The 72089-nt window shown below is 46.4% G+C and overlaps 1 protein-coding gene across 1 annotated transcript; it reads left to right on the forward strand.

The window, feature by feature from the left end:
- The first annotated feature begins 22629 nt into the window (after positions 1–22629).
- Positions 22630–51159, forward strand: FAM155B (family with sequence similarity 155 member B). Its single transcript, XM_032255840.1, has 3 exons — positions 22630–24457; positions 47646–47817; positions 48224–51159. Exons 1-3 carry the CDS (start codon positions 23597–23599, stop codon positions 48607–48609), a joined length of 1419 nt encoding a protein of 472 aa, XP_032111731.1. The 5' UTR covers positions 22630–23596; the 3' UTR covers positions 48610–51159.
- Positions 51160–72089: the final 20930 nt, after the last annotated feature.

A 72089-nucleotide genomic window follows, 5' to 3' on the forward strand; every position in this document is an offset into this window, starting at 1 on the left:
AAGCTAGCAGAAGACAAGAAATAACTAAGATCAGAGTAGAACTGAAGGAAGTAGACACAAAAAAACCTTCAAAAAATCAATGAATCCAGGAGCTGTTTTTTGAAAAGATCAACAACATAGAGAGAGTGCTAGCCAGACTAATAAAGAAGAAAAGAGAGAAAAATAAAATAGATGCAATAAAAAATGATAAAGGGGATATCAACACTGATCCCACAGAAATACAAACTACCATCAGATAATACTACAAACACCTCTATGCAAATAAACCAGTAAATCTACAAGAAATGGATAAATTCCAGGACACTTAGACACTCCCAAGACTAAACCAGGAAGAAGCTGAATCTCTGAATAGACTAATAACAAGGTCTGAAATTTAGGCAGCAATTAATAGCCTACCAACCAAAAAAAGTCCAGGACCAGTTTGGTTCACAGCTGAATTCTACCAGTGGTACAAAGAGGAGCATACCATTTCTTCTGAAACTATTCCAAACAATACAAAAAGAGGGAATCCTCCCTAACTCATTTTATAAGATGAACATCATCCTGATACCAAAACCTGGCAAAGACACAACTAAAAAAAAACTTCAGACCAATATCCATGCTGAACATTGATGCAAAAATCCTCAATAAAATACTGGCAAACCAAATCGAACAGCACATCAAAAAGCTTATCCATCATGATCAAGTCGGTTCTGTCTCTGCAAGACTGGTTCAACACACACAAATCTTTAAATGTAATCCATCACATAAACAGAACCAATGACAAAAACCACATTATTATCTCAACAGATGCAGAGTCAACAGCCCTTTATGCTAAAAACTCTCAATAAAATAGATATCAATGGAACATATCTCAAAATAATAAAAGCTAGTTATGACAAACCCACAGCCAATATCATATTGAATGGACAAAAACTGGAAGAATGCTTCTAGCGCCCTTTGAAAACTGGCACTAGAGAAGGGTGCCCTCCCTCACCATTCCTATTCAACATGGTATTGGAAGTTCTGGCCAGGGCAATCAGGCAAGAAAAAGAAATAAATGCTATTCAATTAGGAAAAGAGGAAGCAAATTGTCTCTATTTGCAGACGACATGATTGCATATTTAGAAGACCCCATTGTCTCAGTCCAAACTCTTCTTAAGCTGATAAGCAACTTCCGCAAAGTCTCAGGATACAAATCAATGTGCAAAAATCACAAGCATTCCTACACACCAATAACAGGCAAACAGAGACAAATCATCAGTGAACTCCCATTCACAATTGCTACAAAGAGAATAAAATACCTAGGAATACAACTAACAAGGGATGTGAAAGATATCTTCAAGGAGAACTACAAACCACTGCTCAAGGAAATAAGAGAGGACACAAACAGGTGGAAAAACATTCCATGCTCATGATTAGGAAGAATCAATATGGTGAAAATGGCTATACTGCCCAAAGTAATTTACAGATTAAATGCTACCATTGACTTTTTTCACAGAATTGAAAAAAAAAAACACCTTAAATTTCATATGGAACCAAAAAAGAGTCTGCATAGCCAAGGGAATCCTAAGGGAAAAAAAAAAAAAAAAAAGCTGGAGGCATCACACTACCTGATTTCCAACTATACTACAAGACTACAGTAATCAAAACAGCATAGAACTGGCACCAAAACAGAGATATAGACCAATAAAACAGAACAGAGGCCTCAGAAATAATGTCACACATCTACAACCACCTGATCTTTGACAAAACCAACAAAAACAAACAATGGGGAAAGGATTCCCTATTTAATAGATGATGTTGGGAAAACTGGCTAGCCATATGCAGAAAGCTGAAACTGGATACCTTCCTTACACCTTATATAAAAATTAACTCCAGATGGATTAAAGATTTAAACATAAGACCTAACACCATAAAAGCCCTAGAAGAAAACCTAGGCAATACTATTCAGGACATAGGCATGGGCAAGGACTTCAAGAGTAAAACACCAAAAGGAATGGCATCAAAAGCCAAAATAGACAAACGGGATCTAATTAAACTAAACAGCTTCTGCACAGCAAAAGAAACTATCATTAGAGTGAACCAGCAACCAACAGAATGGTAAAAATTTTTTTTCAATCTACCCATCTGACAAAGGGCTAATATCCAGAATCTACAAAGAACTTAAACAAATTTACGAGGAAAAAAACAACCCCGTCAAAAAGTGGGTGAAGGATAGAAACAGATCCTTCTCAAAAGAAGACATTTATGCAGCCAGAAAACATGAAAATAAAGCTTATCATCACTGGTCATTAGAGAAATGCAAATCAAAACCACATTGAGATACTATGTCACGTGAGTTAGAATGGCGATCATTAAAAAGTCTGGAGACAGCACATGCTGGAGAGGATGTGGAGAAACAGGAACACTTTTACACTGTTGGTGGGAGTGTAAATTAGTTCAGCCATTGTGGAAGACAGTTTGGCAATTACTCAAGGATCTAGAAATAAAAATTCCATTTGACCCAGCAATCCAATTACTGGATATATACCCAAAGGATTATAAATTGTTCTATTATAAAGACACATGCACACATATGTTTATTGTGGCACTATTCATAATGGTAAAGACTTGGAATCAACCCAAATGCCCATCAATGATAGAATGGATAAAGAAAATGCGGCACATATACACCACAGAATACTATGCAGCCATAAGAAAGTATGAGTTCATGTCCTTTGCAGGGACATGGATAAAGCTGGAAATCATCATTCTCAGCAAACTGACTCAAGAACAGAAAACCAAACACCACATGTTTTCACTCATAAGTAGGCATTGAACAATGAGAACACCTGGACATAGGAAGGGGACATCACACACCAGGGCCTGTTGGGGGTTGGGGGTTAGGGGAGGGATAGCAGGGGGTGGAGGAATAGGAGAGGGATAACATTAGGATAAGTACCTAATGTAGATGACATGGTTATGGATGCAGGAAACTACCATGGCACGTGTACACCTATGTGACAAACCTGCATGTTCTACACATGTACCCAAGAACTTTAAGTATAATAAAAATTTTTTTATTTACAATTGACAAACATAATAAAATTAAAATATTTTTAATTTACAATTGACACATAATTGCACATATTTATAGGTTGCAATATGATGTTTCAACGCATATATACATACTATAATTATCAAACTGGTAATTACCATATCCATCACTTTAAACATATTTATCATTTCTGATAAATATGTGACAGCATTCAAAATCTTCTCTTCTAGCTATCTTTTTAATTTTAATTTTTATAGATTTAGCAGGTACAAGTGCAGTTTTGTTACATGGATATATTTCATAGTGGTGAAGTCTATGTTTTTAGTGTAACCATAACCCAAATAGTGTACATTGTACCTATTAATTTCTAGCCATCTCAAAAAATACAATACGTTGTTATTTGCTGCAGTCACCCTGCTGTGTAACAAAACACCAGAACTTTTCTTCCTAACTATAACTTTGTGCCCATTGACCAGCTTCTTCTAGTTCCATCCATTCCCAACCCTGTTTCCTCTCCCCAACTTCAGGTAACCACCGTTCTACTCTCTACGTCCATTAAATCATTTTTTTTTTTTTTAAGATTCCACATATGAGTGAGAGCATGCAGTTTTTGTCTTCTGTGCCTGGCTTTTTTCATTTTGTATAATGTCTTCCATTTTCATCCACGTTGTCACAAATCACAGGATTTCATTTTGTTTAATAGTTGAATAGTATTCCATTGTGTGTGTATGTGTGTGGGGTGGTGTGGGTGTATGTGTGTGTGTGTAACATTTTCTTTTTTTAAAATTGTATGTTAAGTTCTGGGGTACATGTGCAGATCTTGCAGGATTGTTGCATAGGTACACACATGCCATGGTGGTTTGCTGCCTCCACCCCCCCGTCACCCACATCATGCATTTCTCCCAATGTTATCCCTCCTCAACCTCCCTACACCCTGCTGTCCCTCCCCTAGCCCCACACCCCCAACAGACCCCAGTGTGTGATGTTCCCCTCCTTGTGCCCGTGTGTTCTCATTGTTCAACACCCGCCTATGAGTGAGAACATATGGTGTTGGATTTTCTGTTCTTGTGTCAGCTTGCTGAGAATGATTGTTTCCAGCTTCATCCATGTCCCTACAAAGGACATGAACTTGTCATTTTTTATGGCTGCATAGTATTCCATGGTGTATATGTGCCACATTTCTTTATCCAGTCTATAATTGATGGGCATTTGGGTTGGTTCCAAGTCTTTGCTATTATAAACAGTGCTGCAAAAGGGTTTTCCTCTCATCTTCGTGGATTTATCTACCTTTGATCTTTGAAGGTGGTGATTTCGGATGGGTCTCAGTGGATGTCCTTTATGTTTATGTTGAAGCTATTTCTTTTTTGTTTTTTAGTTTTCCTTCCAACAGTCAGGCCCCTCTGCTGTAGGAGTGCTGGAGGTCCACTCCAGACCTTACTTGCGTGGGAATCACCCATGAGAGCTGCGGAACAGCAAGCATTGTTGCCTGATCTTTCCTCTGGTAGCTTTGTCTCAGAAGGGTGCCTGCCAGGTGTCAGCCAGAGCTCTCCTGTATGGGGCATCTTTTTGGTCATACAGGGGTCAGGGAGTCACTTGAGGAGGTGGTCTGTCCCTTGTCTGCCTGCAGAGGGACTGCTGGGCCATCACAGGCTTAGTCCAGCTGCTGTGTAAGCTTCCTCTGACTTTTGTTTACACAGGTAAGATCAGCTACCGTGAGCACCCTTCCCCACCAAACTCCATGGTCCCAGGTTGGGCTGGAATTGATGTGCTGGCTGTGAAACTCTCAAGTGAGAGGGCTTACATTTCCTTGTCTTTGTTGGGGTGGGACCCACAAAGCCATATCACCTGTCTCCCTGCTTTCAGCTGCCCCTCTTTCTGGGGAGCGGGAAGTTCCGTCCTGCAGACTCAGCACTAGTCAAAATGTCCACCCAGATCTGTGCTGACAACATGCCCTGCCGGCTGGAGCTGTGGCTCAGATCTGTGCTGGTAACTTGTGGCACTTTTCAGCCCGGTGGGGATCTCCTTGTCTGGGGATTGCAAAGGCCATGGGAGAAGCGCAGTATCTGAACCGGAGTATGGGACGGGAAGAGTCCCTGATCCTCCGGCCAGTTGCACTTCCTGGGTGAGGCAGCGCCTCGTCCTGCCCTGGTTTGCCCTCCTTGGGCTACAACCACTGTCCCACCAGTTCCATTGAAATGAACCTGGGACCTCGGTTGGAAATTTGGAGATAGCTCACCTTTTGCATTGCTCTCCCTGGGCACTGTGCTCCGGAGCTGTTCCTATTCAGCCATCTTTGTGGAAATCTGTGTAACATTTTCTTTATCTATTCATCATCAAATGGGCAGTTAGGTTGATTCCATATTTTAGCTACTGTGAATAATGCTGCAATAAACGTGGTTGTACAGAAATCTTTTTTTGACATACTGATTTTATTTCCTTGGTATGTATACTCAGTAATGGGATTGCTGGATCATATTGTAATTCTATTTTTAATTTTTAAAGGAACTTTCATACTGTTTTCCATGGTGGCTATACTAATTTACATTTCTACGAGCAGTGTATAAATTCCCTTTTCTCCACATCCTCACCAGCATTTGTTAATTTTTGGCTTTCTGACAACAGTCATTGTAGCTAGTGTGAAGTGATATCTCATTATGGTTTTGATTTTAATTTCTCTCTGATAATTAGTCATGTTGAGCATTTTTTTTCCATAATCTGTTGGCCATTTGTATATCTTCTTTTGAGAGATATTTATTCAAGTCTTTTGCCATTTTTTAATCTGATAATTTGTTTTTTTTGCTATTGAGTTGAGTTCCTTATATATTCTGGGTAGTAACTCCCTGCCTGATGCATAGTTTGCAAATACTTTCTCCCATTTGGTAGATTTCTTTTTCACTTCACTGATTGTTTCCTTGGCTGTGAAGATGCTTTTAAGTTTGATGTAATCCCATTTGTCTATGTTTGCTTTTGTTGCCTGTGCTTTTGAGGTCTTATTGAAAAAATCCATGCCCAGTCCAATGTCAGGGCTTAAGTGCTTCCCCTATATTTTCTTCTAGTAGTTTCATAGTTTGGGGATCCTAGATTTAAATATTTAATCCGTTTAGAGGTGTTTTTTATATGTGGTGAGAGAAAGAGGCTTAGTTTCATGCTTCTGCATGTATATGTCCTGTTTTACCAACGGTATTTATTGAAGATACTACCTTTTCCCCAATGTGTGTTGTCAGCACCTTTGCTGCAAGTTAGTGGGGTATAAATGCATGGGTTCATTTCTAGGTTCTCTATTCTGATCCATTGGTTTATATGTCTGTTTTTATGCCAATACAGTGCTACTTTGGTTATTATAGCTTTGTAGTATATTTTGAAGCCAGGTATTGTAATACTTCTGGCTTTGTTCTTTTTGCTTGAAATTGCTTTGTCTACCTGGGGTCTTATCCTTTTCATATACATTTTAAGTTTGTTTTTCAATTTTTTTGAATAATGTCATTGGTATTTTGATAGGTATTGCATTGAATCTGTTGTTTCTATTATTTAAATAGTTACCTTTACATTTTACTATTTATGCTTAAATAAACCAACTTTAAGTTTAATTAATATCTATATCTTCCTCCCAAGTGATACAAAGACCTTCTAATGCTTTAATGCTCATCACTATGACCTCTCCACCACTTACTTATTATCTTTAATAAGTAATTTAGTTCCACCCTTTTTAAAATTCCCCAAACTTAATCACTACTTTTATTGTTTCACATGTTTCATACTGTTCAGGTTGTTTATGGTTTTCTAAATTTCACAAATTTCTTTGCTCACTATTTTTTCTTTCATCGAATTCTTACTTCTGGAGATTATTCTAAAAAGGTCTTTTAGTAAGGATCTAATTTTACATTTCTGAAAATGTCTTTACTTGGCTCTTATTTTAAAATATGAGCTTTTCAAAGACTAATCTTCTAACTTGACAGATATTTTCCTTTGGCACTTTGAAAGTATTATTCTCTTATCTTCTGACTTTGCAAAGACTTCTCAAGACTACAAGAGCAGCCTTCACAAGTCTTAGCAAAGTCAGAAGAGCAGTCTTGAGAACAGCAGTCTTCCGAAGTCTTCTCTTAGTTTACAAGTCATTCCTTTGGAGGTAATACATCATCTTTGGCTTCTTTTCAGATATTCTCTATCTTTTTAACCACCATATGTTTATCTGAGGCTTTCTTTGTGTTTGTCCTGCCTCAGATTGGCAGGACAGTTGTAATTCTTGAATCTAAGGATTCATGTCTTTTATCAACAACAGCAAAATTATCAGCTGTTATTCTTTGAACCTTGCTTCTCTCTCATTTTCTCCATTCTCTCCATCTAGAAATGCAATTATATCTTTGCATTCTGTCTTCTATATCTTTAAATTTCTTTTATAATTCCTATCTCTTTCTCTGCTGCTGCTGCATTCTGAGCAATTTCTTCAGATCTGCATTTCAGATAACAAATTTTCTCTTTATTTCCATCTAATTTGCTATTTAACCTGCACATTAAATTTAATAATCAAGAATTACATTTTTTTATTAATGGAAAGCTTACTTTGTTATTTAAAAATTTTATTTAGACTTACAGTTCAGGAATGATAGTGAATATTCATTCATCCATTCTCTCCGTGCTGGGTGCATCTATAATCCTAGAAACAATGCAAAAGGCAACCAAAAGATAACTCTACAAAGTGGAAAGAGGATGGTGAACTACTTAGGGACCTAAGGACTTGAGGAAAGATACAGCAGAGCATCTAACAATCCACCAGCCAACAGAAGAAGTAGTCTCAGGCCTATCAGCAACTGACTCAACCTAGCAATGGGTGGCCCAGGTAAATTCATTTCTTTCCCAGGTGGAGCAGGATTCCCAACGACAACCCCAGGTGAACTTGGCAGCACTGGCAAGGGGGATCAGTGGGGATTCCCTTTGACAATATGTGGCCAGAGGAAGCCTCTCCTTCTTCACCATGTCCAAGATCCTCCTCTTTCAGGGAGAGACAATGGGCAACTGAAAGCACCAGCAAGGAGGGCCATACCATATCAAACAACCTGGAACTGGAAACCTCTTTGTCTCCATTATCTGACCCTCCCTTGCCCTACCAAGAGATATGAGGCAGGGTGGTCCACAGATATCAACAGAGAAAATCTCATTGCAACAACCTGTCTGGAGCTGGAGGCACTCTCAGTCTCTCATAGACAGGGAGATCATGCTGCAAGAGGCACTGGGCCAGGAAACACTCTTCTTCTCCACAAGGCAAGAGATTCCCTTTCATACCAAGCAGCAGGTGGCACTGGTAGCAAGGAGGATCCCACCATAATGCAAGCCTTCTCCCAGATATTGTGCTAGGTCCTAAACATAAAAGAAATATTATTTTAAATTCCAAACATAAAAGAAAAATTACTAACTTGTACTTAATCTGAATCTAAACTTTCTGCTCCTCAAAAGACATCATTAAGAAAATTTAAAAGTAAGCCACAGACTAGGAGAAAATGTTCACAACAAATATATCTGACAAAGGACTTGTGTCCTGAATATGTAAAGGATCCCTATAAATCAGTGGTTGTCAACTGGGGGTGATATTTGTTCCCTGGGGACAGGTGACAATGTTTAAAGACATTTTTGGTTGTCACAATTAGAGGAAGTATTTTCTAGTAGAATCTGGTAGGCCAAGACCAGGGATGCTGTTTAAAGCCCTACAAATGCACAGGACAGCCCCCCCACGACAAAGAATTATCTGGCCAGAAATGTCAATAGTATTGTATTGAGAAACACTGTTATATAAGTCAGTAACAAAAAGACAGACAACCCAATTATTTTAATGGGCAAATAACTTGAACAGATACTTCACAGAAAACATATGCAAGTGGCCAAGAAGCAGATAAAAGATGTTCAACATCTTTGGTTGGAAGAAATGCAAATTAAAACCACAAGATACCACCAGCCAACAACCAGAACAGTAAAGAAAAAATTCAATAATACCAAATGTTAGGGAAGATGTGAAACAACTGGATCTTTCATACATGGCAGCAGATACAACTATTTAAAAAGGAGTTTGAAATTTTCCTGTAAATTTCAACATATACCTACCCTATGACCCGGCAATTCTACTCTTATATATTTACCCAAAAGATACAAAAATATATGTCCACAATAAGACTTCTACAAGAATGTTTATAGCATCTTTATTCATAATAAACCTAAATTTAAAACATCCCAAATGTCCATCATAAACAGGAGAATAAATGAATTGTAGTATGTCCATACAATGAAATACTATTTAGCAATAAAAAGGGAATGAAACTCAGAACCATAATGAGATATAACTTCACAACCCTAGGGTGACCATAATAAAAAATCCTGTTATTAACAAGTGTTGGTGAGGATGTCAAGAAATCAGAACTTCATATGCTTCAGTTGGGAATCAAAATGTTAACAGCCATTTGGAAAAGAGTTTGGCAGTGCCTCAAGAATGTTACCATATGATTCAGCAATTCCACTCCTAGGTATATACCCAAGAGAAATGAAAATATACGTCCATACAAAGACTTGTACATGATTGTTTATAGCAGCACTATTCATATTAGTCAAAAGAGGAAACAAAATGTGTTATATCCATAAAATGGCATATTACTCGGCCATAAAAAGGAATGAGATATTGATACATGCTACAACATGGATGAACCTTCAAAACATTATGTTAAGTGAAAGAAATCAGCCACAAAAGACCACATGTTTTATGATTCCATTTATATGAAATGTCTATAATAGGCAAATCTAAAGAGATGAAAAGTAGATTGGTTGGTGGTTGCTTAGGGCTGGAGATGGGGGTTTGTGGCTGGAGGGTGATGACTAAGGGGTATAAAGTTTCTTTTTAGGATAATGAAAACTTTCTAAAATCAATTGTTGTGGTGGTTATACAACTCTGTGAATATACTGTACTACAAATCATTGAATTGTACACTTACATGGATGAATTGTGTGGCATGTGAATTTCATCTCAATGAGGCTGTTAGCAAAAAAAGAGAATAAAATATCTGATAAAGAAACAAGTAGAATATAAAAAACATTGTATAACCAAGAGAAGTAGACCCCAAAGAGTATATACTGTGTTGTTTTATTCATGTGAGATTCCAGAACAGGAAAACTAATCCACAACAACAGAAATCATATACATCGTTGGCTGTGTGGACCAAGGACTAACTGAAAGTGAAAGTGAGAGGACTTTCAAGTGTGATGAAAGTATTTTACATCTTGATTTTGAGTGGTAGAAATACAGAGCACACATTCATTAAAACTTATTGAGTTGTACACTTAGGATATGTGCACTTCACTCTATGTAAATGTTACCTCGGTTAAGAGAGGATACAGGAGACAAGCGACTGGAGAAAAGATGAGAAACAGAAGAGAGGAAGAGGAAAGGGGAACGGTGGGAGAAAGGAGGAAGCAGACATGAGAGATATTTATAAAATAGAATCTATAGATTTGGCATCTGATTGGATATAAAGAATCAGGAAGAAAAGGGATTGTAATAAAAAAGGTAGCAGAGTAACAGTCTGTAAGAATACCGACTTTACAGCCAGATAAATGTGTAAGAGACTCCTCCAAGAACTAGCTGTGGGATCCTAGGCAATTTTCTCATCTCTCAGAGCCTTCCTTGGTTTATTCATCTGTAAAAAATGATAACAATCCATCTTTTATGAATTTTTATAAGGATTAATGAAATAATACATGTAAAGTACCTACAAGAATTCAATTATGACTCCCAGATTTCTAACTCAGGGCCTGGACAGGTCCTGCTCTACCTCTGGAATGAGATAGTGGTCTCAGATACAGAAAGGAGTTGTAGAACTGATATTCAGAGAAAGGAGTCCAAAGTGAAGATGAGCAGCAGTTTCCCAGCATGCTAAGAATTGAATTTGGAGCCCAGGACAACTCACTAGATCTACTTTTAAGGACATCTTCCCACCAGATTCTCAAGCTGGTAGGTGGGATGCTGGTAATATCCTCACTCTTCCAGTTCGTAGTCTGAGAGGCACATACCCCCTAAACCTCTTTTCTTACCTCTGCCTGGGCCATCAAGCTTGGCCTTGGAACCCATTTTTCTGGCTTGGTGGATAGAATGTTACTCTCTCTGAAAGCAATGGGACATTTCCCTGGACTCTGCGGGGGAAGCCTATATCTTTTGTATCTGATTAAAATCCTGCTTCTTTTTCCACCCCTGCCTTAATGTCTAAAGGTGTGCAAGGTCCAGAAGGTGGAAGGTCTGGGCCACCTCTGACCTATCAGAGCTACCAGGCAAAGAGCAATAAAAGCTGAGTCATGGTTTCTGGATTAACTTTGAGGCATACTTGGGAAGGGTCATGCTCCTCAGACTTTGACATGGATGCTTGGGGATGTTAGGGACTTCAGGCTGATGATTTTTGAGCCTGTAAGAGAAGACATCCTATTTCCAGTGTTTTGAACCCCCTCCTTCTCTGATGACTTCCCATATCCCCATATGTGCTCTGAGGTGGAAAGTCTGGATGCAGGCTGGCATGAGCAGCAGCACCTCCCAGCCATGACCCCGAACCTCATTAGTCCCAGGATTTGCCTGAGTTTTGTCCTGCCTGTCTCAAGAGAGAGCAACATTCCTGAAGCACTGCAGAGAGAGTGGGGGTAGCTATAAGGAGCTGGAAAATGTGGCCAGAAATGCGGGAATCTGGCAACCTTTCATCAGAAGCCGCCTTAGGTGAGGAAAAATAACCTCAGTTACCATGTGGGGGCAGCAGAGGCCAATTAAAACACCTGGAGCCTGGACTAGGAACTCCTGGGTTAGGTTTGGATCTGTGCAGGCAGTCATGCCTGGAGTCTGCTCAGTCCTAGGCAGCATCATCTCCCTGCAGGCCAGTGCAGACCTGGCCCAATGTTGGGAGGGGTGCTCCAAAGTGCAGCCAGAGAAGTCCAAGAAAAGGAAAGGCAGGACAGTAGAGCAGCCTTGAAGACCCAAAATGCCACAATAGACAAGCCCAAAGCATGGTAAGGGAAGAGAGCAGTTATTTACATATATTTAGTCCAGTCCATACTGTGAGTATGTGTAGAAATATCTCCCTCCCTGATTCTCACATAGATACATTCTTCACCACTTTTGATATTCTTGGCTGACCTCTCCTAGTTGAGAACTCCTGCTCAGAACAGGAGCTGGAGAAAGTGGCCAGCTTCTGCCCCAGATCACCCTAGCAATGACTTTTTCTATGTCCACCATGCTGGCCTTTATGGCCTGGAAGAGCCACCTTCTTACTTTTATGGTCCATAAATTTAGGGCATCTGGGTATTGTAAAAATGCAACTCAGGGATTCAGGGAAGAGTGTCATCCTCCCCCTGGGTACCCAAGAAGGGTGAGTTATCAGTGATTTCTTGGGGAAGAGGGTGAGGCTGGTAACCAGTGCTAGCTTGATTTGTTACTAAGCTAAGACATTGGTTATCTACATTCTACAAATGAGCCTGAAAGCCAGAAAAACTCCAGAAAGACAAGGCCTTACTGGGAGAGTCCAAAAGTAAGCTCAGACTTCAGAGAAGAAAGAGGAAGCCTGTTATCTGACATGTCAGAGTTCGAGATGCCATCCACTCTGGAGACCACATATCTGATAGAATAAATAAACCCAGATATGAATTTAGACCAACCAGTGAAGGTGCTGAGCATCCCTGAGGAATATCCTGGAGAAGCCTCACTATTTTTCCTCCCATGCTTCCATACCCATATGTCAGGGTCAGACCAACTCCAAGCGGTTTCCTGGCTTCCTTCCTGCTAGGGACTTCCAGCCTTAAAGCTGCTATTAACATTCTATCCCTTTGGGTGGGTCATGTCTCTCCTTTGGATTGGCTCAAGAGTGAGAAAATGTTTCCCTGGCCCTCCCTGAAAGACAAGTTTAAAGACAACCTTTGGGTAAAGTGCTCTACTGGCCGTGATGAAGGCAAAACAGGACAGAAGTAACAAAAGCAAAATATTGCACATACAAGGTTTGGTGAATTGTTACAGTGGAATTAATGTAAAGTGACAAAGGCTCCATCTTCCAAAGTTCCCAGATGGTTGGAGGTTGGGCTCTATCACCTGATTCCCTGCTACGATGGCCACTGGAAGGTGCTAGGCTTCCTTCCTCTGAACTCCTTGGATGGAGACCATCTCCCTCTAATCCCCCCCACCCACATTTTTCCCAACACATACCTGAAGCAAGGGCATGCAGGCCCCTTTTCTCTGCATGAGAAATCTGTATTTCAGAGGATTTTCACCCAGGGGGATGAGGAGGAGCACCCAACCCACAAGCCTTTGCTATACATAGAAATCTTCCCCTCTGGGAGTTTCCTTCCAGCAGATAACCAGAGTTAATAACCTGCTGGTGAATGTGTCTCAAGCAGCAGAACAGAATAGAAAGACACCATGAGAGAAGAAAAGGGAGGGTTTATTCTCTCCAACAAAGAACAGTTCAGGGAGGACTAATATGTACTGAGGACCATGTATAAGACAGTTTAGGGTCATCAAGACATTTTATCTGCACAACAACCTTATGAAGTAACTATTTTTTCCTTTTCTTTTTTTAACTGATAGGAAAACTGGCTCTGATTCATTGTGCCCACAAGTGCTAGGCTGGGATGTAAACCCAGGCCTGCCCTATTCCAAAGTCAATGCTTTTTCCAAATACCAAAGTGCTGCTTTCTGAAGAGGGTGGGAGCTAATTGAGGCAACTGTGAGATCACTAGACCATGACCCAAGCCACAGGAGAACCACAGGCCCTCCAGCCACAAAGCTAAAATGTTTTGGCTTTGTGGAGGGCACATGCAAGAGTATTGCCCTCCCTGCAACACAGAGGCAGTATAGGAGCAGGTTGTTGGAGATGCCCCCAAGTCCTGGCAACCCAGGTTTTCCTTGGGCCCCAATTCCCAGGTCACACATGGGTCAGTGTCCAAGGTGACTTGGACTCTAGTGCTCAGCCCAGATTTACTGCCTCAAGACCTCTACTCAGCTCCCTTCTATACTCGGCTCTACTGATGACAGGAGATGAGTTGGACAGTGACGTCACACTGAGACGTGAAGGATGGAGCTCCTTCCTTACCTCCTGGCCCTACCTTTCACCACTTTCAGGAGGGAGTTGCCTCTAGTATGACGAGGCAGGAAGCTACAGAGAGGAGCTTTCTGCCCTTGACAAGCAATCTGTACCAGATCCCAGACCAGGAGCCTTTTGGCCAAGGCCTTACCCTGCCTGGGAAGTAGACTCCAGAGGGGATCTGAAGAGCAGTGCTAGAGGGGTTCCATCTGCCCACTACCAGATGGAAAATCTACCTCTATCTTGACAGGTAGGTCTCATGTTCACCCATTAAAAAGTACTCAGTGAAGAAATAAGCTGCTTCCTTTGAAATGAGAAACTCACAGCACTGAAGAGAGAATCTCCATGGAGGAAGCAGCTCTAGTCCTCCCCCAGCTCTGGCCCTTTGAATTTCTTTTTTCCCCTTAGGGCCCTAGGTCTCCCTCTGATCTCACCATCGTCACTTCCTTGGTAAAACAGAACCTGGGGGCTCCCAGATTGAATCAACGAAGATCTTGGGGAGGAGGCATGCAGGAGAGAAGCTCTCGTTCCCAGTACCCCCACAGTGAACTCCATGGTAGAACTTGGCCTCTTTCTTTTCACCCCTGCTGCCACACACTACATGCCCCAGGGATGTGTCAATCTCTTTTTTAAGACTCTGGCCTGAAAGAGGCACAAAGCCCATCTTTGGCTTTCCCTGGGCACAGTAGAGGGAGCAGGAAGCAACTGCACAAAGAACTTTCTGAAGCAGTCTGGGAGAAAGAGAGGGCCATGCCAGAAACCCAAACAGTCCAGCTTTCACAGCACATGTCTCAGAGCCAACCACAGCCAAGTTTTCTCTGAGACTCACACACTCTGTGTGTACTATGTACAGGCTCCAAAGCAGCAGAAGGCTGACTCCTTCCCTCTCTGTTCCTGGTCTGTGCTCACAGGGCAGGCACCTCTTACCTCCAACCTCAGGGAGCAAGTGTTTGATGTCTGGGTTCCCTCCCTGGCCAGTACTATAGAAACCTGAGTCACAGTCTTCTTGGAGTCCCCCTCAGCTCTGGTTCCCTCTCTGAGGAATATATTTCTTTTCCAGGTGATCCTTAGAACTCGTTGTTGATTGATACTATTTATTATCTGACAGTTCAAGTGAGTGCCAACCCCCTACCTCGAGGGCTTTGGCTATGACCTTTACAGGCCCCACAGTCTGACAACACTGTAGTCCTATGAGACCCTTAACATCCAAATGTCAAGAGTTACCCACACATGTACAACAAGGGGCTGATTTAATCAGAGTTGGCATCTTAATTCTCTGTACTGTGAAGTGTAGGGACTTGTGTTCAGGCCAAAACAATAACCTTTATTAAAAACTCTTTGGATATACCTGAACCACTGGACTTTCATCCTTGCTATGAGAGGTGTAAGGAAATAGCTTTCAATTTAAGCAGAAAAAAATGAAAATTGGAAACAAGATTTCTAGTGAATCTTGAAACTGAGAGAGCTTTGAAAATTGAAGACCCTCTACCTATGGCAATCTTTAACATAGAAAAAAAATTGTCCTCCAAAGTATGAACTAGAAGAGAAGCTTCTGTGGGAAGGAAAGAAATGAATGAGGTGATTTCAGTGGGACTAAAATCCTAAAGTGCTTTTCTCCATGGTTTTTCCATCCTAGAGGGTGTCTGAATTCCCTTTGCTCAAGCTACCCTCTCTATGCAGCTAACCCTAGAATTATAAAACGTTGGATGGCAAAAGCTTTAGAGGTCATCTTGTGGCTATATCACCATAGCAGTCATTCAACTTCTCCTTAGATATCTGCTTGAAGATACCTTCATTGAGAGGAATTCATTATCTCTGGAGGCAGACATGAGAGAATAACCTTCTGTTTCCACATGTTGTGGTTCATGTTTGGTATTAAAACACAGTCATTCTAGCAGATTCATTAGGATAAAGCCATACTCCTCTAATGGAATTGGGATGGTCTCACTTTCTCACTTGAAGTGCCAATTAATTAAGTCAATAAATATTGAGCATCTATGTGCTAGGCATTGTGCTTGCAACTAGAAGAGCAAGGAGGAACAAAAATAGACAGGGTTCCTGTTCTGATGGATTTTGGAGTGTACTGGGAGAAACAGTGATTAACTAAGGAATCACACAAATAAGGATGTAAATGCAACTAAGATAAGTGCTATGAAGAAAGAAAGATAGTTCTACAAGGGATCTAACAAGGCAACCTGACCTATCCTGCAGGAACTAGTCAAGGAAACTTTCCCTGAGGAAGTGATTCTGGAACTGGAATCCGAGTATTACGTAGGATTAGCCAGGCAAAGTGGCTAGAGGTAGGGAGTGAAGAGAGTGTTTCAGGAAAAGGAAACAGCACGTGCAAAGGCCCTGTGGCCCAAAAGGCATGGCATTTGGAGCTGAAAGGTGGCCTGTGTGGGCCAGGCATGGTGGCTCACACCTGTAATTCCAGAACTTTGAGAGGCCTAGACAGGAGGATCACTTGAGGCCACTCTCAGGTATTCTGTTAGAGCAACACAAAATGGACTAAGACATAAGATTATTGGCTAAGAATGAAAGAGTGGACACAGGGGCTGGAGGTTTAAGAAAAAGAATGGAGAAGACTTGAAATAGTCACCACGGAGAATGAAAAGTACTAAAGAAATTTAGTACCTGCTTGGACTGTGAGGCAATGTTGAAGGCTTGATTGAGATTGGTGATTTATAGTGGAGCAGGTCCAGTGTGTGACAATGGAGGTGGGTGGCTGAGGTAGAGTGGAAGAGGTGGGGCAATTTAGGAACCGGGAGGCTCAGGTGATGGCTGAATCTTAATTTGTATACCAAAGTCCACTAGGGTGATAGCAGGCCTTACCATCAGGGGTGGGGAAGCCATTAAAACAGAAACCAAATCCTTCATTTGGTTTCAGTAGCTGCAGAGTCTGTACACCCCAAGCTCTGGAGTAGTGGTGAGCCTATAAGTGGCCATCTCTGTACCTTTCTGGCCTTGAGTGGGATGGATCCTAGGGTGAGGCCACTCTGTCAACTTAGGGATAAGGTCGGATTCCTCATATCAGAAAGTAAAAGTGAAAGGGCCCAAGGTTGATTAAAATGTGAACATTTAGTTCTCTTGGTTTTGACTGAGAAGGTATTAAAATATCTAGGAAGAATCTCCTGGGTTGTAAGTCCATGTCTCAGTCCCATCTATCCCAGCTCACCCACAGCTGCCACATAATCAAGAAGATGAAAATGTTACCTGGTGTTTGAATCTTGGCAACTACCCAGAATGAACTCTGGAACAAGACTGCATGTATTCAAATTCTTCCTTTGCCACTTGCCAACTGCATGAACTTAGACAAGTGACTTAACCTGTCTGTGCCTCAGTTTCTAGAAAATAGAGACAATAGTAGTTCTACCTCACATAATCGTTGTCGTTGAGGGTCAAGTGGCTTAAAATATGTAAATGCTTAGAACAGTACCTGGTGCATGTTTAGCACTATATAACTGTTTGTTTTTATTGCTATTGACTCTCTATCCCATCCTCCCACTCAATCACTTGATTCTACCCTGCTTGCTGGAATCTCCCTGGCTCTGAACCCTAACCTGAATAACTACTTTTGATCCTTCCCCTACGCAGGTTCTTTCCCGGGTCTGTTTATTTCTAGACCAAATAAGCTTGGGACCTTCAAATGTTCCTCGTATGATGTGACCACTAGTGCACCAGCCCAGCGACTCACCTTTGGACATCTTGCATCTTGTCATTGTATCCTAGCTTAAATGGGTTGTCCAGAATGGAGTACAGTGCTTCAGGTAGGAAATGATAAGTGTAGGGAAGGGCAGAACTATCTCTTCACTTGTTCTGGTTCTCTACTTCTATTAATGCAGCCTAAAATCTAATTACCTCTTTTGGCAGCACCATCACTCTGTTGGCTCACATTGACTTTACAATCAAATCAAGGTCTTATTCACATGTGCTGCTGTTAAACCAGGCAGGTCTTTTCTATCCTGTGCTACAGGAATAAACCCAGCTGTGGTTGCCAGGAGAAAGTCAAGTCTAGTATTCAGAAGCCCAGTATCTTGGGGGTGTAGTTCAGGCAAGCAATTGGTGGTTAGGGTTCATGGTAGATACTACTCATTGCCTGCCTAATAATTATTTTTCTCTTCTTCCTTACTTATATAACCCCAATTTTGTTCAGGACAGCAGTGTGCCCAGCTAAAAGTACTGGATTTCCCAGCTTCCTTTGCAACTAGGAATGTCCATATGGCATGGTTCTAGTCAAAGATGTAGGTGGATATCACTGGAGAGGGTGTTCCATTTGGAATAAAAATGCAAAGCTCCTCTAGAAGATCCTTTGTCTTTAGCCTTCTTGCCCCCTAGCTCTTTCCCCTCTTCTTCTCTAGAGTACAGACTTGAGGCTGAGAGCTGCAGCAGCCATGTTGTGACCATGAGGCAAAAAGCAAGTGGATGAAAGCCTACCTTAAGACAGTGGAGATGAAAATCCAGGGTCTTGATGGCATCGTTGAACTGCCACAACAGTCCTATCTGTGCCATCTATCAAGGAAATTTTTGTTGAATGAGACAAATAAGCCTCTATCTGTTTAAGCCACTATTGTAGAGTTGTCTGGTATTTGCAGCCAAAAATATTCCAAATTAACACAGCAACCCCACATAACAGAAAAACTGGGGGTCCAAATGGAGGACAAACATGACTATAGGAATCCAGAAGGAGATGATATATAGAAATACAAGTGGGCAGTTGGGATTAGAGGACTCTGTCAGTGGGCCACCAGGCCTTTCAGCCACTGGGTTAAGGCTTAGGGTCAGGACTTCCTTCCTGGATGTTGGACTGAAAGAACATGACTGGGTCTAGGCCTTGATAGGGCACTGGTAGAGGCAGTCAGGGTTTCTGAATCAGGGACTCAGATATTGGACATGAGAGAGAAGGTTAGGGATCATAAGTGGGGAATGAGGAATATTCTCAATGGAAACTTGAGATTGGACTCAGATCAGTGGTGAAGGGATGACTTGGTGCTGAGTTTCAGTGTGCATACCAGAGTTACTTCAATCCTTCCTGTCTTAGGACAGGGATAGCCTGCAAGTAGGAGGGAAATTACTCCAACTATGAAGGGAGGAGGGGCCAGAGGGTGGGATCCGGGCAGAGGCTGACAAGCATCAGCTCAAGCTGCGCTTTAGCCATCCTGACGCCCTTCTTACAGATTCACCCTTAATTACATGCCCTTCTTTCCATCTTTTTCTCCCCATGACCTTTTAAGATCTGAGCTTAACAGAAAGCTCCTGATCCACATTGGCCCCTTTAAACAGCTCCCACTTTGTCTTCTTCCTAATTGTCAGCATTTCAGTGCAAGAAACCGTCCCCTTCTCCCTGTGCAGTCTGGGCCCCCTCAGGAGTGACCCGCCTCTATCCCCTGGCTTTAGCCTCCACTAACCCGGGAGCAGGTGGAAAGAAAGGGCTGCGAAGGACTAGCCAGGGCCCACCAGCTCTGGAGGTGGGGCAGGGGGAGCAGCCGGCCACTCCAGTCCTCCTCCCCACCTTGGCTAGTCTGCTCTAGGGGCCAATTAGAGGCCATTGCCTTCCCTTCCCCCGTTTCAATTTATTGGGTCATCTAGAATGAGAGAATGAGAGCCTCCTCTGACTGTTAGTGTGTTAGCACTTCTCCTTTGTGTGCAGCGAGTACTGTGTGGGTAAGTTATTGTTATATTGTGCTCCTGTGATAAATGGACCTTTGTGAGACACTTTTCGCCCTGTGTGTGCTTGAGGAGAGGGAGGGAGTCTTGCCTGAGTGACTTCTCACAGAAAGCTCCAGAGGTGCTCAGAGCTGATAGCCTAGACCTGGCAGTCTGCTCTTTCATTGGCACTCAAGGGTGTCAATCAGTGTGGCCCTGCCAATCACCTCCGAACTAGGTATCCGCAAGCGATTAGCTTTCTTTGTTAAACAGAACACTGAACCCTCCAAGGACTAAACAAAGAATGGCTCAGGAAAGACAGTTCCTAGGTGGGCAGGGACAGTCATGCCAGTGTCACTAACTGGAACTCTTTGGTTTCATCCTCCTTCTGGCCCTGCCTCCTAGGTCCTTTCAACTCTACTTATTTCATTTCTCTCTCATGTGCATTTCTTTTCTTTGTCTCCACTGCTGCTGCCTTTGTTCAGCCCTCAACACCTCTCACCTGGACTACTAAGCAGTCTTCCAACTAGTCTCCCTGCCTGCCATCTCACTCCCTGCAATCCAGTCTCCATGCTGCAGGCAAATTAGTCTTCTAAAAATACAAGTCTGATCGTGTCACCTCCTGCTGAAAACCTTTCAGCCTCTTTTATGGCTCCTAGCACCCTTGGGATAAAGTCCAAACTACTTAGCATGGCACCCAGGGCCCTTCATGATTTGGTTCCTGCCAAATCCTCAACCTCATTTTGGCAGTGCTCCCACTTCACACCTAGGCATGATGAACCACTTTGCAGGCTTCTGAACATACCATTCCTGGCTTTGCTTCTGTGCCTTAACACAAACATTCCCACTACCTGGGACATCTTTCACATGCCACCTTCCTTGCTACCTGTCTAGCCAGTCCCTACTCATCTCTTAAGGCTTCAACTAAACTCCCTCAGCCCAAGACCTGTATTTTACTCATATCTATATTGCTGATGCCTAATACAGCATCTAGAATGTAATAGATCCTCAATAGATGTTTGACAAAGGAACGAATCAATGAATGAATGACTCAACTCCAGTGGCTGTGTACAAAATCATCTCTGAAGGAATCTGGCAAAGTTGACTGGTCCTACCATCCTTATTGCACTAGGTTGCAATTTCTTCTTTAACATGTGTGCCTCTCTAATCCAACTGTGAGTATCTCAAGGGCTGGGCTGTCTGACTCACCTCAGTATCCTACTTAGCCCCTTGCACAGTGCTTGAAACATAATGAATAAATAGGCCTCCCAAACACCTGACAGTTTTGTCCTTTGTCTCATTTCCTGCTACTCCCTTCCCCACAAATTCTCACCATCAATATAGCCAAACTGCCACACTTATGGCTTCACAAACATACAAGGCTGCTCCCTACCTCTGAAACTTTTCATCTGCATTCCTTTTATTTGGAATGCCCTTCCCGATCACCCACCCAAATCCTGCTACTTTAGAAACTAGCTCCAATTGTCCCTCTTCCAGAAATATTTTATGTACCCACCCCAGCCCACCTCGGAGTAGTACTAACAATGCCCACCCATCTCATTTAACCCTTGGCATCACTTCTTGTTACTCAGGGGAAAACCAAGACTCAGAAAAGGAAAAGACGCTCTCAAGGGCACACAGCATTTCAGCAGTTGAGTTATTACCAAGGCTCTGGTTCATGAATCCTCCCACTAGCCAATATACATGTCTCATTTCCTTATATAGACTATAATTTCCTTTAAGGCAGGAATGCCTTGGCTCTTTCATCTTTCCAGGGCCTTACTGGAGTATTAAGAGGACTCTAGAGTCAGACTGTTTCTTTCTTAGCTGCTCCGGTTACCTTAGGCAACTTAACCACACTAAAACTCAGCGTGTGTGTGTAAATGAAGATAACAGTAGTACCTATCTCATAAAACTGTTGTGAAGATTGGATGACGAATGCATGCAAAATGTATAGAGCAGTACCTAGCACATAATTCGAGCTCAATTAAGGCTATTTTTCTTAATATTAACAAATCCTTGCCAGCAATGGTTGACAAAAAATTACAATGTGAGAGTTACTGGGAGTGAGGAAAGCAAGTGGAACACAGCGCCAGTGGGGTCCAAACAAGGTTAGTGGCGTGGTAGGACGTTTGTACATCCGAGTTCCTAGTGCCATGTGACTCTATGAGGGCCCCAAGCACATGCTTCCATCCCGGCGGCGCAGCTTCCCTAACTCTCCGTCACCTATTCTCGGCAGCCTGTAGAGGGAGCCAAAAAGCTAGGACGGGGGCTGGTGCTGGGGCGGGGTGGGGGTGGAGGCTGCTGGAAATATTCCTAAGGGCAAACACCGACACCCCACCACTACTATCTTAGCCCACTGCCTTGCCCACTCCTGGACGCTCTCCAAACTCAGTCCTCTTCAGCAGCTAAGCTGGGAGCTGTCCTTCAGCACCAAGGGCCGACTTGTCCTCGGGCCGGACGGTGAGGGCGACGATGGAGTTAGGGACACCGGACTGGTCCGATCAGCAGCCAGCTCGAGCGTCTCCCAGTCACGGGGACGGCGGAGGCGACCCAGAGAAGCAGCGAGCAGCTACGAAATGCCTCCTGCCCCCTGCCTCCAAGAATCACCCTCAGAAGTCCCTAGCCCTCGGGGGAGTGAGGGATGGCCTTGGGGAGGAAGGTGGGCGCCCGGGTTAGTGGGGGAGGGGGAGCGCTGGGGCCTGGGACTTAGCGTGTGGCGTGTGCACGCGGGGTGGCGGGCGGATGAACGGAGGCGCTGAAGTGAATGGAGTTGGGGGTGGACTGGAAACATCCCCAAACAGCACCGTCTGCGGCCAGAGGGGGCTGGGGTTGGGTGGGGTGGGGGGGGGGAAGTCCTGAGGCGCAGGCGCAGTCGGGGCCCCAGTCCCGCTCCCTCCTCCTCTCCGTGCCTCTTTCTCCGCCCCGCTCCCCACCAAACACACTTGCACACGGGCTCTCAAGGTGTTCTCCGCACAGCGGAAGATGGCGACAGACTGAGGGGGCATGGCCAGCGGGAGCCAAGGGGCCGTGCCGCTAGGCTGCCGCCACAGCGGTGCGAACGAGAGGCGGAAGCTAGAGGCGCACTAAGTAAAGCCCGGTGTCCGCGTCCGGCGCCTGTGGCGCTGCCGGGAGCCAGGTGGCCCGCCCGAGCCGGAACTCCAGGAGCAGCGGGTGCCGAGCCAGAGCGGAGCCAGCTCAGGACTGGCTCCGGCGAACACCCGGAGCGCCAGCGAAGACCGAAGGGCCCGGCAGTGGACTGGCCGGCGGGCCTAAGAGGGTGCGAGCGAGGCAGGGAACGGCGAGGAGCGGGCAGCAGGCGGACGGGCGGGAGCAGAGCGGCGCGGGGCGAAGGGAGCGGAGCGGAGCGGAGCGCGGCGGCGGGGCCCGCGCGGCGGCGCTGAGGGGTGCAGAGCTGCGCCGAACCGAGACGGCCGGTTTGGAGTGCAAGCCCGGCGGCTGCCCGCGCGGAGTGAAGTGGCGCGAAGCGGAGGGCAGCTGAGGGGCCCGACACTATGAGGAGTGCGGCGCCGCCGCCGCAGCCGCCACCGCCCCAGTGCCCCGCACCGCCCCCCGCCGGGACGCCAGGCAGCGCCTAGCCGGCCGGGCGGCAGCGCCCGGGCTGAGAGCGAGGGAGCGCGGGAGCGGCGTGGAGACTGCACGAGAGCGCCCGGCGACTCCGGCCTGAGCGGGGTCTCCGGCCGGCCGGCCTGCCTGCCTTACCATGCAGCCCCCGAGGTAGAGCCTGGACGGCGCCGAAGAGCGCGGAGCGGCGCGCAGCCCGCCCCCCCCGAGACGGCCGTCCGGCCTCGCGCCTGCCTACTCCCTCCAGCCCGGACCCCCCTGAAATATGTTCAGGGGCGCTTGGATGTGGCCCGGGAAAGACGCCGCCGCGCTGACTATCTGCTGCTGCTGCTGCTGCTGGGCTCCCAGGCCGAGTGACAAACCTTGCGCCGACTCCGAGCGGGCGCAGCGATGGCGACTGTCCCTGGCGTCCCTGCTCTTCTTCACCGTGCTTCTCGCTGACCATCTGTGGCTGTGCGCGGGGGCCCGGCCCCGGGCCAGGGAGCTGAGCAGTGGCATGCGGCCGCCCTGGGGGGCCGGCCGGGAGCGGCAGCGGGTGCCTCCTCGCGCGATGCTGCCGCTGCCACTGCCGCCGCCCGGCGAGCCCAGCGCGCCCCCGGGCACCTGCGGCCCCAGATACAGCAACCTGACCAAAGCCGCCCCCGCCGCCGGCTCCCGGCCGGTCTGCGGTGGCGTCCCAGAGCCCACGGGGCTGGACGCAGCATGCACCAAATTGCAATCTTTGCAGAGACTTTTCGAACCCACTACCCCAGCCCCGCCTCTGCGGCCCCCTGACTCCCCTTCCCGTGCCCCGGCCGAGTTCCCCTCCGCCAAAAAAAACTTGCTCAAAGGCCACTTTCGGAACTTCACTCTCTCCTTTTGCGACACCTACACAGTCTGGGACTTGCTGCTGGGCATGGACCGCCCTGACAGCCTGGACTGTAGCCTGGATACCCTGCTGGGGGACCTGCTGGCGGTGGTGGCCAGCCCGGGCTCCGGGACCTGGGAGGCGTGTAGCAACTGTATCGAGGCGTATCAGCGGCTGGACCGACATGCTCAGGAAAAATATGATGAGTTCGACCTCGTGCTGCATAAATACTTACAGGCGGAAGAGTACTCAATCCGGTCCTGCACGAAAGGCTGTAAGGTAAGGACTGGCGTCCTCAGCCACCACGGCTGCCTGGGCAGCGGCAGTGGCGGCAGTGGGACTGGAAGAAAAAAAGGAAGTTTCCCTTTCCACCCACACCACCACTCCCACCGTGCCCGGTGCAGCACTACCAGTGCTACCCTGGGACCCTCCCTAGTGAAGGGGCCTCAGGGATTCAGGTCAGGTAACCACCTGGCCAACTTTTATTAATTCCGGATTTGGGCACCTTAGGCCTGGGGCTTCCCGGCATCCCGCCCCCTCACGAGGGGGGAGGGGCCACGGGCCCTGGGCTTACAATGGGATGGCAGGAGAGATTGTGCTCTTCCAGCCTCCATCCTTAGCCAGCCATGCCCGCCTCCTTTCCGAGGCTGGAATTGAAAGTCCTGGGACTGGCTGGTGCAGGAGGAAGGCCAAAGATGGGAGGAAGAATATTTGGCAACCAAATCCTCACCCTGTGGCTTCTGCCAGTGGGTGAGAGGAGGAGCACTCCCGGTGGTGGGACACACCACACTCTTGACCTTATGTGACCCGAGGTAGCTGGCCAGAGCTGAGGTAGGTGGAGCCCAGGAGGTGCCTGTCTTCTCCCAAGGAAGGCACCTGCAGGCTCTTCTCCCCGATAAAGGAAGGAGCTGGGAACAGGGAGCAGCGACTGGTGGGAAGGCCACTGAAGGTTGGTGCATTCTCATTCAAAACTACCAGTGTCTTCCCAGCACCCGAGGGTGGCAGTGGAGGGAAAACTGCCTTTCTGGCTGCTGGGGATAGGCGTCTAGAGGAGAGGTGAGGCAGCTGCAGAACGGGCCTGCCTAGGGAAGAGCTGAATGTTGGGAAACTTCTTGACCCTCAGCGGGCTTGTTCTGGACAGTTAGGTAGGTGAGGGATGCAAACATCTGGGACCTGATGCTACTGCTCTGCTCGCCCAGCCTGGCCAGGTGACCAGCCTTTGGGAGGAAAGAGAACAGCAAGGTCAAAGGGTCAAATGACAAGGAGACTGGGAGGGGTAATGGCCTCACATACTCGAGCTGGGGCCAAGAGCTGGAGAGTGAGACAGTTGCTTTCTAGCCTAGCTTATCTCCCTCCAAGACTTTGGGGAGGGGTAGAAACTGCCCTTTTCTATCTAACATGGCCCTTGTGGACTTCTGCAGGGCTTCCATGCTTTTGGCAGGTTCCATAGGGATTGGGGGCAGAGGGTTGGGGAGGAAAGGGGTAGTTCCTCACTCCTGACTTCACTTTCTCCTTCTCCTTTTTCCTGCTCTCGTAACCTAGCAGTTTCCCTCCCGCCTCCCTCAGCCTCAGCTGACTCACTGCCTCACTCGCACTACCAAATGAGATATTCCATTTCTTAAAGGTGTACAGACAGATAGACACGCACAGACTGCCATACAACATCACCACCGCCCCAAGCAAAGTCACACAGACATGCAGAGAGGTCGTCACACCCACAAACAGTGTGATAGAAGCAGATGCCATATCACACACACGCACATCTCCCCATGGTGTCAGAGACGTAGGCAGAAGTACTGTCACATGAAGAAGGACACATTTTGTCGTATAGAGATAGAGACACATATCCTCTATGTCAGTCACGGACACATACACTCAGTGGGAGCAGAGAGACAAGGTCCACAAGCAGATGGAATCAAGGATGTCTGTCTTGTGGCCCTCCCTTCAATCCCGTGGCCCATGTTTTGTTTTGTTTTGTTTTCCCTCAATCGCCAGTGTGAATGAGAGGCACACCACAACTTCCCCATGGGGTTTTCTCCATGTTGTAGTTGACTCCAATTTCTGTCTGGACCTGAAGTAAAATACAAATCTCTCATGTTGATTGTTTTTACGAAGCAATGTGACGTAGGAGAAAGACATCTGATCTCTCTGATTTGGGAGGCCTTATCACCTCTATCTCTTGTTAGTGGTGTGACCTTGGGCAAGTCACTTCACCTCTGCAAGCTTTCATTTCCTCATTTGTAAAACAGGGATCATCATCCTTGCTCTGCCCACATCCTGGGTCTTTTGTGGGAAGACAGTGCTGATAGCATTTTGTAATGAGAATATAACATCTGACATTAATGTAATGCTTAGTTTTCTGCCCCTCTCGTATATGTTATGAGATCAAGGAGGTTGCTGATACTAGCACCATTACGCCCATTTTACAGATGAGGAAATGCGGGTGCAAGGGATTAAACGGGTTGCCCGTTTAATGAGTAGGAGTGCCAGGACTCCAGCCCACGTGATTTGGTGCCAAGCTCATGCTTTTGCCCTGGCCTTCCATCAAGTTCCTGATAGCCCCCCCTCCTTTCCTTTGTCTTCTTGTCGGTCTCTCTCCAGCAAACCAGCAAACTCCGCCTGCTCTCTCGCTGCCTGCCGTGCTTGCAGAAGGGCAGTGCCAGGTCCACAGCTCTCTTCTGGCCTTTCCCACCCCTCTTCCAATGCTCTTTCCCTCAACTGAGGCCAGACCCACCTGGCTCTTGAATTCAGCTGTATGATGAGCACTAAGGGAAAAGACAGCCCTGCTACCCTCCTTCCTGTAGGCTCCTCTCTCCTCAGTCCCTCACCCCACCTCCCTGGCAGGCCTTCCTTGACTTTCCCCAAGCCCATTCTTGGGCTTCAAACCCTCCTGTCCAGTCCCCATCCCAAGTGGGATCCCTGGGAGATGATGCCCCACCCTCAGAGCTTCTTCCAAGTATAGAACCCACAGCCCCAGGTCAGGATGAAGAGGCTTTCTCTACTTCTGGAAACCAAGTTGGGAGCATCTGTTCCAGAGCCAGGTAACCCCCTGCCCCCAGGGCCCTGTCCTGAGTGCATCAGTTAGCTCGTCCCTGGGTGGCCCCAGAAACCCTGTTCTCTGTCTTTGCAATATGTGCCCCTGCTTCAGGCCACACAGGGCCCCACGAATCATACCTGTCCTCGCTGCTGCCTGTGACACCTCCCAATTTAGTACCAGCTGCAACATTTTCTTAATGTGCGACTGACTTCCTGTCGCACAGCAGGGCAACGTTAACTTAGGTAGGCCGATGCCTTTCCCAGCCCTGGCTTCTCCAAACTCCCGGGGTCGTGCCTTACCTCTCTCTTATCTTCCTGTGCATTCCCCAAGCCCTATTTTCCCCAACCCCCACCCCCACTCTCTTGGCCCTAACTAGGGTTACTGGACAACCACCTCACTCCTTTATGGCTCTCCATCCTCCCAGTTCTGCCATGCTCCTGCCTTTCTGATAGCCTCTTCCCCCACCCCTGTCTCTTTCCTGCTCTCTCTTCAGAACTTTCAGAATGGGAGTAGTGATGGAGATGGGGGCAAAATCCTGGCTTTTTCCTCTCATAGCTATTGATCTAAGAGGGAATAGAGGCCCAAGGGAGGGACAGTTCTTAGCTCTCTCACCAGCCATAGGGTTACATTAGTAACGGTGAGTGCCAGGGAAGGATGTGATAGTTCTGCTGTATTCCAGACTGACCCAAACCCACCTGGCAGAGAGTATGTCTGGTTTTGGGTCTCACACTGGGCTGAGAAGGAGGCAGGAACCTATGTTCTTCTGGAGAGAGTTGAAGGAGCCGTTTCACCTAGAGAAGAGGAGACTTGGACAGATACGCTGTCTGACTTCACTCCTCAGAAGAGCTGACATGGTATAAAAGAAGAAGCATGACCTGAGTGGCTCCAAAGGGCTTTTGTAGTTAGAAAGTCCTAGGTTCAAACCTAGCTCCTTTATTTATTACCTGTGTAACGTTGAGCTAAGGACCTCAACTCTCCGAGCCTCACCTTTCTTACCTATAAAATGGAGCTAATTCATTGTAACAGCCCTGTGAGGTTGTTATTAATGGGAAACGTCTGTGCAGTACCTAGACCTGGCATATCAGAGTTGCTCAGTTTCCTCCTTTCAAAGAAGGAACAGAGTGCCTTAGGAGCAAGTGAGCTCCTGCTCCCAGGAAGTGTTTGGCCCGATACAGGTGGACCCCTGGGGAAAATGCCATGGAGGCAACTCTAACACCAGATTATGAGCAGAGTTGGACCAGGTGACCTTTGAGGTCTATTTCAGCCTGGATTTTAGGCCTGTAAGCAAAGCTTGCTCCTTGAACAGCAGCAGTGGATGGGGAGGGCTAGGGAAGGAGGTTGGTCCAAACACCCACACAAAGAGAGAGGGTGGGGGGCTGCCAGAGCCAGGGCCTTGCCTTCTGCCCATACCCGCTGGGGCCCTGCTATTCCTCCACTCTGGCTGGCAGCTGTTTCTGCCTCACTGCCTTCCTCTCTCCTCCTACCTGCCACAGCTTTCCTGCCAAGTAGGACTCCTTGCTATCACTGGGTATGAGGGGTGCTGAGAGCAGGGAGCTCAGGGCACTGGGTAAAGGACAGGAGCCCTAAGTTGGTCAGTGATCTCTGTTATCATCACACAGGCTTGCAGTCAGTGAGTAGTGCCCCACAGGCAGCCTCCCTGATCCAGGGCTCTTGGGGCCAGAGAGTTGCCCTAGTCCCTGTTTGGGGGTGAAGGAAGGGGCAGGCAGTCAATAAGCAGCCTCCTGGGAGCCATGGCAAAGCCTGTCCTTGGGGACAGGCCTCCAGATCCACAGAAGCTCATCTCATTACCAAGGAATATAAGCATGGGGTTCTGGGAAGGAGCAGGAACTAGGAATCCTGGAGCAGGGACAGAGAGGAGGTGATGTTTGTAGCTAGGACAAGGACACAGTGAATTAATACTAGGAGTGGGAAAGTGGCCTCATGCTGCTCACACCTCTCCAGACCTCTCTCCCCTTCCCTGACCCGCCCCCACTCCAACCCCCATGTTCCTCCCACATCTTAGCTTACACCTGACATGCCTATCCACTTGCCAGTGACCCCACAACCTTCCCAATCTTCTACTTATCACCCTAGGCTCTTCCCAAGCCACACCCACACCTTACTCTCTAACCCTTATTCCTCTACCTACACTCCTCCAACCCCTGCCCCTCCTGACTGTTACCTCCAACTCCTTCCACACCAACACTGGACCTCACTCCCCACCTCTCTCCTCTCAACAGTCAGCCCCTCACATTCCACATTACTCTCCCTATTCCCATCTCCCAGCTGACACCCCCCCCAAACCTTTACTCCAAGATCCCACACCCTCTTCTGGCCTGCATGCCCCTTGTGCCTTGCATCACTCATACCCCACTAACATGTCACCTCCCTTCTTCCCATCCCTTTTCTTCCTCCCATTCATCTTCTGGTCCTCTCTCCTGACCTCTTTCCTCCTGCCTCCCCCCTCTCCCTCTCTGCTATCTTTCTCCCACCTCCCTTCTCTCCTTACTTAATTCAGGGTAGACATGTGCATGTGTGCATGCACACACAGACACACATTCACACAGACACACATCCCCCAGTCTTCTTCATGGCTACTTCCCATCCTTCCCTCAGGCTGGTGCCTGACTACTACAGTCACCATAGCAACGGGAACCTCCAGGAAGGATACACTGGTATCTCCTGAAGGTGGGGGTTGGGGGAGTTAGGTGGAGAAAGGGAGCCTAGCAGCCTTCTACCCACTATCATGGTGTGGCTGGAAGAGTCTGCTGAATATGGTGAAGGTAGGAGTGAGGAAAGGGAAGACAGTGTGTAGAACCAAGATCAAAGGAGGGTCAAGAATCTCCGAACATATCGTAAGCATGAGAGGGTGCTTCTAAGCCATGCGGGTGCATGCTCGCCCCCTCTGGAAATGTCAGTACTCTAAGGAAAGGGTATAACCACTCTTCTACATGTGGGTGGGGACATAGGCTGACACCCCAGACTCAGAGGCAGGACTTTGTCCTAGAAAAACTTCTCATTTGGGGCAGTTATTCTGTGCCCCCACCCTCTGAGGCTATTTACCTGCTGTGTGCCCATGCAGACTGGGCATCAAACCTGCCCTCCCCAGCTCATTTGTCAGCCACATGTGGATTCCAGCTGCTAATGTTAGCTGAAAGCTACGGGTGACCCCTGCTTCTGGGGGTGTGGACAAATCTGGACTCCTGTAAGCACCATTCTCCGATGCTCACCTGGGTGGTCTCTGGGGCATGGGTATGTTTGCATTTGCTGTGATTACAGGCACACAGATGAGAGTGTGTGCAAGAGGCCAGGGATGCTGGAGCGGCCTTTTCTCCCTGGGCATAAGAGTGGGTTCGGAAGAGCCTGAATTTTTAAAACTGTGAGCCACTTAGGTGCTTAGAGGGGAGAGCAAGGGCACCAGGCAAGCTGCAGCTGGCTCTGGAGAGGGAAGGAGCTACTACGGAGTGACAGGGACTGGCAGGGCCAAAGCTCCTGCTCGAATGCATTCTGGAGAAAGGAGCTGAAACCTGAGCCACAAGTCTATGGGCCAGAAGATGAGGCCAACTGGCTGCAAAGATGAAAGAGCTAAGAAAGGGGAAGGAAAGAAGAAAATTGTGAGCCTTTGAGTGCCTAGGAGATGCCAGGGGCTTTATATATGTTCATGAACTCATTTAATCCTGGCAATCATCCTAGCAGGAAGGCACTATCATGATCCCCATTTTACAAGTGAGACAACTGAGGCTCAATGAGGTGAAATGACCTACCCAGGCCACATAGCAAAAGGGCTGGCATACAAACCTAGGTCTGTCTGTTCTTTCTCCAGTGCACAGATGCATGAAGTAAATGCTAATAATCTCCTCCAGCTGTCAGAGGTAGTGCCCAACTGGCTACTGAGGGGCTGGGCTGAGAAGCTGGGCTGACTGGCAGGGAGGCTATTGGCAGCTTACAGGTCCCCTGGAGTGGCACAGATTCAAAATGAGGACCCACCAACATCCTCTATGTTCAATATCCCAGTCTCTCGTCCTTGGACCCAGTGACAATCACTGGTACCCTCCTGGAATAGCAACAAGAGAATGGGTGTGAGGAAAGAACTTCAAAGGAGACGGAGGACCTGGGCTCCTCTCACCTGGAGGGAAGGTATCTCTATTATTTTCTCAGCCCCAGTCTGCTGGAGGGATCAAACAGAGCAAGAAGGGAGAAGGTGAAGAATATTAACCTAAGTTAGTCCCTAAGCAGGCCAAATGCAGGCCTGAGACCCTGGCCTCCACATCCACTGCACTTTAGCATGTGCAGTTTCTCCATATCCTTGCACATGCTGGTGGAGGTGGAAGGGAAAACGACTGCAGTAAGACTTTGTTGCCCCAGAGTCCGCTGAGGCCTGGCCTAGGCTTTGGATCCCCAGTTCCCATACAAGGGTTTTGGTGAGCCCCTAACCTTGAACACCTAGTCTGTTCTTGGGGATTGAAGGAAGTGCCAACCCACCAAGTTCTACCGGAAAAGGGACATTTGATGGTGGTGGGTGTTACCGATGTTCCCTGTCTTACTTGGTTTTAAGAAGATAGCATGGCTATCTGGCTGATCTGTGAAAGGTGAACTTGTCTGTGTAGTGTTGTACTCATTAAAACTTCTAACCAAGGTAATCCCTCAGAATTATTGTAGTCTCAGAATCTTCTAATAATATCCTTTATTCCAGTTAACCAAAAAAGTATTTGAGAAATTTTGGAAAGTAGAAGTATAAAAGGAAAAAAGTCCCAGAGCACTTAGTGTTCTTTTTTTTTTAACTGTGATAAAATATACATAACATAAAATTTACCATTTCAACCATTTTTAAGTGTACAATTCAGTGGAATTAGGCACATTTGCAGTATTGTACACCGTCACCATCATTCATTTCTAAAACGTTTTTATCCTCCCAAACAGAAACCCTGTGCCCATTGAACAATAACTGCTGGCTGGGCGTGATGGCTCATGCCTGTAATCTCAGCACTTTGGGAGGCCAAGCTGAGCAGATCACCTGAGGTCAGGAGTTCAAGACCAGCCTGGCCAACATGGCAAAACCCCAGCTCTACTAAAAATACAAAACTTAATCGGGCGTGGTGGTGTGCACCTGTAATCCCAACTACTCGGGAAGCTGAGACATGAGGATGGCTTGAGCCCGGGAGACGGAGGTTGCCGTGAGCCGAGATCCCACCCCTGCACTCCAGCCTGGGTGACAGAGTGAAACTCCATCTTAAAAAAAGCACAAACACAAAAAAACCCCCCAATAACACCCCATTCTTCCTTCCAGCTCCTGGTAACCATTATTCTACTTTCTGTCTCCAGGAATTTGAGTAGGTACTTCATATAAGTGGAATCATACACTTTTGTCCTTTTGTGTCCAGCTTATTTCATTTAGCATGATGTGTTCAAGGTTCATCCATGTTGCAGTATGCATCAGTACTTCATTCCTTTCTATGGCTGAGTAATAGTCCATTGTATGTCTATGCCGCAGTTTGTTTATCCATTCATTGTTGGTGGGCATTTGGGTTATTTCCACTTTTTGGCTATTGTAAATAATGCTGCTATGAACATTGGTGTACGGGTATCCTTTGAGTCTCTGCTTTCATTTCTTTTGGGTTTATATTAATACCTAGGAGTAGAATTGCATTTGGCAATTCTATGTTTAACTTTTTGAGGAACTGCCATCCTGTCTTCCACAATGGCTGTACCATTTTACATTATATTACATTTTATGTTATACATTCTGCACCATTTTACATATATGCCAGCAATACACAAGAGTTCCAGTTTCTCCACATCCTGTCAACACTTGTTATTTTCTGAAGTGTTTTCTATAATAACCATCTTGATATGGGTGACTATATACTTTAATGTAGTTGAAATCTTACTATTTTTTACCCTGTTCTTTTAAATTTGTTACACTATCTTTTCATGTAATTAAGTATTTATGAATATCATTCTTGATAAGTGTACAATATTCCATCATGTGAATGTAATGTAATTTACTTAACTAGTCCCCTATTGATATTTATGTTACTTCCAACATTTTACTATTATAAATAATGCTGTGATGATAATCTTTGTTCATAAATATTTCAGAACTGATTTTTTTTGCTAATAAATGCTATCTCAGTCATTTTTTCTTATTTCTATACTTTGCTGAACTTTTAAAATCACAAAATAATGCATGCTTATTGTACCAAATCTAACAATGCAGAGGTTTATGAAGAAAACATTAATGATCCTCCTATTAGCTCCCCTCCCAACTCACTACCCTGAGGTCCTTGATGTTAACAATATGGAGTGTGTTCTTCCACCCCTCTGTCCAGGCTTACATAAACATCTACACACAAAATTACTTTTTTCTTTCCTTTTGCATACAAATAGGAGCAGAGACATTAATTCTGTAAGATGAAGTTTCAGAGCTAGACTTATAGAATCAAAGAATATTAACCTTTTTGAGGCTCTTGACATACATTACCAACTTTCTTTCAAATCACTAGGTTATTCCAGTTTATACCCTCACCAAAAGTGTTAGACTAATGCTGCACACTTTTCCAGTATTGGCTATCATGTCTTTAAAAGCTTTACTAATCTGGTAGCTGAAAAATGGTACAGCACTGGCTTTTCACTTGCATTCCTTAGGTCGCACATTTATTTTTCTGGTTATAGTCCATTTGTGTTGCCTGTTTTGTGAATTATCTTTTCATGTTTTGTGTTTTTCTTATTGATTTGCATATGCTTTTTATATGTATTAGTGATATTAGCCTTTTTCCAGTCACATTTGTGGCAGATTTTTTTCATTTGTTGTTTGCACCATAGAGCTGAAAGGAGGGAATGGAAAGGAAGAGAACTATCCCGGATACTTTATGTCCTTTATCTTACTTAATTTTTACATCTGCCTTATGAAGTACAGATATATAGTATTCCCATTTTACAGAGGAGAAGACAGACTCAGAGAGGTTAAGTGGCAAGCTTAAGGTCATCTAAACTAGTAAGAGTTGGAGCTGGGATATGAACCCAGGTCAGATCCAGAGATTTGAATGCCAGCAGACAACAGTACTGCCCAGTCTTTGCTAGTGTAATTATACTATTGGTAAAGATTTGTGTGGTAAAGGCCCAGGACCAGTTGTAAAGCTTTGTGCTAGTTGCTTCACAGGCACCCTTTACAGAAAAGTAAGGGCAGATACTTTTATTATCTCCGTCATACAGATGAAGAAAGTGTGGATCAGGGAAGTCCAGTAATGTGCCTGAGGGTTTTATAACCAGTATAAGCAGACCTAGGGGTTGGACTTCATGACTGTTTGAGTTTAAAGGTGTTTGACCCTGTCTTCCCACTATATTTCCTTACTCTCTAGGCATCAACTTCTTGGATCCAAATTGAGTACCAGGAAGGAAAAGTACCTTCCTCACAGTCACCAGATAATTAGTGGCTGAGTCCTTATCTCCCTACAGGTGGTAACTTGTCCAAATTCACACAGCTAGTTGGTGGCAGAGCCAGAATCTGAACCCAACTCTGACTAACTTTCTGTCTAACTGGTGCAGAGGCTTCTCAATGAAGAGAATTTGTGGAATATGCCGGGGAAAAGGAGTTGGGGACAAAGTGGAGTGCGTAGCTGCCCTGAGACTTTTCTGAAGGAATGGACTCTGGCGTTGGAGTCTTCCAGGGCAAGGCTACTCCAGAAGTCCCCAGATGGTAGGACCTGGGACAGGACTACTCGCATCCTGAAGCAAGAAAATCTTTCTTCTGGAGACAGCTGCCTTCCCTTCATCAATTGCCAAATATTAAAACAGGAATAGTGAGCCTTGGGCTCTGGGTAGGAAGCTGGTGGGCACAGAAGAAGCAAAGCAGTGTTTTCCTCTTTTTTAACACCTCCGTCTACCAGGGTGTGTGCGTGTGTGTGTGTGCATGTGCATGTCCGTGGGCGTGTGTGTGTGTGTTGAGGAAAAAGAGAAAGGAATACTTTGATTGTGGAATGGAAATAATAATTTGTTGCACCTAGTATCCAAATGCTATTCCCCCACATCTACTTACAAAGAAAACACCACTCATATGGAGAATGGACTACATAGACTGATTTTACAGAGTCACCCCTCCCATCCAGACCTACAAATCTCTCCCTAGTTTGATGTGAAATTATGTCAAAATAAGATTTGTTTGAGTCACAGGCTTCAGTGGTGGTAGTGAATTGAAGGGACCATCCCAAGGGCAATATGAATATAAGAGCTTGGACACAGAAGTCCAGGTAAACCTGGCTTCAAATTCCATTTCAAAATCTGTCATCTTTGTAGAATAGCTGTTGACAACTTGAATGCATTTTTTAGTCTCTATTGGAACCTCACTTTTCTCACCTTTGGAACTAAGAAATACTATCATTATGAGGCTTAAGTGACATGAAACATGCTAATCTCTTAAGAGTACAGTGTCTGTGAGATAGAAAGTGCTCAAGACATGCTAGCCCCCATTATTATTATTGGCTGTGGACCTTGGACAAGTTATTTAAACTCTTTGGTCTTCCCTGTCCTCATCTGTAAAGATCTATCTCTACCTCAGGGGATGATTGTGAGGTTTCAATGAGTTAATAAATGTCAGGGTCAGGTGATTAGAACAGAACCTGGCATATAGTAAGCACTTAATAAGTAGTAGCTATTATTATTCTCTCAATGAGGTATGTTTAACCTAATGACTGCTTAATACCTAATTGAGATTGACAACACTGGGGTGGGCTACTTACGAGTAGGGGATGAGGAGCCAGAAGGCAAGTGGAGGGATTCGATTCTAGTGAGGGAAGGCACAAGGACATGCTTAGATGGGGGGTGGAAAGAGTCAGAGAGGGAGGTGGAAAGGCTCCAAAGCCCTTGATTTACCTCATCACTAAAGACCAAGCACAGCCGACAGTCATCTTTGATCATGTCTCTGTTCTCTCCAGCCTCTCATCTTTCTGACAAGGCACAGCATTTGGAGGAGGAAGTAAAGCATGGGCAGGGACCTGGTTTCGTGGTGATCCCTGCAGAAGGCTGGAGATTGCTTCCTGGGCTTGGGCCCAGGTATGGCTATATGTGGTAAACAAGTGTGCCTGGGAAGGGGAAGTGTGTGCAGCTCAAGGGAACCTATGGCTGTCACTGTCACACTGGCAAATTCCTGTGATCTGTACAACCATTGTGCACAGAAGCTCCCAAAGCTCCCCTCCTCTCATCTTAGTCCTCGATGTGCCTATGGGACCCCTCATTAGCTCTGTTGGCCTGATAAGCTTACCATGGTCCAGACGGTGATAATGGAATAGATGATCCAGGGCAGGGCAGTGCAGGGCCTGGGGCTCTGCAGCAGGGCAGTGTGGGCTGAGTCTGGTGAGGTTAGTCAGATCAAGTCTTGGGGATTTTGTTTTGTTGTTTTTGAGGTTCGTGACTGCAAAGCAGTTTTTTTTTTTTAATTTAAAATTCACTTTATCAAAGTACTGTATGTTCATAACTTTAAAAGAATGTACAAGCGCCGGGCGCGGTGGCTCAAGCCTGTAATCCCAGCACTTTGGGAGGCCGAGGCGGGTGGATCACGAGGTCAAGAGATCGAGACCATCCTGGTTAACATGGTGAAACCCCGTCTCTACTAAAAATACAAAAAAATTAGCTGGGCATGGTGGTGCGTGCCTGTAATCCCAGCTACTCAGGAGGCTGAGGCAGGAGAATTGCCTGAACCCCGGAGGTGGAGGTTGCGGTGAGCCGAGATCGCGCCATTGCACTCCAGCCTGGGTAACAAGAGCGAGACTCCATCTCAAAAAAAGCGGAAAAAAAAAAAAAAAGAATGTACAAGCTATATATATACACACACATATATATATGTATACACACACACCCCCCAAGCCTCACTCATCACAGTCAGACACTTGAGACACTCTGACTGTTTGTTCTGATATTTACCTCCATATTTCTAAATGGTATGCTAATATTGCTATTTCTTATTTTTTCTGTTTTAAATATTTGTGTATATACACAGATATAGATAGATATTCACATATATACATATATACACCTGTGTGTATATGTATCTCATTTATATGTATCCATGTAGCTCATAAAGCTTTTAAATTCTATATATAAAATATCTGTTAAATGACATACATAGATCTCAATGCTTATCATTAAAACAACAGCCCTCTACTCCACCCCTGAGCATAACTCTTCAGAATTAAATACTTCCAACTCTTTTAGCTATTTTCTTCTGATATTTACCTCCACATTTCTAAATGCCATGTCAATATTCTATTTTCCAATTTTTCTCTTTTAAATATCTGTTGACTTTTAAAATGTGATTAGAGGAAGACTTACCTCTTTTACTCCCACCAGCACTTAACATACACACATGCTTCCCCCCGCCATACACTCAATATTGACAAATCAAAATTTCTGGTTTTAACAATATTCCATGTTTACATTACTAGAATTGTAAATATTGTTCACAGCTGAGTCATGTAGAATACTGTGATTATCTTTCCTTCCTTGGTTAACTTGTTTGCATAGAGTAAATAATTGCCCCTTGTTTTCTGTTTGCTTAGTTTTCTCATTTTTTTGCTGATACATTCAAAATTTCTTTATCAGAGCTATAAAATCTCAAACACTTTCATAACCCACTATTTTCACTTTTGTTCTTGGAGCTCTTCACCTTGCTCTAGTTGCTAGAGGTTTGATTTTTGAGTACTTGGCAAGTACCTCCACGTGTATACCTCCTCCACTTGTATACCCAGCTCCATATGAGACCCCAAGGACAGTGGGCAGATGAGTAAGATACAATCTGTCCTCGGTGAATCTACAGTCTCATGAGTGTTAAATTTATAGAGATGTCTTACCAGAAGGCACTGTGTTAAGACTTTGATATAGACTATCCCTTTGGTCTCACACTCAGGCTGGCCTCCTCTTCTTCATTTCCCGTGTGTTGCCAGAATGTGATACAGCCCCCCAAAGAGCAAATGTGATCTTAGGCTGCATTAACAAAAACAGTTTCTAGGACAGGAGGGCTGATGCCTCTACTTCACTTTGTGTTGATAAACCCTATCCGGGGATTGTGTGCAGTTGCAAAGACATGGAAATACAGGGACTCATCTGAATGCGAACAACCAGGCTAAGAGAGGACTGGAAACCACCACATCTTTTGAAATAGTTGAAAAAAAATTGGGGATATTTGGTTTCTTGAAAGAGTAGTCTACACATAGCTATCTTCAATTTTATTCCCTTTTCAATTTTCTGCAGGCTGGTTTCTGCCCCCACCGCTCCACTGAAACTGCTCTCACCATAATGAGACTGCCTTTTAATTCCCCAAACCAGTGTGTTCCCATCTAAATCCTTATTTGCTGGCCACTACCTATTGTTTGAAATTCTCTTCTCCCATAATTGGCAGAATGCCTCTCTTCTGTTTCTCCTCCAATCTGTTGAGCCACTCCTCCATCTTCATCTGATTCCCTTCCTCCATCTGCCCCTTAAATGTTAGTATTTCTAGGGATCTACTGTTGATCCCTTTCTCTCTCCATCTACTCTCGCTAGGCAATGCCATCCACTTTCTGGGCTTCCACAGTTGCTGTAGCAGTCAGGGTGAGCTAGGCTGTGTTCTGGTAGCAAACAACCCCCAAATATCTGAGGTTTAGCACAACAAATGGTTACTTCTTTCCCATGATACATGTCTGAAACAGATCTTCAGGGAACATCTTGCTCATGTTAGTCACCAAAGACCCAGCATGGTAGAAGATCCAACACAACACTGCTCCCACAGTCAGCATCAGAGGGAGGAGAATGTGGCAAATCATACATTTGCTCTTAAAGCTTCTCCCCAGAAGTGACTCATGTCGCCTCAACTCACACTTCATTGACCAAAGCAAGTTGTATGGCCATGCCTAACTTGAGAGGGTGTGGGAAAGTGTAGTCCTACTATGTTCCTGATGACTAACTCCCTGATCCCTGATGACTTCCAAACCTTTATGCAGACCCTCCTTCTGAGCTGACTACTGTGTCCAACTGCCTGCTTAACATTTCCACCTGGCTGACTCACATATACCTCAAAGTTAACATGACCCCGACTGAACTTATCTTCTCCACCCCCAACTCTATGCCTCCTGTTTTCTCTGCCTTAATAAATGAAACTACTATTCATCCAGCTACCCAAGCCAGAAGCTTGGTCATCATCCTGGATCTTTCCCTCTCTCTCATTTCCCACATCCTTAAGTAATCTTGGTGATTCCACCTCCTTAACATCTCTTCTCACATCCACCCCCTCCTCCCTGTTTCTCAATTCTGCTGCTATTGCTTTATTTGAGGTCCTCATACCCTCTCACTCAGACTGTTGGAATTGTCTCATAACTGATCTCCATGCCTCCAGTTGATGCTTATATTCCATTGTCCACACTTCACACAAAAGTCTGAAAAGTTAGTCATGGGAGTGGCAAGTGACCTTTAAGTAAGCAATTATTTAAAACCATTGCTTATAGGATGAAGCCCAGCCCCTTGTCAGCTTCCAGAGCATATCCTAGCCATGGTCATGGCCTTCCTCTGCAACCTCATCTCCCATTGTGTCCCACTCTGTGCCCTGTAACTATTCTAAACTTCTTACAGTGTCTAACTTAGTACTATTTCACACTTCCAGGCCTTTATGCCTGCTCATTTCTTTGTTCAAAGTGCACTTATTCTTTCCTTATTCCACCTAGTTACCTTCTACTCATTTTTTTTTCAGTTCCTAACTCAAGCATCTCCCACATGGAGATGTTTTCCTGTCCTTCAGCCCTCAAAACACAGTTGATCACTCCACCCTTAATGCTACCAAGGAGATACAGTTGCTTCTCGACTTACAATGCTCCTGATAAATCCATTGTAAGTTGATAATATCATAAGTTGAAAATGCATTTAATACACCTAAACTACCATAGCTTAGCCTAGCCTACCTCAAACGTGCTCAGAACACTTATAGTATCCTACAATTAGGCAAAATCATCTAGCACAAAGTGCATTTTATATTAAAGTGTTGAATATGTCATGTAATTTATTGAATACTGTACTGAAAGTGAAAAACAGAATAGTTGTATGGGTACTTGAAGTATTTCCACTGAATACATATTGCCTTCTCACTGTGGTAAAATTGAAAAAGTGTAAGTTGAGCCATCATAAGTTGGGGACTGTCTGTGCTATCGATCATAGTGACTTAAAATGATTGATTCATATAGTTTCTCCCCTGCTCCTTGAAGACAGGAATCTTGTCTTACTCATCTCTATTATCTGTAGTTCCCAGCACAGTGGCAGGCACTCAGAAGATGTTCAAGGAATGTTTGCATGGACAAATAATGAGAAAACCAGATTCAGAGAAGTCTACAAATACCTGCAGGGTTGGCATGGGGGATGGGAAGGTAGCTGTTCCATATGGCACGGGAAGAGCTAGTGACAGCCATGAGTGAAGCCACAAGGAGAAATTAGTTCAAAAGAAGGAAGAACTTCTGTAACTGCTAGAGTTGTCTGAAGATAGGGGCTACTCTAGGACAGCATGACCCCCCTGTGACAAGGCTTATAATCAGAAGCTGGATAAGCACTTGGCAGTGATATTGGAGTGGAAATTCCAACAGCAGATAGGGCAGTGTTGTGATGGGTCTCATGGTCCTTTCTGTTCTGGAACAGTCATGAACCTGACTCCTCTGCTCACCTGATTGACATGGATCATCTAGGCCCCTTCAGAGCTGCTCCTATATTAGGGACGCTGTTTCTCCATTGGACCAACCCTGTCCAGGCTGGGCCCATCCAGCCACTGGCCTTTGAGCAGATGGCCCAAGAGGCTTGGTGGTGTGAGAGCTTTCTGGAACTGCACTGGCTCTAGGTTCTCACCCTCCTCTCCAGCCATTTCCCCTGCCTTTCCTTCAGACCAGGTCAGGCCACTTTGACTCATGACTGCTCAGTCTGAAAAGGAGGACAGCTGTTGCTTATTTTTACAGCCACTTAAGTAGAGCCCTATCATCCACCTGGATTTGCCCTTTAATGCCTCTAATCCCCGTCTGATTCTACCAATCCCAATGAACTACTGTCCGCAGAGTTATGTCCATGATTTCCTTCCTCTGGTTGAGGAGACTGACTTTGACCTAACCCTGTTCTGATCCAACTCTTTGAAAGCCCAGAGTCAGGACTAGCAGCACTTCGCTCTTTTCAGACCCCACTGGAGGGGTCCCTCACACACTTCTATGTGTGCTGATGGCTGCAGTGCAAAGAGGCATCAGGTCAGCTATCAAGTTGCCTCCCTTCTAATCCTGGTTTATAGTTGATTTCTTACATGCCTCTGACTTGGCTAAGCCAACCCTCTTCTTTGGGCCTCAGTTTCTCTTTGGGTAAAATCTGGGGGCGGAGTGTACCGTGGTGTCTGTGGACAGTGGATTTCATCCCCATGTGCAGCTCACATTGCTGCTTTGCCTCCACAGGTTCTGTGGCTGCAGCTCCAGCTGCTGGCCAAGGGCACCAGGGGTACATGGAAGACAAGCAGCCCTGGAGAGAAAGCCTATAGGGAAGATTTGGATGGGCAAATAGACACCAGGGATGGAAGCAAGTTAGAATCTAGGAAGAATACTGGGAACTGAAGCTCTCCTCCTTGGAGGGCTTTTCAGCCCCAAAACCAAGGAGCTTGGGATGACCTCCACTTTTCTAAACCCTCTGACCCTGAGCCCTGCCTTTGGGGTGTAAGAGTCTCCTTTTTAGAGGATAATTAGGGATGAGGATGCTCTAGCCAGCGCTGCAAGCCTGAGAGCTGGACAGTGAGGCTCTCTGGGTCCTCCCCAGACTGGCAACTGCAGAGCCCAGGAGGGGTAGTGATCCCTCTCATCTTGCCCCTCCCATTTCAGGAGTGCTCTGCAGTCCAGCTGGGAGGAGGGATGGGACAGACTTCCCAGCTTCCTTTTTGGGTTAATTGGTGTTCCCTCTAGTTATTTCCTGCTTCCTTCCCCTCCCAGTTCCCATAGCAACTGGGCTGTAGCAGCCAGAACTTGATTGAGCCCAGCGGTGGCCCGACTGAGGTGGGGAAAGGAGGGCACTGCCAGGTCAATGCTTCCCACCCCACCCATCTCCCGCTGCCAACTCAAGGGTTCAGGGTGGTTAAGCTCAGAGGATAGGACATAATTGGAAAGCCTCTTCTGCCAGGGCTGGAGTTTGAAGAGCCTAACACGCCAGAGCAGGCCTGGTTCTCTCAGCTCTCCTCCTCTCACCACGCCCTGTGTCTTGCCTCTCAAATTTTGATTCATTGTTACTGGTAGGATTGTTCAGTAGGAAGAACCCTGGAGTTGGAGGTGGGAAACCAGGTTTCCAGTTCCTTTCTCTGCCACTATTTTATGCATCAGTAGACAAGTCCTTCCTTTCTTCCTAGGCCTCAGTTTTCCCATTTGTGAAATGATGAAGTAGGACCAAATCAATGGTTCTCAACCCTGGCTGCATACTAAAATTGCCTGAGGTATTTTGAAAAACTACAGATGTGTAGCTCCATCCATAAGGATTCTGACTTAGTTGATCTGGGCATAATGTGAGCCAGAGAGGAGTTTTTTTTTTTTTTCTTTTTTTGAGACAGTCTCACTCTGTCACCCAGGTTGGAGTGCAATGGCATGATCTCAGCTCAGTGCAACCTCTGCCTCCCAGGCAAAGGTGACCTTCCCACCTGAGTGCCCTAAATAGGTAGGATCCCAGGTGTGCAACACTACGCACAGTAATGTTTTTTGTAGAGACAGGATTTCACCATGTTGCCCAGGTTAGTGTCGAACTCCTGGACTCAAGTGATCCACCAGCTTCAGCCTCCCAAAGTGCTGGGATTACCGGCATGAGCCACCGCACCCAGCCCAGACAGTAGTATTTTTTGGAAGCTCTCTCTGAGTGATTGTGATATGCAGCCATAGTTGAGATACTGGAAAACAAAAGAGCTCCAGGATTCTCCCAGCTGACTGTTACCTGGTTCTAAGACATTTCTACACTTTCCCTGCATGCCTTGCCTCCAGCAAGCCCCACAGTTCTCCTAAGCCGGGCCCTCCTGGCTTTCCTCCATCCTTGTAGACAAGTGCCCAGACCCCTGTGAATGACTAAACAACCTCCCCCTGTCAACCCCTCCCTCAGTCCTAACACTGATGAGACAGGACAAGCTATCTAGGTCCATCTTAGAAACAGGGCTGCAAAGTCTAAGGCAGTCTTGTTGCCCAAGCTGTAACAAACACAGAGAGCCATATCTTTCACCTGAGAAGGACCCCAGGCCACCTCTGAGGCATGAGGGATAACAATGGCCTCCCTGGCCTTCTGTGGAGCTAAGGAATTGGATTACCTCTGAGCCCTGCATCACTCTTCTTCCTCCATTCCCCTCATTAGCTCCTTGCCTGTTCCTGCCTTACCACCCACAGGCCTGGTGTCCTCCCCAAACAATCTGCTCACCCACTTGTTGTCATGGTGACTCTGGCTGGGGATGTGGGGACTGAGTGGGGAGGTCGTCTAATTAAGGAGAAGGGCCACACTCCCAATGTCAGGTCACCCCTCCCCCTTCCCCAACCTACCTTGGCTGCCTCCCTCCCTTCCTCCCTCCAGGAGCAGATGAGGGGACCGCCCAGCCACCATAGCCTGTTACTGGGTCAATTGCAGTTGCCTGGGAGGAGGGCAGGAACTCCCCTGGGGCCTCCTCACCTAGGACCAGGAACATTGAACTAGAAGAGCCCAGAAAGAATTTTACATAGACTTCTGAGTCCCACCAATGGATGCAGGGTTGGGAGGGGGCCAATTACACACATTTTGGGGTGAGGGTGAGGCAGGCTCTGGGTCCAGGCTGCAGACACTGGGGCAGAGCCTGTGGACGGAGACTCATCTTGGCACTGAGGGGCTCAAAAGATGGAGGGAAGTCTCTAAGGTACTGGGACCCTTAGTTCTTGTAATTTCATGTTCTTTCCTGCCTTAATTTCTGTTTCTTTCTCCTCCCCTTCTTGTGCTTTCTTATCCATCTTCCTTACCTTTGCTTTCTTATGCTCCCATCTTTCTTAACCACTCTTATTCCATCTTATTCACCCGCTGCTCGTTATCACCCCTGTCTTTCTTACTCTCTTTATTACCACTTTCTCTTAACAGCCCCGCTTACCCCCATCTCACCCTTTCTTATGTCCCTACCTTTCAACTTCTTTCACCCTCACCCCACTCTTACCCCTTCACCTCTTTTATACCCTCCACCTCTAATTCCCTGGCTGTTTCTTCTCAACACCGTTGTTTCCTACCCCCACTATTCTGACTATTCCTTACCCTCTCTTTCCTACACACCTCCTGTCTTCCACCCCTTGCCCCAGCTGCCACTCTCTCACACCCCTCAAGCCACTCTCTTCCTGCCCTTTTTTTTAACCTTCCAGCTCTCTTACCCTGCCTCCTATTTTCACCCCCTTTTTTACCTTCCTTTCACTCCTTTCCCATTCCTTTTCACATGTTCTTTTAGTCCAATAACTTCATATTCAGGAATTGATATAAATAAAATTTAACACAAGTGTGCAAGAGATGTATGCATAAAGATAGTCACTGGAGTGTTGTTCATAATAGTAAAAATGTGGAAATAAATGTCTGTGAACAAGAGATTGGTGCCCTTTTCATTCCATTCATACAAAACCATTCTCTGTTCTCTTAACCCACCATGAATTTGTTTGCTGACATACCTTTGCTTAAGCTGTTGCCTCAGCTTGGAATGCCCACTTACTTCATCTCCATACACCCCATCTAAAATCCTGATTTGAGTCCAAGCTCAACTGTTCTCCCCACACTGGAATCTTTCCCTGCTTCTCTGCTTGCTTCACTCCAGTTGTCCATGGTTTGAACTCTCCTGTGGTATAGATCATATGCCATAGATTCAAGTTAGATGTGTCTACCCATGAAACTGGAATTTTCATGAGCCTAGAAACATGTCCTCATTTGCTTGTCCTGTTCGTTCAATCAACTGATTTTTTTAGTGTATATTGTGTAGTGTACACAATGGTTAATAAAGCAAACCCATGTCTGCTTACGTGCAAGTCACATTTTAGTGGGGCTGACAGAAAGGAAACAAGAGTGCAGAGAAAGTAATACTTGTGGTGAAGAAACAATTAAGGAAAAGAGAATAATGAGGGCAGCATCCTTTGGTGAGAGGGGTAAAGAGAGACCCTCTCTGATGACGGGACATTTAAACCGAGATCTGAAAAATAAGAATGACCCAGACATGTCAAGAGTAGGGGGAAGAGCATTCCAGAACAAAAGAACAGTATGTTCCAAGGCCCTGAGGTGGGAATAAGGAGGGTATGTTCAAGGAAAAGAAAGAAAATGAAGTTTGAGAGAGAGACAGGAGCAAAGTCATACGAGGGCTAGAAATCTGTGGTCAGAAGTTTCAGTATAAATCCATTGAAGGGTTTGGAGCAAAGGAGTAACATGAGTCAATTGTGTTTTGAGACCACTCTTCCTCCTGTGTGGACAGTGGATTGGAAAGAGCAAGAGTGCAGGTGGGGAGGCCAGATGCGAGACTGTCATCCAGGTGAGAGATAATGATGGTCTGCCCAAAGGCGTGGATGTGGAGCTACAATTGGCATGCCTCGCTGATAAACTAGATGAGGGGATACAGAGAAAGAGACATGAAAGCTGGCATCTATGTTTCATGGCACTCACTGAAATGGTTTTCTGGCACTCACTGAATGGTCAAGACTTGAGGACGACAATGGATTTGGGATTAAAAAAGTAAGATCTACATTTTAAAATTTAGAACTTGTTAAATTTGAGTTGCCTGTGAGATACCAAAGTCCCAAGCAATGTTTTGCTCCTTGGGGGATTGATTTGCACCACCACCTACCCCATCACCCACTAGTACACCCCTGCTTTGGAAAAGGCCAGTGTGGGATTGCATTGCCAAAGTCAATGTTCACAGCAGAGTTATCTGTAGTTTAGTGAAAATGTTTAAAGTAAGTATAAGAAACTGACAGTGCTTCTAAAACCATGTTGCTCAGAGTATGGTGGAAAAGCCTCCTGCAGCACAGTGACCCCCTGGCTCAAAAATGTAGATTCTGAGCCCACTTCTGTCCTCTTGAAGCTGAAACAGAGGGAGACATCTGCATATTTAACGAATGCTTCAGGGGGCTCTGAGGCATACTGAAGTCTAAGAACCATTGCTGTGAGGAACAATGATGAACCTAGAAAGCTCCCCTAAAGATACCAAGGCTGGATGTGGGTAGTGACACAGGAACAGGCAAAGTGCATGAAAGCCATCTGGGCATATGTTAAAATGCAGATGCTGATTTGATAGATCAGGAGTGGAGCCTGAGATTCTGCATCTCTCACAAGCTCCCAGGTGATGATGATGCTGCTGATCTAGGTCCATACTTTGAGGAGCAAGGACCTAGATCAGTGGTCCACAACTGGAGAGAATTCCCCTACCCTGGGGGGACATTTGACAATGGCTAGAGACATGTTTTTGTTTTTGTTTTTCACAATACGTGAGGGGAGAGAATGCTACTGGTGTCTAATGGGTAGAGGCCAGAGATGCGGCACAATATCCTGCAATGCACAGGACAACCCCCAGAGCAAAGAATTATCTGACCCAAAATGTCAGTAGTATCACTGTTAAGAAACCCTGGATTTAATCATAACCAAATAGTATGGAGCAGGGAACCTTTCTTAGCTAGCACCCAGTGCCTGGTAGGGATGGGCTAGATGAGGGACAGGAAGTATACCCATGAAGTGAAACTGCAAAGCAGAGGTTACAAATGAAATGTAGCAGTGTGTGTGATGTCTGCTCCATGCCAGAGCAGAAGCCAATAGGGCAGAGCATGGATCAAGTAGAGGTCAAAGGCACACGTGGTGCCGGGTAAGGCAGATTCCTGCTTTTTATTAAAAGTAACCCCTCACATTTGCATTACACTTTAGAGTTTACAAAACATTTTCATACGTGCCATGTTATTTCATCCATACAACACCCTAATTAGGTAGAGCAAGGACTATTCTTTCTCTTTCTTGAATTTAGAAACTCAATACTGTCAGCCAAGGAAATGTTTGCTGAATTGAACCATACTGAAATTTGCCTCATTATGTATAGGTAGTCTCAGACAAGTCAAGAGACTTCCTTGGACCAGGATTGCATGGGATGATTGCTAAGGCTCCTTCCAGTTCTGACCTAGGAGTAATTTTGTGATTTTTGCCACCACACAAATTCTGAGTCTTGGATGACTACTGTAGACTGGGGGGTCTTGAGAGCCCTCGCTATGAGATGGGAAATCTTAGGTAAAATGTAGTGGCCAAGTCCTTCTTGGCCAAGTCCTTGACCCAAGTCCTTCTTCCTCTTTACCCCCTGGATCCTGGGGTTAGGTTGGTGAGGCCCCCTTGAGAGATCACAAGTATGGCCCCCCATCCCGGTCCTCTGAAGTGGAAAGGGGCTGGTACGTGGGCTGATGCTCTTTCCTCTCCCCACAGGCTGTCTACAAGGCCTGGCTGTGCTCAGAATACTTCAGCGTGACCCAGCAGGAATGCCAGCGCTGGGTGCCCTGCAAGCAATACTGCCTGGAGGTGCAGACCCGGTGCCCCTTTATACTCCCCGACAATGAGGAAATGGTGTACGGAGGGCTCCCTGGCTTTATCTGTACAGGTAAAGGCAGGGCACTGGGGAAGAGGGAGGAAGCCGGGGACCCAGGGCAGGCATCAGGTCAGAGGAGTGGGAGCAGGGAGAACAACAGGGGAGTCAGGTGAGAAGAAGGCCAGTGGTTGGACAAATGGACAGTGAGGTACCCAGGTTGGGACAGGGGCAAGTGGAATAGGGAAAAAGACCAGAGTGCCTTTCTCTGGCCAGAACACATCCAAGGATTCATCCTGAGGAAACTGACTGGGGTCCTCAGAAAAGAAGGGCTCAGGAAGGGAAAGTGTTGAGGGCTAGCGGGGAAGGAGCCTTGGATGAGGCTACCTGAGCAGCCCCAGCTCTGGAAACCCGATCCCTAGATAAGGCACAGCCATCTGCTCCCCAAGCACCCCACCACACCTTCCTTATCCATTGGCAGGGTTGCTGGATACTTCACCAAAGCGGCCGGAAACCAAGTGCTGTGACGTGCAGTGGGTCTCCTGTGAGGCAAAGAAGAAGAAGATCAAGGAGTCTGAGGCCCCCAAAAGCCACCACCAGCAGTTCCACCACTCCTATTTCCACCACTACCACCAACAGTACCACCACTACCACCCCCGTCATGATCCCCCGGGCCGTGTCAGCAACAAGCCTGCCCTGCTGCCGGTCTCTGGGGGCTCCCGCCTCAGCCCTAGCAGGATCCGGCTCTGCATCCTTGTTCTCATGCTCCTCCATACCGTGGTGTCCTTCTCCAACAACCAGGGTGGTGGGGGATTGGGGCTGGAGACACTGCCTGCCCTAGAAGAGGGCCTGACACGGGAAGAGTGACAGTAGGGAGAACAGACCTCCACCACACACTGATATCAGCTCCAGCTCCCCCAGGTGGGGGGAAGGGGGCTCCTCCCATGGGAGGTATAGGATAAGGTGGGGACGGGGGGAAATCGAACCACACATCCCCCCAGCCTACCCCCACCCCAAAAGCAGCTCCAACAGAATGGCCAGAGGGCCCCAAGGAGCTGCAAAACTCATCCAGGCGAAAAACGCAGGAGCAGCAGGTGACCCCTCCCAAGCCCCCATCTATGGGGCTTAGCAAAAAAAGGGAGGAAGTCAGGGCTGGATATGCCCACCCCTGCCAAGAGCCCTGACCCCAGGGAAAGAGGCTGCTCACCCAGCCTGGGCCCTGCAGGGAATGTTGGGGGGCACAGAGGGGAGACACTCTTCCCCCCCTCCACATTCCTTTTGTTGCCAAGATCCTTAATTCCCTCCTGCCCATATCCCAACGGGCGACGGCAGACAGTGCAATGGCCCTCCTGCCACTTCAACACACTTTGCCCCACCTGGGACTATCGCAGGTGAAGCACCAGGCTGGGAGATGAGGTGTGCACAGTTGCAGCTAGATCGGGGCCCCAGTTAAGCTGTGCCCCACCACCCTAGGCAATGAGGGGCAGGAAAGGGGTACAGAACGAGTGGTGAAAGAGGGTGAAGATAGGGAAGGGAGATAGGAGAGGAGAAATGTGGGCAAAGGGCTTGAAGAGATGGTCGAATAGGCTACTGCCACCCAGCTTTGGGGAGATGGACGATAAGTGTTGAGGCAGGCTTGAAAACTGCTCCCCAAAACAGAGAGAGTTGCATTAGGAGCTCTCTGGGAAAAGACCACAGGAACTGAGTTGCTGGGCCTTAAAGCAAAAGGCTACAGGCACATGGTTAGACTGCTGCTGTCTGAAGGACCATATCTTACAGAAGGTGCACATACTCCCAAGGGCCTCCCTTGCCCTGGAGATCTTGGCCTTAGGGCCAAAGATATTAACATTTCCTATCTCCATGGGGAGGAGGGACTTAAGCCCAAGTGGATCAGGCCTGGCCAGGGTCCTCATACTCCCTTTTCTTGTCCTAGCCCAGGCCTCCATGAAGGAGAACCTGGTGGCATTGCCCCAGAGCTCTCCAGAGATGAGCCTCCCCTCTCCCCACCCTGTACCCGTCCCCAGCCTACCAAAGAGTATTCATGCCTTTCCATCTCTGACCCCATGGGTTACTGTCCCAATTGTGAAACAAACAGACTCCTCTACACCCTGTAGCAGGATCTTCTGCTGCAGTCACCCCAGTCCCTTGCTAGAGAAAGTCTAGGGACTGGCAAAAAGACCCTTTGACTAAAGATCATGTGCTGTCATCCCTTGGCTGAGAAACTGTTGAGTCAGGCTAGAGGGCTGGACAAGAGAAGAGGCATTGAGAACCCCTTGGGGGCCATTAGCCTTGCTCTGGTCTGCTGTGTGGGGGTGGGGAATAGGGGGGACCCCACATTGCCTGGGACATCTGAATTCTGGTTAAGAACTGACAGGAAAGGGAGCCAGAGCTGTATTCCTGGGAGAGGCCAGGGAGCTTTTAGTGCCAACAAGGCCTGTGTCCTTCTGGGATGCGATACTAGTGAGTGAATGGGAGGGTGGACCTGGAGCTGCATGAGACAGAAACCAAGAAGCAGATGACCCGGACTTGGTCAGCTTAGGGATGAATGGGAGGCCTCCCTAGTGGAGAGGGAATCATTCATGGGCCTCAACTGGGTCCCAGATTGGTTACATGAGATTGGGGAGTCCTTCCCTGCCAGTTTTCTCATTTCTTACAGCCTGTCCCCAACTCCTGTGCCCTGCCCACAAACTCCCCTGTTTGGCCCTCATCACTTCAGGCCTGGCCACATACCTCATCCCTAGAGTGCTCTTTTCAGCTGGGGAGGGGAAGAGGTGCTGGCTCCTTTCCAGACATGCTTATGTATAATTAAAGGGGCGGGTGCTTGGGCTCCAGAGAGACCCCAGGTACTGCCTTCTAACTCCTGCATCCTCAGGAGGGGAAAAAGGACTGGGAAGTAAAGGGGAACCATATGGCCCCAGGGAATGGACCCTTGGAGACTCCCATCCTCTCTTCCCCCTCACTAAGTGCCCAGGAGACCCCTGGCTCAGACCAGCCCAAGGCCTTGCCCAGTGGCAGAGGAAAGGGGCACCTCACTCCACCTCAGAGTCATTTGACTGCCTCCATTCACCCCACCACCCTAATCTTCCACCACCTCTCTGGCTGTCCCTGCCCTCCATCACAGGCAGCAGAGCCGGGCAGCTTTCTTATGCCATTTTCTACACTGTGCTTCATGAGTAGGACTTTCTTGCACTAGTTCCTATGACTGAGTGTCCAAGCTGGTTTCCTAGTAGTCCCCCATCCCTTCCTCCATTACCTGGCTATGATTCAGTTGTCTCTGCCCTCCCTCTTACCCTGCCTCTGTGTTTTGGTGAGAGTCTCTGTATGTGTACTGCTTTCTGTTTTGTTGCATTGTGGGGCAGAGGCCTCTCTGCTCTTGTTTAACCCCATAAAGAAATAAATGGTAAGACTTGATGATAACCCTCCCTTCATGGCTTTGTTCTGTGGAGTCAAGCTTGCTGCATTGGAAAAGTCTTTGGTTTGGGGAGGGAGTGGGACCAGAGATGCTGACCCTGTGCCTGGCTCCCTGTTGGTTCAAATCTCAGGAAGAAAGGGTAAACTGTAGTAGACCATTCTAGACAAGGACTCACAAAGCCAGCCACCTGCAGGGATCAGGCAGGTCACTGTACAGAGTGAAGTAGGCCAGGTTGGGGAAAAATGCAGACTCCAATGTGAGTGCTCAGAACTGTAGGACATGTGCAAAGGAAGCAGCTGAAGCCCAGAGTTGTCTTGGGGAATGTAGGTCTAATGTTGCCAAATCTTCTCATTCTTCAAGGGAAGTTAGGATTTGGGATTCCAACATGAAGCTCCCTAATTCATAAATGTTGGCTCAAGTCTAAAACCAACCAACCTACCTCTATGAGGGTTAAACAAGTCTGCAGGCTCCATGTGGCCTGGAGATTGCCAGTTGTTGCTTTTGTTGCAGCCTTTGGTTCTAGTCTGCCAGCCTCATCTCTCCTACACCTCTTCACCAGACCCATCTTACCACCACAGGAGGAAGGCCACTTGGGGACAACTGCTGGACGGGTGGCAGACAGGGCTCTCCATCACTACCACTGCTTTCACATGAATGGGGAAAGGAGGGCATGATCAAGAGAGAAGCTGATGTCCTGACTGAGCCGCCAGATTACTTTGTCGAGAAACCACTAGCCCACTCTGCTTCCCCAAAAGCAGCATAGCATGGAAGTCATGGTTTCTGGAGCCAGACTCTATGAGTTCTGAGTCTAGCCAGTGCCATTGTTATGGGATCTTTGGAGCATCACTTTTCTGGCTGGAAATCTCTGTGGTCAGTGACACCTTTGCCCAAGTTCTTGTCCTGCATCCAGGCAGAATAAGGTACACAGACAAGTGGAGGGTAAGCAAGACAAAGAGGAGCTTTAGTGAGTGTTAGAACAGCTCAGAGGGAACCTAGAGTGGTTAGCTCCTTTCTGCAGGCAGGTCATCCTGTCAGCTCTACAGCTCTCAGCAGAGAGGAGGCTCTGGAGAGGGTAGCTCCTCTCTGCAGCTGGTAGTCCCAACATCTCTGCAGGTCTCTGAAGCTCTCAGCAGAGAGGGTAGCTCCTCTCTGCAGCTGCCCATCCTGTCATCTGCTCAGCTCTGGCTGAGCCCAAGGCTTTTATGGGCCTCAGAGGGGAGGAAATGTGCACCAATTGGCCCATGGGCAGCCATGAGCAGGCCCAGAAAAGGCATCGCAAGTTCCCACTCCAGTCTGTGGGACTGGCAGCCCAACCCCCAGCCTTCAGAACCTCCCTGGCCTGAAGGTGGGGCCTCATCAGGGACCTACACCCTTTCACTGAAGAACCTATCTGCCTCCTGCTGCCATTCATGGTGCCCAGGCTTGGCCCAAATTTGCTCCAAGATCAGAGGGGTTGCTGGCAGCAAGGAGAAGCCAGGCAGTGGGAGCAGGTACTTCTGAGCCCACGAGGACAGGGGGACCTTCCTGGGCCCCTAAAAGTCCAGGGATGCTTGAGGCTGCAACACTGGTTTGGGCAGCTGCAGCTACACCTGGGGGAGAAGGGCACCTGCCTGCTCTATGGAGCAGAAGGCTTGGGTCTGCAGCCATGGTTTGTGCAGCTGCAGCTGTGCCCTGGAGGGCAGCACTCCTGCCTGCTCTCAGCCCCTCAAGAGCACAGGGATACTCAGATCTGCAGGCACAACTTGGGCAGCTGCAGTCCCCCCTGGGAGGGTGGGTCTTTTGCCTGTTTGTGGAGTGGGAGGCCCAGGCCTGGGGGGTTAGGGCTCCTGCCTGCTCTGTGGAGCAGAAGGCCTGGACCACACCTTCCTGCTGCAGCTTACGTCTTGGCAGCAGCCACTCTAGATGGGCCAGTGCTGCCATCACCATGTCCTACTTGTATGAGTTTGAACAAGAGTTCCTTTACTTCCTTGAACCTTGGTGTCCTCATCTATCACAAGGGTTATTTTGAGAATTAGATGGTGTAGTACATGAAGCACCTGGCAAAACAGCTGGCACAAAGGAGCCGCTCACATGCTGATTGTTGTTATTATCATTAGTCACTCAGTCTTTCTTCTCTTTCCTTCACCCCCACCTAAAACAGTCACCAAGTTCCATCATTCTGCTTTTGTAAGATGTGTCAAATCCTTCCCCTACTTTCCACCCTGACTCCCACTAAGCTGTTTCAGGCCTTCAGTGGCTTTTGCCTGGACTACTGCAATAGCCTATTAACCAATCTCTTGTCTAGTCACTCCAGCTCTGATCCATCCTCCACCTGGCACAGTCCCACACGCTTCAGAGACACTTGAAAGAGGTTTTGTGTGAAACCATTGCTGCCATGGTTGAGTGTCCTAGAGGATACAGCTAATCTCCCTGAAGCAAACATTACACACTTGGTGTAAAAAATATCGCATGGCTCCACGTTGTCCATAGAATCAAGGGTAAATTGAGCATGCCATTCAAGGCTCTTTGTTTTTTGATCATATCCTACCAGTCTGATCGTCTGATCTTCCCCCGTAGGTGCTCATATACTCACATCCATGCTCCACTGCCCTACTGGTTGGTATCTGAATGAGCTCTGCACAGTCTCATCTCCCACCCTTAGCTCACATTGTCTCTTCTGCACTGGAATGCCCTCTTTGCATCTCTGCCTATCACTGACTTTCCTAGTTTTCAAAGTCCAGCTCAAATGCCACCTCTGCTATGAAGACTTCCACATTCCCCCTCTATTGAGCTGGAAAAAATCTCTTCCTCCTCTGTTCTTCAATGACACTTTGTCCCTTAATCATGGTACTGATTGCATCCTGCCTGTGTTCAACTTAGTCATTCATTCAAAATATACCTACTGAGCAACGACTATATATCAGACAGTGCACTGGGTGCTGGCAAAACAGCAGGAAATAGACATTATAAATCCACATGATAATACGACTTTATGCATTGGACAACCATAATACACCCACTACAACATTAGCTTTTTTTTTTTAACATTAGCATTTTTGTCTCACTGAATGCCCAAGAGGAGGGAGCCAGGTTCTCTTGGCCTTGGCTATAGGAAAGAGAGATGAGGGATTGCAGGTCCCAAACTAACCTACTACATATAAAAGCAGAGGGGCCAATACACCCACAGTGCTAAGGGAGTACAGGGCACCATGACTGTGACAAGGAAGTAGCTCTACCAGGCATATGTCACCATTTCACTCCTGGATTAAGCTACCATCACTCTATAGCTGCCTCTCTGAGCTCTCCCTCCCTGAGCCAGGCCCAGGCCCTGGCACTCTCTCTTCAGGTCAGTCCAACTGCAGACAGCCTGTCTCTTCCAGCCTCAGCATGGGCGAGGAGGAAACATGGCAGTGGCTCACAGCCCTGGCAGCATATCAGAATCACCTGGAGAGTTTTAGTTCTGGCCTTACCAGCAGAAAGTCTGATTTAATTAGTTTGGGGTGGGAGTCCCAGCTTCGGTACTGTTTAGAAAACTCCACAAGTGATTCTAATGTGCAGCCAGGCATTACAATCACTGGGTGAAGAGAAGGCTGTGGCCACATTAAGTCCTTGTTATTTGAGGATAAGTGGTGCTAGAAAAAGGCCACTTACAATGAATCCACTTGAAATGGGGACCAACGTTTCACAGTAGAGCAGAAGAAAAGGAGAAAAGGATTTGGCTAGGACTTCATCTTGAGAAATAAAATTGGAAATGTAGAAACTATTTTAGTTTCCATTTAAAATGTACGAAATGTATAAATGTATAAATAATTGCAGATATGCACTAATTCTTACAATAGACAAAGTATGAGTCAAGCACTGGGGGATAATGTAATTTTCCTGATCAAAGTACCTGAGAGGACAATATTGACTTTTGCAGTACAGTCATAAGCAGAGTTTTTGTTTTGTTTTTTCCAAAATTAGAGAGCTTCTTCAATTATCCCAAGGACCTCTTGTAATCCTTTGAGAGTTGAATCATTCTCTTTGAAGCCTTGATCCTATCATTACCCAGGTCAATTTTCCCTTCTGCCAGGGATAACTGGCCTATCTCTGCCAAATCCCCATTTATCAAAGACTTTACATGACATTAGAGATGGTCTCCAACATCACTTTCATTGACTTCATGAAACCTTGAATCCTTTTCAAGACTTGCAATTTCACCAAGAGATTTATTGGGATTATGTAATGCTAACAATTAACAAGAGACTGAAAAAGACCTTAGCAAAATGGGTGTAGACAAACAGTATTTGGGTGCTAAATGGGAAGAGCAGTCTATGAGGGACTCAAAATAGTGACTACTTTATGCAATGACAACTTGGCCTTTCTACCCAACTTCATAAAGTCCCTTTCCTTTTGGGGTTCCTAATCGGCTTGTCTCTAAAATGAATGGATAGGATTAGATGTTTTTATACTTATGAAATAACTTAACCCAAATGAAGTAATCTATGTGAAGACATGGAGCCCAGTTACTAGCACAGAGGAGCAACTCCATAACTCCTGAGTTTTCTTCCCTCCCAAACATACTTAGATTCTTTTAGGTGACACCAAGGGGCGAAGAAGGAAAAAGGGAGGGAGAAGCCCATTAGAGCAACTAGAAGGAAGTCTCAGAACTTCTGCCTCATGCCCAAGTTTCTATTCAACTGCCATTACCTCCTATCACATTCACTGTGGCAGATCTCAGAGAAACTGTTTAGGGTGTAGGATGGAAATCCAAAGATCACTCAGACATGAAGAAGGTCAAGAAGCTCCTGGGTTTGTTGAGGAGAAAATACATAAACAGAAATTAGTCAAAACACCTCTAGAATCTGACCATTTTTCTCACCTCCATTGTCACTGCCTAGTCCACGCCACCGCCAACTCTCTCATAGACCACTGCAATGGCTTCCTACCTGGTCTCCCTGCTTCCAATCTTGCACCCCATGCACAGTTCACCCACAGAATCTCTTAAAAATGCAAACCAGATGATATCTCTCCCCGGCTAACACTCTCTCCTAGTTTCTCATCTAAGTCAAAATAAATTCCACACTGACCTACACAACCTGCCAATTGTCTATCTGTCCAGTCTCACCCAGCATACTCCCTTCATGTCCAAAGCCACCCTGCCTTATTTCTTTTCCTCTGATATGCTAAGCCTGTTCCTGTCTCCGGACCTTTGTACATGCCGTTTCTCAGCCTGAAATATTCTTCCCCCAGATTTTTGCAAGGCACTTCATGATCAGGTACGAGCTCAGATATTGCTTTCTCAGAAAAGTTTTACCTAGCTACTCTACGTACAGTAGTGCCCTCCTCACCACAGACACTCTATCATACTACCCTGCTTTTTATATGATCTAGCACTTGTAACTATTTCAAACGATCTTGTTTATACTTTGGCTTTCTTGTTTATTACCTTTTTCTCCATTTGAACGTAAGCTCTGAGCAGACAAGGACCTTGTCTGTCTTATTTATTATCTCCCCAGTGCCTTAGTCAATGCTCCCTGAGTGAATGAATGTAGATGCAGAAGTGGTGGGTGGTTCATCTGAGCAGGAGTAAGTGGTACAGGATGTGTGGAGTGGGTGGCAAGAGATGAGCTTGAAAGATAGCCTGAGGTCAAAACATAGAAGGCCTTGAAAGTCAGGCCAGGGAATTTGGGCTTTATATGGTGACCCATCGGGAGCCATGGAAGATTGTTGAGCTAGAGAGGAGTATCATCAGCTGACCTGGAGTAAGATTCAACTGGTGCTATGTGCCACATGGACTGGTAGGTGAAGTAAACACAGGGCCCATTAACCACTCTGTGCCCACGTTGGTACCCGCCTTCTTCTAGGCCTTCCACTGTCCTGTTCCACAGAGCTACCCACTCTTCTGGGGCCACGGAAGAGCCGTGACTGCTGTTCCCCGACACCGGCCGCTGGGTGGCGCTGTGGCTCCTCCTACCCGGGCTGGAGGCGCCGGGGAGGCGGAGGCGCAGCAGCCGAACCGGGCCTGGCACTGGGGTCGGTCGGCGCCTGCAGAGCGGGCTCTTCCTAGTCGGTTCCTTTCTTCCACTTCGCGGGCTTCTCCCGCTTTCAGGCCTGTTCCCACCCCAACCCTGGCCCGCGGTAGCCCGCTCTCCTTCGCTTCTGACAGTCCTTCGCTTTCCGACCAGCCGGGCCAAAGGCAGGGGCCTGGGCGAGACGCGGGAGGAGCTGGGGCCGAGTAGCGTCCTTCTTTTTCAGCCCGTTCAGGCCTGGAGTCTTCCTGAACCCCAGCGACAAGACAGAGCTCCCGCGACGGCAGCCCCAAGCCGGCCCGTCTCGTCCAGCCAGGCCTGGGAGCTCAGGGCTGCAAGGTCAGCATATTCCTGCAGAGGGACCAGAGCCATTGAGGAGCCAATTCACCGTTTATGTTAATAGCCATGCCTTTCCTCCCAACCCCTGGAGCAAGGAGCCGATCTTCTGGGACTCCTCCAGTGGCCCTTTCCACTCTCCTGCCAAGAGTCCCAGATTACATCGCCACCACCCCATATATACGTCCTGTATCCTAAACTTGCCCCTCCTTCGTCACTGCTGTTGTCTGCCCAGATCTTCATTACCTCCCAGCTGGCATCCCTACCCCTAGCCTCCTGCCCTTGCAGCCCAGACAACTTCGCACAGAGCCAGGAGCCTCCTGGAGCACTGGCCTGGCATCCTGCCCCTCTAATGGTTCCCATTATTTGGAAAAAATTGAAAGCTGGTGTTCAAGGCCCTTCACATTCTGACCTCACCATTTTGGCCAACTCACTTCAACTCACATCCAGAGTCAAAGGCCTACCCCTGGTGGGCGGCCCTGAGTAGAAGAGGAATTAGAATAGGAACTGAACACAACGGGAGGCTCTGTAAGACTCTATACAGGGCTCCATAACATCTATTTGAACAGCCTTAACTCATAATCACCTTGTCACAAGACTGGAGAGATATGCAAAGAACACGATTCCTGCCTGCCCTGGAACACTAGAACACATCTGTATTTATCCCTTTGCCCCCTCTCTTTTTCCCCTGTCCCCAGGATCTGTCCTCTCCTGCCATCTTCTTGTTCCCTCTTTTCCTCTGTCTTGTCCCCTCATGACCCTCCTGCTGGTACAGGAGGCAGGAAGCTTTATTCTCCACAAGCACACAGCATCCTGCCACAAAGTGCTTGATGACATGCATGACCAGGCTTCTCTGTAATATCGAGTTTCACTTTCAGCACTTGGGTTGGTTTTTTGTTTTTGTTTTTCTTGAGGAACCTGCTACTCACAGATACTAAGACTGTAGGTAGCTGTTCTTTGGGAGAGGTCAGAGACTCTTGTATTGATCTTAGCCTTGTTGAACCCAGAACAGAAATCTGAAAATTAATGTGGAAAATTAACCTGAAAATTTCCATATACCTGTATGCAAAAGCATACAGGTGAAGAGGAAAATTGCAAAGGTAAATTTATTGGCAAACAAACACTGATGGTTCATTTCCAGATACCCTGGGTCCTTGGACTCCTGGAATCAATGCCCAGGGTCAGATATGGCTCATTTGTGGCCTAGTGGACAAAAGAGCTTGCAGCGAGAGACATAGCCCTGAGAAGGGCTGCAATAAGAGGAGGAGACAATTCCTCTTCCTTGGCCCCATCTGGGGGTAACTTTCTCTGGGAAATGACAGCTTCCTGTTCCCTAAATGAGCTCTACTGCTAACAATGTCCTTTTGCACTTGTACTGCGTGTATACACACAGTGTCTTGCTAATCCTCACAATAACCCTGTGCAGTAGAAATCAGTTTAGGTTTACAGATGAAAAAAACTGAGGCTTGAAGAGACCAAAAGATCCAGTCACCCAAAACAAACAAACCTAACGCAGAGCAGAATGCCAGGACTAGAAGCCAAGAACTCCAACTCTAAGACCAGTGCCAGCACCTTTCCATCCACGGTTTCATGACATGTTGAGGACCCAAAGCTAGGCCACCTGGCCCTGGCCTTGTACGCTCACTCTGTTCTCAAGAGTGATTGAAAAAGCAGGCAGTGTGACTGAAGCCAAGTGAAGAGCTTTCACCTGGCTCCTGGGCCATGCTGACACCTGGCCTGGGTCTGAATGATGACAGGGAAATTCAGTCAATGTCGAGCTTTGCAGAACCATTAGAGCAATACTTAGCCTTATGCCAAACCTCTTCTAACATAGAGGTCTCCACCTGGAGCTTCCAGAGCTATTTTCTTGGACTTAGCAGTGTTGATCTATACAGTATTTAAATTTGATTTGGTTTCCTCTATAAGAGTTTGTATAGTCATTCACAGCATAGCCTAGGTTTGCATCCTGACTCTGCCACTTGTTCTCTGTGACTTTGGGAAGGTTACTTAAACTCTCTGTGCTTCATCTTGCTCATCTGTAAAACAGAGATTTAAAAAATAGTACTCTACCTCATAGGGTTACAATGAGTATTGATTTCTATCTAAAGCTCTTAGAATTGTATCTGACACATAGTAAGTGCTATGTGGTTGTTAATACTATTATTATTATATACAAATTGGGGAGAGTTCACATAAAACCCAAATTTCTCACTTCCTCTTAAATATTCAGAAGATCTGATAGCACTGGACCTCCATTGCCACCTGGAATGGAATCTGCCCTCTTCAGGTGGGATGTGCTCTCTCCTGGACAGCCTCAGTCCTGCAAATTCCCATTTGGTCCCTGACACTGAAGCCAGGTGTCACTTGCCATTTGTCATCTTATATGCAGCTAGCTTCATGAGTTTTCATTATCTTCTTGGCCTCTAAAGCCAGTCTGTCATCTCTCGCCACTGCTTAAATGGTTCAAGAGGCAAGGAACATCATGAAGCAGAAATTGTTAGCCAATGGGGACATCTCAAGAGATTCCTACCAGGCCAGTCAGAAGCCTTTGCCTGCCTTCTCTTTAATGTCCCAGAATGGCATTTAGTCACACCAACTTGAAGGTCAAGAGAAGCAGCAAAGATGGCAAAGGGAGGCAGAATGAGGCCATGGCATCACAGAGCATCCTTACCTGCAGCCCCAAAGTTGGGTTTAAAATTTGTCTCAAAGACTCTAGTAAGATACTCTTATATCTCTGCCAGGTGATGTATGTACAGCATCATGAGTAACAGACACTATTAGAACTGAAATATCATCAATTTTGACACATACATACAATGGAATACTATATGATCATTAAAAAGAACATGAAGAGTGGTGTGTACGATATGCTTCTGTTTCTGTGGTAAGGGGGAAAGGGAGATGGAAACACTCACACATATACTTGCTTCTATTTGTATAGAATATCTTTGGAAGGATGTATTAATATAGTGTAGACATAAAATGTCTATGGAAGGGTAAGTCAGGAAATTGGTACCGGTGGTGCTGCCTCTGGGGAAAAGAATTGTGTAGCTGAGAGAGAAAGGAGACATGCTTTTTTTTCAATATACACCTTTGTATTTCTTTTGGATTTTGCACCAGGAATCTAAGTGAAAAAAATGTATCTTGTTTTAATAAATCCTGCAATAGATACAAAAGGAACAAAAAAACGAATTCCAATATCCCTCCTAAGACAACCTGAAGTCACCGACAAGGTGAATCACAAGCAAGGCTGCACAGGCAACAACCTGGAGTCTCCGGTACCCCAGCCTTTCCTTGCAGTCATTTACACATTCGTCATTCTATGTCCAAGTGTACATAAGTCACGTTTACCCTGAGCCTTCTTGCCCAGGCCACCTCCTCTATTCTGCTCAGGTAGGCTACATTCAATCTCTAAAAATTCGTGGTTTGGGCTGCCTCCTTGGCACCCAGAAGTTCAGCCTTCTGGGGATTGTGGCTAAAGTGAAAAGAAGTTTGACAACAGCAGTGCACCCAAACACCAGGCCTGAAACCCTCCTTCTCTGAAAGTGCTTCTCCCAGTTATCTGAGGAGGGATCTCTGAAGTGGGCAGAACCCTTGCATCTGGGTATGGCACCGTGCCAACCAAGACCCACCTCCTTTGCCTGAGCAAATATCCCTGATTCAATTCAACAGCTTAAAAAAAAAACCTAATATGTGCAAAACTCCAAGATAGGTGTAAAGATCCTGAGGTGCTGGGGACACCAGGAAAAGGAGACAGAGTGCCTGTTCTCTAGAGAGACAGAGTCTAGATTCAGAAAAAGTCTGACTTGGGAGAAACCTGGGGGGATAACTGAGGTAATGGTTTTCATCCAGAATTCTCTTGTGCTCTCAGGCTTTACAGAAGAGCTTCAGGAGTTCTGCAAAGGTCAGATGTGTTGGCAGATTCAGACAGCAGCCGAAAGCTGCAACCTTTAATTTCTAAACCATTGATTTGATCAAAATAGCCCCATAATTCTGATTGATTCACTTTATAATAAGGTAAATGGCATAAATTTGAACCCAGTGAACACATTTTTATTAATAAAGCACTGTTTTTATCTGTTTTACATGGTAGGATTCTGTGTAAGTTTTCATTGAAAGGGGAAGGGTTCAGCTGGTTTAAAATGTCCCCCTTGGCTGTTGTTGTTTTTAAAATCATCCCATACTTCATTTCAAACTCCCATTGGTCAATAGAGGAGAAAACAGACCCAGAGAAAAGAAAGGAATTGCCCAGGGTCACACGGCCTGGCAGAAGTGGAACCTGGTCCAGAAGCAGGGCTTTCTCCCAACTTGTGCACCTCTTTAGCATTTAAGATAGTCTGAGTTAAGAATTGAGTTGGATTAGGAACTTCTTTCTCTGTGGATCTTTGCAGGCTGGAACGGATATTTCAGGACACTTTGGAGGCCAACCAGCCCAGCAAACCACCATTTTCTTCATCTCATGGCCTTCTTATGGGGCCTGTGCTTTCCATGGGCCCTAGGTCTATGCTTCTTTCTGTCAGAGACACTGCCCTGCTGCTCGCCTTGCTCTCTGGGGCTTCCTGGGATTCCCTCAAGCCAAAATTTACTACTTGCTCAACATGGCCTGACTCCGAGAGGCTGGGTCTGAGCTCTAAGCCTCTTGCCCGCCCTACCTGGGGGCTCATATCCCTTGCCTTGTTCCCGCTCGTTCTGCCCCCTCCCTCACAGGTGTTTGCCCCCTTTAACACTCCTTCACTGGCAGACATCCATGCTGGCCCTCCCCCTTAGTCACCACTCCCCCTGAAGCCACTACTGCTGCCTCAGACCTCCTGCCTTTTATCTTGCCCCAGAAGCCGAGCCCTCTGGTCCCTTAATTGTTCAGGTTGCTCTTTTCTGAACTCACTCCAATTGAGCTCCATAAATTGTAGATAATTGGACTGTCTCGCTCAGATTACGAGCCCCTGGGGCAGTGTCTTCTTGGTCTGGTACAGCCCTGCCCAGAAAGGGAGGGGGGTGAGGGGTGGGGCACAGAGGAGGCCAGCCCTGGGGTCTGGCTCAGACCCCTGGGGAGAAGGCATAGAGTCACAGCACAGACATTTCTCCACTGCTAAGCTTTGCAGCCTTGATCCTGGCTGCCTGCCCTAGTCCTCATAGGTCAGCAACTGTGTGAGGTGCCAATGCTTCTCCACCAACAAGGCTGGCAGAAATTGTCTGGTATACAAAGTGGTTTAAAAAATATTGTCAAAGAAGTTCTAGGGTTCTGGGTAAAATACTTTCCTTTGGGGGGCACCTGAGTGAGTCATCAGTAAAGAGCTAAAGGCTTATGGGTAAAAACTCAGGCTGAAGACAGTCCTGGGCAACTTGCCCCTCAGTGGGCATGCTCAATTCCACATAATAACATCTTCCCAGGGAAGCTTATGCTGCCAGCCATCTTGGGCACTGCCAGGAAGGTTGACTTGGCCACATCCTAGGTATCCAGGGAGTGGGATAATTATTGCTTCAAGAGGTAGTTACAGCAAAAAGTGAGGGGCGAAGGCAGTAATGTTTTGCTTCAGACCCGGAACTCCCTTTCTGCCTGCTATCCCATGCCTTCCCATTGCCCTGGCACTACAGGGACCGAAGACACACCCTGGAGCAGTTCTTTGGCCATCTTTGGCTATTGTTTTTTTTTTTTAAACCATCCCATACTTTATTTCAAGCTCCTGTTGTTCAATAGAGGAGAAAATAGACCCAGAGAAAAGAAAGGACTTGCCAAAGGGCCCACAGACTGGCAGAAGTAGAACCTGGTCCAGAGGACGTGAGAGATGCTCTCTTCTCCCCCTGGCCACCACACCAGCAAGATCATGCTGCACAAATCCACCCCTTTCTGCTCCCCATTGTATAAAAAGTTTCCAACACTGTCCATCAAATCTCCTGAAGGTAGTGGATCCCACCATCATACTCAGGGCCTGCCATGGAGCTTGGCACAAAGTAAATGTCTGTTGAGTAAATGAATGAATTGGTGAATGTAGTAATTATGGTCTGAATTCTTCCATGCTTTCAACATCTACAGAAACTATCTCCTTCATTGTCTGGTGGGTCTAACATCATAGAATCTACTCGTGGGAAGAGAAAGGGGAAGTCATATTGTCTATCCTCTTGCCTCCAGTTGGGACTGTATGCAAATACTCCCAAGCAGAAGGTTTTTAAGACTTCCATAAAATCAGGCTGAAATGGAAGCAGCTGGGCTGTAGTCAAAAGAACACTCAAGTTTGGAATCAGAAGACCTGTTATGAGATCTGCTCTTGCACTCATTAGCTAGAATCCAAATTGCAATGGGGGAATGAGGCCAGAACTAGGAATAGGATATATGTTTCTTCATAGAGCATTTGGACATCCATTCAGCTAACAAAACTCCACTGAATACCTGCCACATACCAGGTAGTATCATAGGGGCTTTCTATCACTGTGGTTGCTAGGTGGAAGCATCATTGAGGGGCAAAACTGCAGACAGGGAGGCAAGTTAGGAGATGGTGTCACTAGATCTTATAACTAAACTCAGGTTTCTGTTGTGAGACACTGAGTAGATAATGGTGTCACAAATAAAGATAAGGAACACAGGGCTCTGGTTTTGTATTTGATGGAAAAATATTCTAGAAGGTTATGAGCTTGGTTTGGGACACGTAAACTTTGAGGAGACAGACAGAGGAGGAGGAAAGATCAAATAGACAGTGAATGTATAGGTCTAGAACTTAGACAAAAGATTTGGACTTGACTGAGAGTGTTGGGACAATGTATAGAGAGAAGAAAGATGAGGGCTAGGGAAAGTACCTTTGAATATGCCAACTTTTAAAATGCACATAAAAGATAATGTATAATGCACCAATGAAGATTTAAAAGCAGCATCCAATCAGAAAGGAAGGAAGTGATCCATAGCAGGGAAACATCAGGAAAGCCAACATAGATTTCAAAAAGGCAGAAGTAGTTACAATAGATTGTATAGAGAAGAATTCCAATAAAAGAAAAATCTGGAATGTTTGTGTGAATTCTGTCCCATTTGCCATGCAGTTGGTGGAATGATGGGAGCCCAGTAGCTGTGGGTTGAGGAGTAATTGGGAGGTGAGGAAATGGAGACAATAAATTAGACCACTCTTTCAAGAAGCTTGACTGAGGTTAAACACATGGTGGTAGTGGAAGGAAAATACAAGCTCAAGAGAGAATTTTTAGAAGATGGGAGAGACTGTGTGTGTGTGTGTGTGTGTGTGTTCCCCAGGGGAAGAAGCTGGCAGAGGTTGAAGATTCAATAAAGGAGACATGATGATAGGAAAGGAACACTCTTCTCAGAGAAAAAGGAAAAGAGAAAAGGACAATAGGAGATGCAAACGAACTTGAGGTTGTGGAAGAGGAGCTCATATTCCATGACGCCTTTTTAAGTGGGGCAAAAGGTTTAGAATTGTGGCTAAGGGAAATGGGAGGGAGAGTTGAATAAAAGTAAAAAACAAAAAACAAAAAACAATAGTATTAGAAACTAACTAAAATTAGAAGCCATACATTTGTAGTGGTGATGACCATACATTTCAGTGGTGGCCCATCTGGAGTGGTTGCTCCCATGACACCCGCTGCAGTGGAGGAGGCAGTCAGGGCTCTGTGCTCCATGAAGCTGGCAGGAGCTGGGAACAGGCAGAAGCCTCGCCCCCTTCCAAGTTGGAGGGGCAGGAGCCCCGCCATCCCTGGAGCATCTGCAGCCACCCAGCTGTGGCTGCGGACCTAGGGATGCCTTCACTTTCAGGGGCCCAAGAAGCCTTCCCCACCCAGCAGGCTAGGAAGTGCCTGCTCCTGCTGCCTGGCCTTTCCTTACTTCCAATACTAGCTCCGATTTCAGAGCAAAGTTGTGGCCAAGCCCAGGCACTGTTGCAACCTGGCCAGCTGTGGACGCACTCAGAAAAGTGCTGACATGCCAACCCCTGCCACCTCGGCCCCCTCTTGGTGCTCACTGACCTTTGGGCATCGATGAGCACGGGCGGGAGGCTGAGGGGGAACTGAGGGTGGCTTGGTGTGGGTCTGCAGGCCCGTCTCAGCACAAACAGCATGGGTATGATGGGTACTATGGATGGCAGGTTAATGGTGGAAGGAGGCAGACAAAATCTGGGGTGGAAAGGGGTGGGTCCCTGGTGAAACTCCACCTTCAGGCCAGGGACAGCCAGAGGCCCAAGGACTGGGATGCCAGTTGCATGGACCAGAGTGAGAACTTATGGTGCTTTATCCAGGCCTGCCCATGGCCACCCATGGACCAATCAGCATGCACTTCCTCCCCTCTGAAGCCCATAAAAACCCCAGACTCAGCCAGACTCAAGCAGATGACAGGATGACCGGCATGCGGAGAGGAGCTACCCACTTCGGGTCTCCTGAGAGCTGTACTGTCACTAAATAAAGCACCTCTTCACCCTACTCACCCTCCAGTTGTCAATGTGCTTCATTCTTCCTGGATGCAGGAGAAGAACTCGGGACCCGTCAAATGGTGGGACTGAAAGAGCTGAAAGAGCTGTAACACAAACAGGGCTGAAACATGGCACTCACCACATTGCAGGCAACAAGAAGGAGAGAAGAGAGGAGGGAAGAACTGTGGCCCTTCAGAGAGCCCAGACCTAGGAGCTCCCCAAGCCAGGCCTATGACACCCTCTTTGGGGCTCTACAGTTCCTGGCATCTCCAAACCTCTGGGCACCACCATGTTTCTCAGTGCCAGAGTGGAAGCTGTTTGCAGTACTCCTGGTCCAGCCTCAGCCTCACAACTCATAACTGCCCACCCCATCACAGCTGGCATGCCTGGTTGTGCACAATGGCCAGACTCCACACTCACTCACTCACACACCCCTTGCCACTCTACATCTGGCTCACCCTTGACAGGTGTGGGATCCAGCCAAGTAGCACGAGCCAAGTGCAGCCTGCCAGTCCAAGTGGGCAGAACCAGTAAAACTTGAGCAAAGGCACCACTGGCCACAAAGGTTTCTGGCCAGAAAAGTTACACCCCAAGGATTCTGCGACAGTGGCATCCATCTGAGTGGCATATCCAATTTTTCTCCAGAAGTTCTGACAGAAGAGCAGAGAAGGTAGATTTCCCTTTTGGTTCAGGGTTTGGGATTTGTAAGGTAAGTGCAACAGATAGGCAAGAGAACTTGGCTGGTGAAATTGCTGGTGAGAATGTGAATCATGGGAGCCAGGATGAGTGGGAAAAGAAAAAGGATGGGCTACTGCTAATACACCTTAAAAGTGGTAGGGTTGAGTCTCGAGTTGTAATGAAATGGAAGAGGCACTGGAATAGGGAAGTGTGAGAACTAGAAGATTGTAGTTGGACTGCAGTGTTCCAGTCACATCCTCAGAGATTCAGATTCAATTCATTTGAGTTGGTCCCAAGCATCAGTACTTTAAAAAACTTTTTCAAGTGATTGCAGGTAAAAAACCACTGGGCTAGAGATATAAGTAGAATCATCCATATGAATGTTGAAATCAGCCAATGTGGCAAGAGGAATTAGAATGGAGAAGGAATATATAAACTAAGCAAGGGGTGGTAAAAATCCTCTGACAATGAAGAGAAAATGGACAGTGATGGTGGACAGAAGGAGATAGAAGGTGATAATACCAGATGGACTGAGTATTGAAGGAGAAAGGGATTTTACATAATGGTGGAGAACAATGGCCTGGAAATAGCCACAGGGATTTGGGTGATGATGTCAATCCTACTTTGAGGCAATGTACTGGTGGGATATTGGAGGCGGAGCTGGTTTGTAGAGGAAGTGTGTCCACAAAGAGCCTGATTTTAGCAGTTAGTGCAGGTGGAGGGTGCACTCTGAGAAGAGGCTGAAAGTGTAGGGGAGCTTGCTGACCTTAGAGTGGCATTCCCATAGTGCACATTAGAATGGGGACCTGACTGATTGAGGTGAGCCTTCAAAAGACACAAAAAAGCCATATTGCTCAGCCCCAGGGATGACATTCACATTGGAATTATGAAGAATAAGAAGAAGAAAGTCCAGAGGAGCTGGGGGGTGAGAGAATAAGAGAATGTTTGTGACCAGATAAGACTTCTGTGCTTCTCCTTACTCTTCTAGCTTTAGGTTTTTCTTTGGCTTTATGAAGCACTAATTAATAAGCAAGTTTGGGATCCCACTCATTTAAAGTAGGCTTCTGCTAATAGCCTTCTCCTTACATCTCTCAATTCACCTTTTCTCTTGAATGTTTCTCAACGTCCTCAGCCACTTACTCCTTACAATCTCCTGATGGGCCCCAGCTTGAAAGGGTACCATTGTGACTTGATTTCACCATGCCACCTTCCATTCAAGAGTCATAGAATCAGCTCAGGATCTCTGCAATAGTGGCTGGTCTGGGGAGACTTTTGGGATATTTGGCTACAAGGATCTGGGTGGGCTTTCTCTTCTACAAGCCTGATTCTTTCAGGCAGAAGACATGTTTTAGAAGTTTCAGAAATAAGTACAGAGGGACAGGAGGCTAAAAGAAGTCATAGGTAAAGGAAGTGTCACTCTTAGACCCCAAACATTGCTTTTTGGTTGAATGTCAGTGAAAGAACACTGACTTGGGTGAAGATTAAAAGACAGTTTGCAAGATAATGGGCATTTCCTACATTAATTGGGCCTATGACAATCTTTTGCTTTGAGTTCGCTATTCCAAGCTCCATTTTAAAAGAACATGCTCATGTGGTAGTGTCCTTCTCACATCCAAGCCGTGTTTCATGTCACCATCAGCGTTATCTAGTCCAGAGTGAGAGTATCCAGCCCTAACCCTGAGAAGGAACAACCATATTTCACTTGAGCCATGGCATATACACATGCACTCATATGCACCCTCAGATCCCTGCAGAGCTTTCCAAATAAGCCAATCCCCACTTGTTCAAGGCCCTAGGCTTAGCACACTTTCCTACACCAGGGGAAGAAAAAGTGAGTTTGACTGGGCCGGGTGTAGGGGCTCATGCCTGTAATCCCAGCACTCTGGGAGGCTGATGCAGGTGGATCACCTGAGTTCAGGAGTTTGAGATAAGCCTGGCCAACATGGTGAAACCCCATCTCTACTAAAAACACAAAAAAATTAGCTGGGCATGGTGGTGGACGCCTGTAATTCTACTCAGGAGTCTGAGGCAGGAGAATAACTTGAACCCGGGAGGTGGAGGTTGCACTGAGCTGAGATTGTGCCACTGCACTCCAGCCTGGGCAACAAGAGCAAAACTTCATCTCAAAAAAAAAAAAAAGTCAGTGTGGGTGAGTCACGGCCTGTGATAATGCAGAATTCCAGAGATTACCCTCTCCCACAATGATCCACACTCTTGTATAATTGTTTCCCCTTGAGTGTGGGTGGAACTGGTAAACATGAAGGGCTATCACCCCCATGATTATGCTACTATATAACAAAGTGATGTTTCAGATATAATTAAGGTCTATAATCAGTTCTGTCTGAGTTAATCAAACTGGGGATTTTCCCGAGTGGGGACCTGACTGATTGAGGTGAGCCTTCAAAAGACACAAAAAGTGTTTTCAACAAATGATGCTGCTGCATGTGGACATCTGTAAACAAAAAGACAAAAATACCTGAATTTCATGCTGTATACAAAATGTAACTCCAAGTGAATTGCAGATTTAAATAAAATTATAAAATTTTTAGAAGAAAACATAGGAGAAAACCTTTGGGACCTAAGATTGGTGAAGAGTTTGTAGACATAACATGAAAAGTCTGATCTATAAAAGAAAAAAATTAATAAATTTGACTTCATTAAAAGTAGAAACTTTTACTCTGAAAGATTCGTTAAGAGGAAGAAAAGAGAACTACAGACTGGGAGAAAATATTTGCAAGCCACATGTCTGACAAAAGGCATGTATCTAGAATGTATAAAGAGCTCTCGAAACTCAACAATAGAAAGCAACCAATCCAATTAGAAAATAAGCAAAAGGCATGAAGAGACATTTCACTGAAGAGAATATACAGATGGGAAGGAAACACATGAAAAGATGGTCAACATCATTAGCTATTAGGGAATTGCTCATTAAAACCACCTATTCAAAACACTGAAAAAAATTGTGACAACACCAAATGCTGGTGAGGATGTGAGAAACTCAATGGCTCCTTCCTCGGTGGTGGGATTGTAAAATAGTACAGCCACTCTGGAGAAGAGTATGGCAGTTTCTTTAAAACTATACATACATTTACCATATAACCAAGCTCTTGGACAAGTATTCCAGAAAAGTGAAAATATATGTTGACCCAAAAATCTGTACACAATTGTTCCTAGTAGCTTTATTTGTAATGGCCAGGCCAAAAAACAACCAAAAGTCTGTCATTTGGTGAATGGTTAAACATATTATGGTACATCTGTACCATGGAATATTACTCAGCAATAAAAGGGGAATGCACTATTATTGATACATAAAAAAGGTTGGATGGATCTCAAGGACATTATTCTGAGTGGAGACAAAAAGCCAATCTTGAAAGGTCACACAGTGTATGTTATTTAACATTCTCAAAATGACAAAATTATAGAGTCAGGGAGCAGACAAGTAGTTGCAAGTTAGGGATGGTGGGAGGGAAGCTGGTAGTGTGACGACAAAGGGGTAGTACAAGGGAAACTTATAACATATGAAACAGCTCTGAAACTTGACTGCAGTCATGGTTTCAGGAATCTACATATGTGATAAAATAGCATAGAAGTATACAATGTCAGTTTCCTGGCTTTGATATAGTACTATACTGATATAACTGTCAGGAAACACTACATTGGACCTCTCTGTGCTATCTTTTCACTTCCTGTGACTCTATAATTATTTCAAAATAAATTAAAAAGAGAGAGAGAGGAAGAATGAGAGTGAGTGAAAGGGAATGGGCAAGATGGTAGATGCACTCTTTTTGACCTTGCAGAAGCAATCATGTTGGGAACTGCTTGTGGAAGGGGCCATGTGGCAATGACCTCAGGGTGGCAGCCTCTAGGAGCTGAGACTAACCCCTGGCCAACAGCTAGCAAGAAAATGGGGGCTTAAGGCCTACAGTTGCAAGAAACTGAATTCTACCAACAACCAGTGAGCTTAGAAGAGGACCCCAAGTTTCCGATGAGATTGCAGCCCTGCGAATATGTTGATTTCAACCTAGTAAGATCCTGAACAGAGGACAAGCTAAACTGTGCCCAGAATCCTGATGCATGGAAACCATGAGATAATAAATTTGTGTTGTTTTGAGCCACTAAATTTATGGTAATTTGTTATGCCACAATAGATAACTAATGTACAGCCCCAAGGGTTAGATACCACTTGACATATGAGGAAAGCTTTGCTTCCAGGAGCCACAGTTGGGACCTACACATTCTGACAAAAGAAACCAGCAACAAGAGGAGGGAGGAGCCAGTCTTGGAATTGAAACAGATGCTCATGGTCTTTCCCCGTCCCCCACAAAAAAAAAACAAATATAATTTTTCAGTTCAGAATCTTGAACTGCCTCCAAACCAACACAGCTCTGCTGGCTGCTTGACCCTACAGTCGGCTGTCACATCCCAAATATGCTGTTCACAGTCACAAATGAATTGCAGATTGATGGCACTATACACTTGCCCTGCTTCTCACTGCAGATTTTCAGAGGTAGCTAATTCCCCTTGCAACCTTTTTTGACCCCGTCTGGGGAGGTGGCCTTGCACCCAGGGCCTCACCTGCTCCAGCAGCCCTACCCAGTTCACAGGCAGCTGCATTAAGACAGCCTGAGCCTCAGAAACGGGCTGTTTCTCCTTTTCTTCTAGGCCCCTGAACTAGGGCCAGCAGGACACTCAGGCTGGCTTTCAGTAAATGCCAGAAAGGTCAAAGACATAGAGTAGGACTGCACAACTGGGCTGGGAGATTTCTTTCGATCTTGGTTTCTGCTGCTGTGTATCGTGATCACTGTATTAGTCTGCTTGGGCTGCCATAACAAAATACCAAAGACTGTGTGGCTTAAACAACATAAATGTATTTTTTTCACTGTTCTGGAGGCGGGGACATCCAAGATCAAGGTGCTCGACAATTTGGTTCTTGGTGAGAGCTCTCTCTCTGCCTTGTAAACTGCCATCTTCTCATTATGTCCTCACATGGTGATGGGAGAGAGAGCTCTGGTCTCTCTTCTTCTCTCACAAGGGCACCAGTCTTATCATATCATGGCCCCATCCTTATGACCTCATTTAACCTTTATTACCTCCTCACAGCTCCTATCTCCAAATGCAGTCACATTGGGAGTTAAAGCTTTAACATATGAATTTGGCAGGGGTAGGGGGAGTAAAAGATTGAGTTCATAACAGTAATCCTATGCTGTACCCAGCATTCACAAATTCTGTTCCGGTACAGGTGGGAAGGCTTAATGAGAGGTGGGAGCCAAAGCCACCTAGTCATGCTCTCATAAGCTTGACTAGTCTCAAGTCCAGTCTTGAAAGGCGGCACTATATAGTGAAAAGAGCATGGACTTTGGTATTAGGCACATGTGTCCTCTTACTGGTTGTGAGACCTTGAGTAAGTTACTTAAACTCCTGGAGCCTCAGCTTCCTCATATGTCGGATGGAAATTATAATCCATATTTCTCAGGAGTGTTGTCAGGATTTGATGAAATTATGCATGTAAAAGCACCAATTAGCGCCCCATGTATA

This window comes from Sapajus apella, unplaced genomic scaffold (genome assembly GCF_009761245.1).
Source record: "Sapajus apella isolate SASKATOON/1434 unplaced genomic scaffold, GSC_monkey_1.0 scaffold91, whole genome shotgun sequence".
NCBI classification, from domain to species: Eukaryota; Metazoa; Chordata; class Mammalia; order Primates; family Cebidae; genus Sapajus; species Sapajus apella.

Excerpts from the sequence above, each read along its gene's own strand:
- FAM155B (XM_032255840.1), top strand. The coding sequence starts at position 23,597 with ATGTTCAGGGGCGCTTGGATGTGGCCCGGGAAAGACGCCGCCGCGCTG. Across the intron at positions 24,458-47,645 it reads CCTGCACGAAAGGCTGTAAG|GCTGTCTACAAGGCCTGGCT; the intron begins GTAAGGACTGGC and ends CTCTCCCCACAG. Across the intron at positions 47,818-48,223 it reads CCCTGGCTTTATCTGTACAG|GGTTGCTGGATACTTCACCA; the intron begins GTAAAGGCAGGG and ends ATCCATTGGCAG.